The sequence below is a fragment of the Cololabis saira genome, chromosome 14 (genome assembly GCF_033807715.1).
Source record: "Cololabis saira isolate AMF1-May2022 chromosome 14, fColSai1.1, whole genome shotgun sequence".
Taxonomy (NCBI): Eukaryota; Metazoa; Chordata; class Actinopteri; order Beloniformes; family Belonidae; genus Cololabis; species Cololabis saira.
Genome location: NC_084600.1, coordinates 31,230,300 through 31,291,247, shown reverse-complemented (window position 1 = coordinate 31,291,247; position 60,948 = coordinate 31,230,300). Strand labels below are relative to the sequence as shown.

The 60,948-nt window shown below is 46.1% G+C and overlaps 2 protein-coding genes across 2 annotated transcripts; one reads left to right on the top strand and one right to left on the bottom strand.

Annotated features, from left to right (window-relative positions):
* Positions 1-1,417: 1,417 nt before the first annotated feature.
* Positions 1,418-2,746, top strand: LOC133459262 (heat shock protein beta-11-like). The gene has a single exon (XM_061739136.1). It carries the CDS (start codon positions 1,539-1,541, stop codon positions 2,181-2,183), a length of 645 nt encoding a protein of 214 aa, XP_061595120.1. The 5' UTR covers positions 1,418-1,538; the 3' UTR covers positions 2,184-2,746.
* An 8,423-nt stretch (positions 2,747-11,169) lies between these two features.
* fam53c (family with sequence similarity 53 member C) lies at positions 11,170-28,851 on the bottom strand. The gene is made up of 5 exons (XM_061739135.1): positions 28,594-28,851; positions 20,659-20,974; positions 18,355-18,412; positions 17,237-18,249; positions 11,170-12,478 (listed from the first exon to the last, which is right to left on the bottom strand). Exons 3-5 carry the CDS (start codon positions 18,359-18,361, stop codon positions 12,188-12,190), a joined length of 1,311 nt encoding a protein of 436 aa, XP_061595119.1. The 5' UTR covers positions 18,362-18,412; positions 20,659-20,974; positions 28,594-28,851; the 3' UTR covers positions 11,170-12,187.
* Positions 28,852-60,948: the final 32,097 nt, after the last annotated feature.

Below are 60,948 nucleotides of genomic sequence, written 5' to 3'. Positions count from 1 at the left end.
GCCTTCAGGCAGAAGATTCAGGCAACCCATGTGTAAACTGAACAGGTATAAATTCTCATTTGTCCCACTATCAATTAAATTACTGAACAGTAGGAGATGAAGAGTGTGTGTGTGTGTGTGTGTGTGTGTGTGTGTGTGTGTGTGTGTGTGTGTGTGTGTGTGTGTGTGTGTGTGTGTGTGTGTGTGTGTGTGTGTGTGTGTGTGTGTGTGTGTGATTGGGAGTGATGTGAGGAAAGAAATGTGCAATAATGTGTAGGTTCTTTTGTGTAGGTCAGTGCAATAATGTGGACATCCGTGCAATAAGTTCAGTCGGACTCTGTGCAATAAGTTTCTTCTTCTATTGTGTAATGGGTTTTCTGGGAGTGGGAACTGATGTGGGTTAATTATAGTGTGGTTGATTCTATGTTTGGGCAAAGACTTCAGGGTTGTTTATATGTTTGTTGGAGTATGATTGTCGCCGTGCCTCGTGTCCAAGACAAATTTCTCCTAAGGGAGACAATAAAGATTCATCTTATCTTATCTTATCTTAAAAGAATCCAGGTTTTGGAATGACCTGGTTGAAGTCCAGACCTGAACCTGGTTGAGATGCTTCAGACAGCTGCCTAGAAGTAAATGTCCAACGACCTCAAGCACCTGGTGCAACGTTGGAGAGCAGAATGGACCAGAACTCCTCCAGAACCATGAGAGACACTGATGAAGTCACGGGACACTTGAAGTTATCGCTGCTAAAGGCGGATCTAACTGGGGGTACTTGGTATTAATGACATTATTTTAAATTCTATTCGGGTCAATTTTTGTGAAGTGATGTCATTATCTGCTCAAGGTTTCTTCCCTCCTAAAGGGGAGTTTTTCCTTGCCACTGTTTGGCTTAAGGCTTTTCTCCCACTAGTGGAGTTTTTACCTAACATTGTTTATGTAATAATTGCTCGGGGGTTTATGTTCTGGGTCTCTGGAAAGCGTCTAGAGACAACTTTTGATGTATTAGACGCTATATAAATAAAATTTAATTGAATTGATAGAAAAAAGATTTATGTTTTCATTCATCTGTGGTTTATTTGTCTGATACTCAACCTTTTCTGATTTTATTATGTTATTACGTGAAGAAAAAAACAACTTTTGACTGTGATTTAATATCCAGTTTTGGGTGGTCATGTCTTGTTTGGTCCCCACATTTTAGAGGCCTTTAAAGGGTGTTTGTCTGATTTGAGTCTGACGGTTTACGTCAGAAGGCGGTTTGGGAATGTCATATGTCAGTGATGATCCTTGAGTGTGAGTGTGTGAGTGTGAGTGTGTGAGTGTGTGTGTGTCCAGCTGCCGCGTGCCGACGCGTCTCAGCTTTGTTCTATTTCTGCTGCAGACCCGGTCACGGTCTTTATAAAGCGGGTGAACACACACAGGCATGCTGGAACTTTCCGGCACTGGTGGGCGAGTGGGGGTATAAAAGAGCGAGGACGCAGGACACCAGACAAGCAAACCAACAGACTCCAGACTGAAGCAGCACTTCTGAAAGCAGAACTGTCCTCCAGAGCCACCTCAGGATGTTGTGTCCCAGCGTCTTCCAGCCATCCCCGGTCGCCATGAGGCCTTTCCTGGACCTGCACTGGCCCGTCCGCAGCCTGTGGCCCGAGACCCGGCCGCTCTTCTTCCAGATGGAGCAGGAGATGATCCGCCACATGCAGGAGATGAGGCAGAGCATGGAGTACATGGATAAGCTGCATCAGAGGATCTTCGATGAGATCGACCACCCCTCCTCCACGGGAGCCTTGAAGCCCATCACCTTCCAGGAGCTGGGGAGGAACGGCAGCGGCTTCGGCCTCAGCCTGGACACCACAGAGTTCTCCCCGGAGGATCTGTCCGTCAAACAGGTGGGCAAGAAGCTGAGGGTGAGCGGCCGGACGGAGAAGAAGCAGGACAACGGGAAGGGCTCCTACTCTTACAGGTGCCAGGAGTTCAGGCAGGAGTTTGACCTGCCGGACGGTGTCGACCCTGAGAGCGTCACCTGCTCGCTGGTGGGGGGGCGGCTGCAGATCCAGGCTCCCCGGGACAAAGCTCTGAAGGACGACAAGGAGAGGATCGTCCCCATCAGCTTAACCTCAGCGCCTGCCATCACTTCTGCCTCCCCAAGTGGAGACCCTGAGGGAAGCAGCTCCACACCTTCAGAGACAGACTCTGAGAGAAACTGAGCATAGAGGAGCATCGCATCATTAACCCATCTTTGTAGTTTGGTTTTATTGGATCAGCTGGAGGGAACAGGAAGCTGCTGTTCTTTACTTGCACTTTGATTTTGACGTACTAACTGTTAATAATTTTGCCAAGGGTTTTGTCAAATGTAATTTAGAATCATAATTCACTCATCGTGACAATTGTTGTGGTCGATTATTCTCAAAAAAGAAGTAAAACCCCAGAAGCATCTTACTGGTTGACCCATCTTTGTTGTATCCTGAGCCAATATTCATCACTTTTATTCTGAACAAATTTTTTTAAAACACTTTCGAAGCTTTGACAAATCACAACTATGTTGACAACAGCTGGTCTGTGACACATTTCTGAACCTACTGTGTTTTTATTGTAATTATTTGATACCGATAAACGTCGACAGACGACTGAACCTTCCCGAACGCTGTTACTTGTTTAATCTGTATAATCTCTCTCTTCATTTTCTGTTTCTCTCTGTACCTTCTGGATTTCATAAAATGTCCCAACTTTTATAGAAATGCACCTTCTGTTAATAAATGAATATAATCCATTTTTTTTCTCGACTTAATATTTACTCCAACTTTTCCTGACAAGGTCTAATTCTGAGATTCCTGCTCAAAAATGACGTAGCTAATTTTAAATGCAGATATCTCAGCAATTACAAGGTGTTTCTGAATAATTTTGGTATCAAACTAAAGATAACATATGTGAGATTAAAGCAGAGGTGTAAAATTAATAACACATAACTGTGGGTCTTTGCCACATCTCAGGGAGGTCGGGATGGATTTGGATGATTGACACCTCTCTGAAATCTTCCCAGCCAGAATCAACTGAGAGTTCACTAGTACGTCACTTAGGTTTACAAGAGTCTGGAAGAGTTTTCCACTGGAACCTCATTCATGATGATGAAACACCCAAGGCCAGTCTGAGTTGAGAGTTGTGCTGTAGAAAGTGGAGTAGTTTTTATTTATATTTTTTATCTTTCTCTCAACCGTTTCTCAGCTGTAAACCTCCCCTCCAATCACCAACCAGATCCCCCCGTGACATATTTATGAACGGTCCTCGATGAAGCCGGTCCTCTCGTGTCCAAAATATTTTGGGACAAAGTTTCCACAGTCACAATTTAAAAAAACTGACCATGTCAGTTGAGTTTAGGTAGAAACGGTCTATCGGCTTACATTTGACTTGTCATCATTTAACATATAGATTTAACATATAAAATTCAGAATCCAATTTTACATTTTATTACTTGTGTATAAAGCCCAAAACGGCTTAGCTCCGCATTATTTGCAAGACCTGATAGTGCCTTATGTTCCTGTCAGAGCTCTCCGTTCTCAGAGTGCAGGTTTACTCGTAGTTCCTAGAGTATCCAAATGTAGATTTGGAGGGCGGGCGTTCTGCTATCAGGCACCACTACTATGGAACCAACTTCCAATCTGGGTTAAGGAGGCTGACACCACCTCCACCTTTAAAACTAAACTTAAAACATTTCTGTTTAGTAAAGCCTATAGTTAGTGTTTAGTAAACCTCTAACCGGTGTTGGTAAATCTCTAGGTAGTGTAAACTCTAGTGTGCTAGAGTCGCTCCTGTAGTTTCTTGTGCTGGCCCCCCCTTCTCCTCCCTTTTTTCTCTTTTGTCGGACACCGGAACCTGCAGCGTGGGAGTGAGAGGGGCAGGGTAACGGCCCGGGCAGGCGGGGGAGAGGTTTGTCCGTCAAGACTCCTCTCCCTGGCCCTGCCCCTTCTCAACCTTTCCCCGACCCTGCACCCCAACCTGGGACTTGATGATTGGGCCGGAGCTTCGGGAGCTGCGTGCTGGCCTGCGGTCCCCACCCCTGGTCATCCCGTTGCTGCTTCCACATGCCTGCTGTGTTGTTGAGGGGGAGTTGAGGGGAGTTTTTCTTGCCAGTTTGGCTTAAGGTTTTTCTCCCACTAGGGGAGTTTTTACCTGCCATTGTTTATGTAATAACTGCTCGGGGGTCATGTTCTGGGTATGGGTCTCTGGAAAGCGTCTAGAGACAACTTTTGTTGTATTAGACGCTATATAAATAAAATTGAAAAAAAAAAAATGAATAGACTAAATATAAGCGGTGATAAGAAAGACAGGATACCAGATTTGACATTTCTTTGTAAAATAATTCTCAATAAACTTAATTTATTCACAAACTGCTTTTCAAATTGCCCAGTGGTCATTGTACTTTTCTTTTTTAATATCACATACGATAAAAAACATTTCTAAAAGACGAGATGTCTGAGATTTTTCACTAACTGTACACAACGGCTCTTCATCTGTCCTCAAACACGTTATTTTTCAAACAAGATGTCCACATCTCGACACCTCGCTGCGCTCAGACATCAGATTAGAAATATAAGGAAGAAAAAAAAAAGAAAAACTGGAGAAAATGATGGACTAAAAATTTTACATCTACAGTACACATTTCCTTTTTCTTCTCTGTTGGTTTTCACTTTTTTTCTTTTTAATGTTTTGATTTACAGAATAATAGGATACATCCTGTTAAGGCTTATGCTAAAGACCAGATAACTGAAACAAACCAACAAACCAGAAAGTGTGTGTGAGTGTGTGTGCGCGAGTGTGTGTGGGGGGGGCGTGTGTTGAAGGACTACCGTGTTGGTGTGCTGTGTGGGTTCAAAATTCAGTCAGGACTGTTTGTGTAAATGTTTCATGACGATCATCTAAGTCCATCTGCGTCTGGGGACGTCGTCTTCGTGTGGGTGTGTGTGCATTTTGGGGACCCTCATTTTAAGGGGACCTCGTCTGTTTTTGTTTGTTTCAGATACTTTGTGTGTTTTACTTGTACATTTGTTGATATGCAAATGTGTGTTTACATGTAAGCTAAAGGGATGTCATTTCTGGACACAATATAAACCATAAATATACATTTCCAATTTTTTTATCAGTTCATAAATTCAACTGACCCTTTATGTTCTTCTTCAACAGTTAAAACTTTCTCATTTACTGAAGGAAAAAGAAAACACTCAATACCAGTAATACCACTTGGTCTCACTAGAGGTGCCCCTCGTTGTGTCTTACAACGGGGGAACTTTCCTGTGAGCTGCCGCCCCCGTGTGGTCAGAGGTGGTATTGCTACATAGAAAGACTTTAAAAGGAGCAGTTCAACATTTTGGAAAGTACTCTTTCACTTCGCGAATCTTGTTACACCAGATACCCAGCCTGAATAAACGTTTTTTGTAGTTTTCTTTATCATATAACCGTGGATGTATATTCAATTTAGGAAAGGATGTCTTTCATGGCAACCATCAGTTGACGATGAATGCAACTAATAGCGTTGTGTTGGCAGCCGTCTGTTTACTTTTTTAATCAGCTGGGAGATCTTGTGCCTGTCGAAATGTTTTCCTAATAAAACTGTTTCCATTTAGTTTTTGTCAACATTGCTCAATCATACTAAATTAAACTAGTCTTGTTACTGTGAATGTTCAACAAAACCTGTTAAGTCAGGCTGACTCCAGTTTATTAAACCTGGTTTAATTTATTAAACATATTTACAGTCGGGAACAAAAATAATTTCGTTTTCCACAACTAAACTTGGCACGAAAAGTAGGGAAATTAGTGTTTGGTGGATTATTTCTCTGTTGTAACAATGTTTCTTGGCAATAAATCTTATACTGTTGTAAAGTCTGTTTATTCCCCTTTTAAATTGCACCACATTTGTAAGGAACATGCAGCTTTGGGAGGAGCAGCAGAGCTGACGATGTGGGTTGTACCCATGAAAAATTAGCCAAATCTGCTCTACCAATGCCAAACAACTTTGAATCTTGTTAAGTGGATTGGATGATTGAAGTTTGAAGAAACAACACTTATTGTCAATTTAACGATTGATCCATTTAACAAACAGGAGCCTCGGTAGCGTGTGGAAGAACCAGCACAGCCACAACAGCCTGGGATCACCTCCTCCAGCTGGTCACACTGCTGTGGGAGACATCCCCTTCTCCAACCAGGATTGGTCAGAAATCAGCCAACCTGGTTGTGTTGGTCTCTCTGGCATGAACAGCACGCCCAAGCTGATCCCACAAGTGTTCAATGGGGTTGAGGTCAGGACTACTGGCAGGCCACCATCCTCTCCACTCCTAGATTCTGGAGAAGTCTCTGATAAAGCTGCTCTGAGAGGGCGAGTGTTGTCGTCTTGGAGGATAGAGTTCGGTCCCAGATTGAGGAGATATGGGATTGCCACCGGTTGGAGAATCTCATCTCCATATCTCACTGCATTAACATTACCTCTAATGATGACGAACCCGTGTTTCCAGGGAGGGAGATGCCGCCCCAAACCATCACACTGCCTCTAAAAGATGTCGGCGTTCTCCACGTCTTCTCCACACTTTGACCCTACGATCCAACTGCCATAGACAGAATCTGGACTCATCACTGAACATTACGTTCCTACACATGTTCAGGCAGTGGCGGCCTTTGCCATCAGGGGGCCCGTTTCAATATTTAATATGGGGCCCTATTTATTACTATATTTGCCAGCTATGTGTCCTGCGTCCGTGACGCATTATAAGCTGAAAGAACGCAGTAAACGCATCCATGCGTTTACTGCGTTGGTGTTATTAGAGTGGGCGGCAGTAGTCGGTGCAGATGCTGGACCAAAGAAAGAGGTCACTTTCGGAAGACTACTGTTACCTTTCTTAATTTCCAGTCTTATCTCCGAACCGTAGTTGGGAGAGCTGGTATTTAAATACGGTTTCTGCCTCGTTGCTGGTAACCGGCGGTTGTCTAGGAGTCCGGGGAAAGTGAAGGGAAAAAAGGACGGAGGAAAAATACTGTCCGTGCAACGTCGCACATTTATTACAAACTTGTAAAGAGCAAACAAAACACGTGAGGGCCGACAACTGAAAGCTAACGGAGGACACACTGAAAAGTAACTGAACACGTGTTCCGGTCTTCCGCACGCGCACACCTGCATCTCCCTCTCTCTCCTCCGCTGCACCCACTACGTCTCACACACACACACCCAAACACACACACCGCCTTAAAGGGGACCGGGCTGGCCAGTAACACTATTCACAGCTTTCTTTTTTATATCTGCTCATTTTCGCTTTTCAGCACCACTCTGGTATGTTCGTTTCATTTTTCTTGGATGTTAGCTGGTTAGTTTAATGGCGGGTAGTGATTTATTATTGTGTCTTCCTTGCGCATTTATTTTTTTGTCTGTCAGTTGGGGGCCCCCTGGTGGCCGGGGCCCGTTTCAACTGAAACGGTTGAAACATAGGTAAGGCCGCCTATGCGTTCAGGTTCCATTGCACGTGTGCAGACACCAGCGCTAACGGGCCTGACGGTGAAGGGCAGTCATGGCAGGCCTCGGTACCTAGTTGTTGACAGGGTGAAGAAACGGTCTTCTTTGGACGCTCACTTCAAAAAAGAAGATTTTTCATGTGCACACCCCACATACTCAGCTCTCTTGCTCCTCCCACAACTGCATGTTCCTTACAAATGTGGCACCATTTAAAAAAGGGAAATAAACAGGCTTTCTAGCGGTATAAGATTTATTACCACGAAGCATTGTTACAAAGAAATAATTTACCAAACACAAATTTCCCTACTTTTTGTGCTAAATTTATATAAATAAGACAAGATAAGATTAGATCATCCTTAGTTTGGAACACTCCTGTGGTTTATCATTTTAATGCCAAGCTAATGTCATCCTGACTCCAGGCCATCTAGTCGGCCGTCGGACAGTTTTACCAAATGTTGAACTTTTCCTTTATACGAGTCAATTCTGAATCGTCTTCAGGTTTTTAAACGATGTGACAGATGAAACTGACATGAACCAGAAAATAAATCGACCACACAAATGCTCGAAAACTTATTGTCACACGCGCACACACTCTGACATCCTGGAGCAGCTGCGCCCCCTGTGGCAGAAAGCTGCAACTGCACCACCTGACCAATGTGAGGTCTGAAGCCGAGCTGGTCGACTTCACTAAGAAAACCGTCATTAATTTAGTGTCAGTAACGTTAGAGTAAACTTTAACACCGATATAAATACTGCACTGTGATTTAAGATGTAGAAAAATAAAAATATGCCCTCACTGTTCTGAATAAAACAGAGGACAACATATAATAAGTTAATCTAAATTCTAGTAAATGACTGAAAAGAGTAAAATCATTTTGATTTTCAGACTGGCTATTGAGATTTTACTGAATTTCTTTACTTGAAATCTGATCAATTCAGTCTAGTCTGGAGGATTTGACATTTCTAGCTTTTTCTGAAAGCTTTTGCTTATTTATTAAAACCACGCTGTGACGGGGGGTTCGGATCCATTCAGGCGATCGCTGGCTTTGCTTAAATTCATGAAGCTAAACTTCAGTTTCAAGATGAGGTTTAAAGTTGATATGAAATCGGTGAGCTTGCAAAATAAACCTAGCTAATTAACATTTTTTTTGAAGCCATCATAAGAGCTTACTGGGGTCATCTGAAGGTTAAAAATCAAAAATACATGAATTAATTCTGACTTCATAAACTCAGAAATCTGCAAAATAAAACTAGGAAATGCTGACTTAATGATGTTACCAAAAAAAAGGTTTTTTATAAAGTCCCAACTGTACTAGCAAATTAATTTCACAATCAAACCGTTTTGTGTAAGAAAACTCAGAATTTGTAACTTCATAAATTTGTAAATGAGCAAGAAACCCATTTCATATCACAGTAAGCATACTAAACCTCGTTAGCAGCTCAGCTACTGTACCTATCTAGCTGCAAACTAATGGCCCTTTTCCACTAGTACCTACTCAGCGCGCTTCTACTCCCCACGCCCCCGTCTTGCGCTTTTCTACTACGGGCCGAGACGGGTAAAGGCTGGCCAAGTAGATACTTTTTCTATACCTATTCTGCAGAGGTTCTAAGCGTGCTGAGTCGGCCCTGGATCTGACGCCACCGATTGGTCGGGGGGCTGTCAGACGTTTGAATCAGGGAGCGGGAGTCAGCGCGAGAGCGACTCGCGGCTCGCTGCGATTTTATTATAAAGCGCAAAACGTCTGTTTGGTGATCCAACTCTGAGGTGCAGATGTTCATAAACCTGGTGGCTGACGAGAGAATTAAAAAGGGACGTAGACGGGCGATAAGGAACCAGGAGCTCTGTTTTTTTCTCAGCCGCTCGCGGCTCCAGCTGATTTCTGATCAGCGCCGACACGAACAAAGCGGTTGCGCAATCGAGTACGTCACAGCAGCTTCACCCCAACCCGCCCACTTCTCACCTGGCTGTGGAAAAACAAACAAGGACAAAGCGGGTGGAGGCGGTACGAGGCGTGACGAGCCGGGGCGCGCTGAGTAGGTTCTAGTGGAAAAGGCCCATAAATCTAGCTAGCATACTAACTGTGCATATAAAAGCTACTTAATCAGATTTTTATAAACTTTCACATTTTATTAGATAAACAATTTCCAAGTCCAGGAACTCCCAGGAACTCTTCTTTCACAAATTTTTGACTTCACAAAATTCTTAATTTGTAAGAGTGAACTCAGAAATTCAGAATTCATAAACATCTGAGTAATCTCTCTCATATCACAACACGATCTTTGCTCGTGAACACACTGAGCCATCAAACTACACCTAGCTAGTTGACGCTATCTGAGGGAGCACATTTTAGAAAAAAAATAATTACAAATTCAGAACTTTTTTACTTTCTTAACTCGTAATTTAAAAGAAAGGGAAAAAAAAATCCTTGCAACTTAAAAAATTTCCAAGGGAAAACTCAGAAACTCTTCACAGTGGAGCACTTCAGATATTCAAGTAGCTCCACTAGTCCAGGATCCTGACGCTGAACCCGAACCTCCGGTTCCCCCTAGTCGCTCCAGCTTCTATTCATCTATGTCTCGGACAAAAAAAAGTTAAGACTTAAAATTATTTACTAAGCCAAACCAATACATTTTAGTCCTAAAATGCCTTTTTGTTCCAGTATGATCAGATTTACATGAGAACCATAATTGTATCTCCTGAATAAACCAAACAGGAGAAAACAGGTAAATTAGCTTTAGGTCACCAGTTAGCGCGGCAACTGCTCCTTAGCTGTTGTCAGAACTCAAACTCCTATGACATCTTAATGTTTGTAATCTATTATTTCTGAGATTTCACCAGATATTTTCTTGACTATGAAAGGGAAGAAAAGGTGGATGACAAAATCATTTTAATGCTGTTGGGTTTTCAAAAAAGTAAGTGTAAGTTTAACAATAAGACAGTGGGCGTGAAATGCTGCTAATTTATCAGTCAACATCTAAAACCTGTACTTTTCTGGTTGGACATTTTACTGAAGCTGTTTTCTGAGGTGTTGAAGTCTGCAGAACCAAAACAGAAAACCAACACCCTGTCAAAAATAAATAAAAAGCTTTGATATTGTTCCTTTTGTCTTTCTGTTTTAAATCCTTTCTGCACAGCAGATTTCCAACTCTGAGATTTAACCGTGTCCTTTAAGGCATCAAAAGTCAAATAAAACATCAACGGAGAAACATTATCAGTCAGGGGGAATGTGAAGTTTGAGGAAGGTCTGAGGAAACGTTGCATGAACAGAGTGATGAGGAACCCTGCAAAACCACATGTGGGGATGCATTCGTCTGCTCACCTTAAAAAGGTCAAAGGTCAAAATCATGTCCCGCTAGTGAAGTAAATCCAGATAGCTAACAGGATCTGAGCCATCTTGACAGTCGAATAGGATCAACTGAGGAGGGACAGGTGGCGGGAAGAAGAAAAATTATTGGAGAAAAAAAATAAAAAAAATGTTTGACTTATAAACGCACTTCTTTATTCATAGACGGAATCTTAAAAAAGAACATCTGAAATTCTGACTGTATGAACTAGCAAATAAAATCAAATCTGAATTTGATTGTATAAACTGTCATTAGAAAAAAATATGACATTTTAACTTTATAAATTTGAAAATTAGAAAAAAAACTTCAATTACTTTAAATCTAGTAAATATTGAAAAAGAAAAAAAACAACTTGCTGAGAGATTAGAAACTATGACTTTATCACCCAATTCTTTTGTTTTTAAATTGTGATTTAATAAACTCAACAACTTTGCTTAAAAAAAAAAAATGATAGTAATGGGAAATTGGGACATTATAAATTCACAAATCTGTGAGAAAGATGCCTTCACAGTGAAGTACTTAAGATGTTTAATCAATTTTCTTTCTCCACTATCCTGATTCAGAAAACTGATCTGGTAACTTGGGCGCCGCCTGGTGGCTGCAGGAGCTCGATGCATCTGTGCAGTCTGCATGTAGAACAGTTGAGGTGCAGAATGACGAAGAATAATCAAAGATTTTATAAACTGCTGCTTGAGACCATCGGTCTGGAGGGTTAGGTCACATGACCTCCAGGCTCTGATGTCAGAGCCAACACACACACACACACACACACACGCACACACACAGACAGTGTTTTCAGTGACAGGTGGGACTGACGGGAATGTACGAACACTCGGGCGAACAACAGCATCACTGTCTACCGGCCTTCAGCGCAGACTCAACTAGACGCCACCGCAGGACCGCTGCTAGCATGATCGCGTCATCACGCTCGGGTCACGTGATCTGACAGACCAGGACGAATGAATTAAATACTAGTAATTGATTAATCTCTAACGAGCTCAGGCAGTTTAAGACCTTCATGATTAAGACGTCCGAAATCGTTGTACTACAAGCACATACAGAAGTCAAACTGATGAAACTACGAGTGTCTACGGGGGTTCGGGTCGCTGCGGCGGCGTGTTACATGTCTCGTCAGACCTGGATCTGGACGCTGAGCTGGCCTCAGACTGCGTGAAGCTGCCGCACGGTAGTCAGATCATCGCTGTTGCTTAATCAGCTCATCGATGAGAGGTGTTGTTCCTGAGAGCGCCGCTGATTGGTGGCCAGGAGGCACCGAGTGGTCGGACGAAGACTGGACAGGAAAGAGAGACGGGGTCGGGTCATTTCAAAATAAAACTCCATTATAAAACAAAACAGCCTTCATTTACAGACGCTTCAGTTTTCCTCTATCAAGTTCAGGTCCAGTTCTGTACAATCCCTCTCAAAGACCGCCTGCTGCGCTGCCTCGCGCTCGTCAGCCTCTTCCTCCTCTTCCTCATCGTCCTCGCGGCACTCCTCGTCGCTCTCGCTCAGCGGGCCGATGCTGGTTCTGCCCAGGCACTCGGCTGGCGAGCAGGAGCCCCGGAAGTCGCCCATGAAGTGCTCCATGCCCATGCAGACGTCCCCACCACCGCAGGCCAGGCGGCCGCCGGCGCGCTCCAGGCACTGCGGGTCGATGCTGCGAGTCTGCAAGGCAACGACAACAATGGAGAAATTCAAGCATTTTTCAATATCAAACTTCACAGTATATGTTGTTATTTCATTAATAAATCAGGTCAACCAGTCCATAACCAGTGTTGGGGGTAACGCGTTACAAAAGTAACACAATTACAGTAATGTATTACTATTTGCTGTAACGCAGTAATATAACGCATTACTAATAAATTTTCGGTAATATTTTACTCGTTACAATCTAAGTAACGCGCGTTACAACGCATTTTAACCCGTTTAGCTGTTGTTTTTTAAAGAATTCACCAACACCGCGTCCGCGAGACATCCCGACAACAGAAAAAAGCGTTGGGAACGCGGCGCGGCGGAACGTAGCGCCGCTGGACACTGTTTGTGTGGGGACTGTTCAGTGAGCAGAGCCGGCAGGGAAAAGTCAACAGTGCGGCGTGTCCGCGTGTAACTTAAATCTACCATGGTCTCAGCGTTAGAGCTCGGCCAAGTGAGGCTTTATTAATATATGGGCTTTATACATTTATTAAATATATATGAGCGCGGAGTCGGCGAGGAGCTGCGCGCGGCGAGGAGCAGGAGCCGGGCTCACAGTCAGTCGCGCTGTGAGAGCGGATTTATGGTTCCGCGTTAAATCGACGCAGGGCTTTCGCCGTAGGGTACGCAGTAGTTCGCGTAACCCACGGCGTATGGCCTGCGTTGGTGTAACGCGGAACCATAAATCAGCCTTAAACCACACCTGCAGCCCATCAGGAGGAGAGGTTAAAACAGCTGCGAGTTGTTGATTTCTGGTTCGTTTTGTTAACTCTGAGAGAAATATTGGTTTGTTTGTTAGCTTGCTGGTGTTTTTTTTCTCTCTGGGAGTTATTTATGAAGAAGTTCTGAGTTCCGTGTGAGCAGTATTCGAGTTGAGGGGGGATGAGGGGTGATGTGATGGCACCCCCCCTGAAATTAAAACGGTCCAAATCACCCCCCTGAAATAAAAACAGTCCAAATCATCCCCCCCTGAAATAAAAACAGTCCAAATCATCCCCCCTGAAATAAAAACAGTCCAAATCATCCCCCCTGAAATAAAAACAGTCCAAATCATCCCTCCTGAAATAAAAACGGTCCAAATCATCCCCCCCTGAAATAAAAACGGTCCAAATCATCCCTCCTGTAAAACTGCCATCCCCCCTTTCCATCCCTTATGTCATTTCATCAATGAATGTGGTTTTACTGCTATTTCAACATTTAGAGTCATCACCAGAAAAATAACACCAGAAAAATAACTTATTTGACAATTTTCACCTGTTTCAAGTAAATTTTCACTTGAAATAAGTAGAAAAATCTGCCAGTGGGACAAGATTTATCTTTTTTTGCTATTTTGTTGAAAGTAACTCAAAAGTAATACACAAGTAGTGTAACGCATTACAATTCAGATATAGTAATATTGTAATGTAACTAATTACTTTCAAATGACAGTAACTAGTAATATATAATGTATTATATTTTGGATGTAACTTGCCCAACACTGTCCATAACTAGGACTACTAGCACTATTTTTTGAGATTCCTGTTCCAGAATGACAGCTCAAACTGAAAATAAGAATTGAAGAATTTATCTAGTATTAAATAATCCTTCGTGAACCACAGTGCCCCCTAGTGGTCAACCTGATAAAATCTGCAGTAAATGCCAGTGGCCACTTGGAGGCAGCAGACTACATCCAGCTCACAAAACTATCACAGCAATGTAAATATGTCCAGTTCCTCTCCTGACCACTAGGATCTGGATCCAGACCCGCAGTTCTTTCACTGACCTCTAGAGTCCAGATCCAACAGTGAGTTCATCTTCATCAACCACCAAGGTCAAAAGGTTAAAAGGTCCAACTAGGGCTGGGTGATACATCGAGATTTTAATATATAATCGATATATTTTCAAACGCGATATGGTACGAGACAATATCGTTTATATCGATATAGGTTTTTTTTCTTTTTATGATTTTGTTATAGCTTATTTTGTGACAAATTGACTTGAATGTTTTATTTGAGATTTGCACAAATGTTTTGTTATTTGCACAACTGTCAACCTCAGTGGAAAAGTCTCCCTGTTACTGTCTACATTGTATTAATTGCACAGTGTATTTTAATGTAATTGTTATGCAGGAAAGGGATATTTGTTTTATTTTTATTCTATATATGCAGGCAGTTTATTTTTATTTCATTTGTTTTATACATTTTTATATTGTGCAGACCTCTGTTAATAAAGGAACCTGTGTGACATTTTGTGTGACACGAGGCTTTGTATTAAAACTGACTGTTTTTTTAAGGGTTTGCCTCAGAAAAAAATGAAGCTAACAGAGATGCTATGCTATAATGCTTTGGGGGAAACCCCAATTATGTTATATTCCATTACAATTATATTCACAGAAAACATATCTATATATATCGAGTATCGCCATTCAGCTAGAAAATATCGAGATATGACTTTTGGTCTATATCACCCAGTCCTATGTCCAACTTTACAACAGAAATAAACATATTTACAATCTGGCACAAAGAACTGTTTTGGTCTCCATTGTTATATTCCTCATCCACGACAACTGTACGGGGCGGGGGCTGATGATCACCCACAAATACTTCCATAATAATTAGGGGCATGTTTTTTTATTGTTTTATTTTCTCACCGTTTGATTCTAGGGTGTGAAACAGTTAGTAGTCATCATGTTAACTACTTAGTAGTCAACATGATAACATAGTTGGTGAACTTGATGTGTGCTGTGGATGCAAAAGAGCATATTAGCCTCGAATCAGAGACAACATGGCGCTGGGTTGGCCTGAAGAGTCCAGGCTGGACACCTGAAGTATACAAAGTACGATGTCCGCTGATTGGCTAGCTGCCTTTGACTGGAGGCTCAGAGCTGCCAACTGTAGCAGCATTTGAGTGAAGGAAAAAGCAGCAAACTGACTGCAGTATGAATGCTTCTGCAACATCCGAGATAACAGATAACCTTGGTCGCGTGGCTCGTAACGGATAGCTGCGTAGTTCAGCCAGATATCAGTCAGGACTCTGGACTCTAAAGGAGGATGGAATTCCATCAGAACAAATGTAAGGTCACCCGTTTTCATGATCTGAGAATCACAAAAATAACTAGCTTGTGGTAAGTGTAGGGTGTACAAAATGAAGTGGACACACCTTCACACACAGGTTCTCTGGAGAGTAATATGAAGACACTACATTTAAGAACAGACTCCGCCCCATCATGGTTAATAATTCCAAGTAACTAAAGTGATGAAAGTTGAACAGTAGTTGTTGCCACTTTATTGCTAGCAACAGTTTAACAAGAGGGACATAGCCCTTTAATTAGCACAAGGCCATATCTAAGGAACCATTTGACTGATAGCTCTACGAAATCTTTGCAGCCAATACAAAACAATGGACGTTTCATAAAATCAATGCCACATCAGACATGATCTAATCAGAAAAACCTAAATATTTCCTAGGTATGCCAATAAGGTAGGGGTAAAGTTCAACCACTACAAAAAGAAACTATCTGAAAGAGCAAAACAGACTAAAGGCCAATCCCAATACACCCCCTACTTTCTACCACTAGCCCTCACTCACTACCACTAGCCCTAAAAATGAAGCCACAAGGGGTAGGGCCCTTGTAATCTTCCCTAGGGATTGGGACACTTGCTACGTCACTGCATGGTTTACGTTCGGGTACGTAAGCGACTGCGTTGTTACGTTTGCACATAAGTTTTAATTTCCGCTGTAGTGCTGTTAATATGCCACTTTATTAAGTTTTAATATTTTTTCAGGCGTAAAAGTAAACTTTAAGATCCCCAACCTGGGCTCAGTTTATCCAAATAACGCCTGTTAAGAAATTTGCTCCGATGTTTCCGGAGAAGAGAATAGCCGCCGCCGATTTGTGGTTCCGCGTTACAACGCAGAGCCTACGGCGTAGGGTACGTGGCGATGCGCACCGTACGTGTGTGTCGCCACGTAACCTACGCCTTATGCTCTGCGTTGTTGTAACGCGGAACCATAAATCAGCCTTTATTCTGGCGTGATCTTCGCAACAACGACCAAGCGAGTGATTATGTACATTCACTGAGTGAATATTATGAAAGTAAAATATATATTTCTCGCTAGAAATGTAATCAAAACACATTTTTATGCAGAAACTAACTCAAAATATTGATTTTATTCACTAAAAAATAAGAAATGTCCGCCATGTTTTTTTGTTTGATTCAGTCTGCAAATGATGACGTAAAGCTTTTCTAGCCTTCGGTCGGTGAGTCAGCATCTGAAATCCCTCGCTGTGAAGGGGTAGATTCATACACACTACCCCTACATGCAAAGAGGAATTGGGACACCACTACCCTCACAGGAACGCGCAAAATTTAGGGCTAGGGCTGAAAAGTAGGACTAGGGGGAGTAGTGGGACTGGCCCTTAGTCTTGACCATAAAAGTGAGGAGTTACAAGCAGCAACACCAACATAAAATCATTACACTAAAAATAAAATAACATCATTAAAGCCTCAACAGCCACACTTGAATCGTTGTGTTGTCACACTTTGTACTGATCCCGATGAATAAATAGCACACTTGACATCTGTATTTATTTCCGCTGGTCGTTAAAAGCAGTGATTAATGACTTCTGTACGTCATGTTAGGACTTAACATGGGGTTAAACTCGAAACCTCATCTCCGACCAGAACTTCCCTTAAGAAAATGTTTGTCCAAACAAGCAGAAAATCTGAGCGTGCTCAGAGTGTGTGGTACCTGGGTCATCTTGGTGAAATCGAGGACGGGGCGGGCGCACGGCCTGTCGGGGTCTCTGCGCCTCTTCAGGCCTGGTTTTAGCAGCAGCAGGTCGCAGGGCTGGGAGTGGCAGCGCGGTAGCTGCGGCGGGAGGCTGCGGCGGAGAGAGGACGGTGTGCTGCAAGCTGAGGATGGCGAGGCGGGCACCGGGCCGCCCGCAGAAGCTCCAGCCACCGTAGCGCCACCTGGTGGGCGCGCTGTCGCTTGGTTTGGCGCTGGAGGAGGAGGGAGGAAGGTGGAGGCTGCTGAGTCTCTGATTAGCACGGGGGAGAGGGAGAATCGCCTCTGAGGGGGAGGGGGCGGGTGCAGAGGGGAGGGTGAGGAGGAGCAAGAGGAAGGGGAGGGAAAGAAGCAGCAGCAGGCCCCCCCCCCTGCCGCTGCCTCGCTGGGGTCCCAGGGGAAGCTCCAGGGCAGCGGAGAGTCCGGCGACAGCGCCAGGCTGAAGAAGGTGGGGCTGGATGACGAGTGCAGCGACGAGTTCAGAGACGAGCTAGGGGCGCGGAGAGGACAGGCCCCGCCCCCTGCTGCTCCCATCCCTATACCCCCCCCTCCCACTGCCACGCCCCCACCTGAGACCCCTCCCCCCGCCCCGCCATGGCACTGCTGGCGGCTGACGGGGGTCCAGACCCGCGAGGCGCTGGGCCGCCACGTGTAGCGGCAGCGGGACAGATCCTCGGGCACCGACAGCGAGCGGCAGTGCCGTTTGGGAGGCGGGGGAGGAGGGGGAGGGAGTCCTGGACCCGGAGGGCCCCCTGCCGCCGCTCCGGGGAGGGACAGCTCTGAAGCTGAGGTGCTGGGCGCCAGGGGCCGGTGCTGCTGCGGCTGGGAGGGGCCCCCGTCCAGGGGGTCGCCCCCCTCCTGCAGGTGAGCATCTGGGGGCACCAGTGGCACGGGGCCGGGAGGGAAACTAGAGCTCAGTAACCCGCCCTGCAGGCCGGACTTGGAGGGCGGGCAGAGCTGCCAGTAACTGCTCTCTGAGAGGACAAACAACACGGACACAGAAAAACACCAGCACCCTTCATTAAAGACGGTAACGTACACACAAGACCTGTCACAACGGCGTCTGCTAACACACTCACCAGGCATCAAGCCATCTGGGGGCCGGCACTCAGGGAGGGTTTTTGGGTCCAGCAGGGACTGAAAGACAAAACACACAGCAAGAAGTAGTTTTGAGACGCTCGTAGTAGTTTGAAACCTAGCCTGCTAGCTAGGCTAGTTACCACGTCAGAGCTCCGCCCCCTCAGTCATGATGTTTCCCATCATCATAGTTGGCCATGTTTCTAGAAAGTTCTGATGAGTCGATAGACATCTGCCTTCCGGCAGAGAAATAACTGAAACAGATCTGAAGGCTCGAGGAAGGTGAAGAACCCCAAACATCTTGTTGTCTTGCATGTCTAATATGTCTGACGTCTTCTTGACCCTGTCCTGGATAAGCGGACGTTCAGTCCCTTCCTCTCCTTGGTTCCTCCAGAGTCGTTCCCAAGTTCAAGTGCCACTACATGTGCTTTCAGTGTTCATGTTGAAAAGAGAACAGGAACCACAGCTGGCCAGTTGCTTACACGCCAGAACCCGCAGTGTCGCACAGCTGGCTACCTGATGGATAGTGGTCCACTTAGGGCCTGTCCCAATACTCCCCCTACCCCTTGTTTTCATCCCTTCCCCTAAATTTTGCGCGTTCCCGTGAGGGTAGTGGTGTCCCAATTCCTCTTTTCACCTAGGGGGGAGTGCACATATCAAGGGCGAGTGGTTATGAATCTGTCCCTTCAGAGCGAGCGTTTTCAGATGCACCCTACGGATCGAGGGCTAGAAAAATTTCCCAGAATGCTTTTCGTCGTCATTTGCAGACTGAATCAAAAAAAAAAAAGATGGCGGACATTTCTTATTTTTTAGTGAACAAAATCTATATTTTGAGTTAGTTTCTGCATAAAAATGTGCTTTGATTACATTTCTAGCGAGAAATATATATTTTACTTTCATAATATTCACTCAGTGAATGTAATCACTTTTTTGCCCGTTTTGGCAACCTAGCCGGAATAAAGGCTGATTTATGGTTCCGCGTTACACCAACGCAGAGCCTACGGTGTAGGTTACGCGGCGCCGCGCACCCTACGCCGTACCCTACGCCGCACCCTACGCCGCACCCTACGCCGCACCCTACGCCGCACCCTACGCCGTAGGCTCTGCGTCGATTTAACGCGGAACCATAAATCAGCTCCGGAGCCGACAGGCAGAAATCCCGAAATTTTCGGAGCAAATTTCTTAACAGGCGTAGCTACAACTGTTAGATTTCATCTATTAAACCAACATTTATCTTCCTAAATGATTTATTTCAGCCAGCGGTAATTCTCAACAGAGCTGCAGGTTTCTCCTGGGGACGACGGCGCAGGTTGACCTGGCGATCACGTCTGTACTCCGGATGCTGCTGCTGCTCCCCGGTCTCATCATCGCCGAAAACGTCGGGTCAAATTTCTTAACAGGCGTTATTTGGATAAACTGAGCCCAGGTTGGGGATCTTAACGGTTACTTTTACGCCTGAAAAAATATTAAAACTTAATAAAGTGACATATTAACAGCGCTACAGCTGAAATTAAAACAGCTTTTGGCTCTCATCTTCCTGAGGGTTAGGGATGAAAACGCAGGGTAGTGGGAGTATTGGGACAGGGACCTGGGAAGATTTCAAGTGCCCTAAAATCTGTCCCTTCTTTTTTAGGGGTAGTGAAGAAAAGTAGGGGGTGTATTGGGATTGGGCCTTAGTCAGCTGGACTGGTCCTGGACTGGTCAGGGGTAAAGGTGGCTCAACCGGAGGACCCGTTGCACCAGATGTTACGGTACCAAGATGTGTCAGATGAAAAGCTGGAGGCTGTTGGTATTCAGGTTAGCCTTGGTACCAGCCTTCACCCAGAACCAGAGGCAGCTGTTTTCCACTGCTTTGCTAAGTTTCATCCAGAGAGACCTCCTAACCAGTCCAGACCCAGTCACAGCGGTCTACGACCAGAACAAGACATTTTCTGTTGAATAACAATGAATATCCTCTCAGATGGCAGTTTAGAGCGCAGACGTTGAATTCACTTGGAGGTTTTGGAACAAATACAAACCCAATTACTTGAAAAGTTTCTAAAGTTGTCATTTATGTGAACAAAACACAACCTTTTCAGCATCTACATGGATACAAAAGAGAAAAGAAGAGTCGAATATACTTGTAATGGGATTCTGGAATATTGTACAGTCAGCAGAGTAACTGATCAGTTTAAACTGAAGTTTGAACGAGGTCTAAAGCTGGATTAAAAATGACTAAAGGTTCTTTATGTCTTCACAGACGGGCTGGGTTTATTATGGGCAGGCATCAGCGTGGGCACAGGTGAGGATGCAGGTGCGACACTCACCAGGTAGGAGTCCCCCGGCTGAGCAGGGTCGCCTTCCAGAGTCTCCTTCCTCACGGCCTCCAGCAGCGGCGTGACCACAGCATGGTGGCGGTGGAGGAGGGGAGAGGAGGCGGGGCCAGGAGGAGGAGAGAGCAAGGAGAAGATGGGAGCAGGAGGAGGGAGGGGAGAGCTGTGTCCACCTATGTGTCCGTCGGTTTGCTTGCTGGCAGGGAGAAGAGGGGGAGGGGCTGAGGGCTGGGACTCCTCCCCTTTACTGCCTCAGGGCCACGTAGCCCCTCCCACTCTCACATGGACATCATCAGTCAAAGTTGCACACCTGGAGAGGAGTAATATTTAAAATGATAATAGTTTTCAGTAAAAACAATCTATAAAGAAGAAAAACTGCAGACGGACAAGGATGAAGAAGTGTCCATAAAAAGATGCAAAGAGGCAAGAAACCACTACAACAAAACAAATATACCATGGGGGGGGGGGGGGGGGGGGGGGGGGGATTACCACAAGGAAACCAAATTTTCCACAAAACCAAAGCAAAACATCCTCTAAACTAGGGCAGGGGATCGATTCAAATGTCAAGAATCGATTCGATTCCGATTCTTAAGATTCAGAATCAATTATCAAGATTTGATTCGATTCTATTCGATTCAGATATTGATTTGGGTTAGTGTTATTAAAACTGTTGTTTGAGCTGTTGCATGAATTATATGACTGTAGTTATGCAACATATGAATACTAGTATTATATTGAGAATAAACAGCAAGTATCGGCAGCTAATGATGCTGTAAGGACCAATCAGCTCCCAGAATGCTGATAGAACTGCTTTCAGAAACATCATGTGGGTCAGAATTACCAAACAGATCCAGGGAGGAAACAGAGACGGATGAAAATTGTTTCTATTTTTTCCCAGATTCCGTTTTTATTTGTTCCATTTTCGATCTATTTTGGTTTTTCATTTTTGAGCATTTGGTTTTTAGCATTTTTTGAAAATGTAACCCCAAGACAGTATATAAAGTAATGAAATATAGACAATTTATGCAATTATAACCTAACACTTTAATGTTTTCATACCTTTAAACATATTTAAAGGCAAAAACATGGCACCAGTTATTCTCATGTCCAACAAAACATTCCTTTTTTGGGGATAAACAAAAAAATAACCAAAAGTTGTAATGTAATGATGAAAAAAAAAAAATCCATAAATAAATAAATAAAAAACAAAAAAGAAATAAATCGATCTTTAGACATATGAATCGATTTTTAGGAATTAATATGAGAATCGATTTAGAATTGGGAAGTCAACAGGCCTACTCTAAACCTAATAAAATCAGCAGACAGAGCTGTGATACCACAAAAGGTGCAAAACTGGAGTACAAGGTGTTGCAAAGAGCTGCTACAAAACCACAAGAAAGAGATGCAAACAACCTCTGCAAATCCACTATGAACCCCAAGAGCTTACAAAACATCCACAAAGAGGAAGCAAACTGGTGCAAAACTACTACAAAGAAATGCAGAACCACAACAAAAAGTAGTAGTAAACTTCTGGCAAACATACACAGAGGTGCAACACCACCCCAAATAGGTGCAAACCTGCCACAAAGAGTTGGAAAGCCACCACACACATCACTTAACAGGTCAAAGTTTTAGCTGTGAGAGTAATCTGCCCCCCCTTGTGGGGCGGCAGAGGTCAGGTGGTAGAGCGGGTCGTCCAATGATCGATCGGTCGGCGGTTCGAATCCCGCTCCGTCCCAGTTGCTGCCGTAGTGTCCTAGGGCAAGACACCTTACCCACCTTGCCCCGTGTGAATGTGTTTGAATGTGTATGAATGTTTGGTGGTCGTTGGGGCCGTTTGGCGCGATATGGCAGCCACGCTTCCGTCAGTCTGCCCCAGGGCAGCTGTGGCTACAAACGTAGCTACCACCACCGGGGAGAATGTGTATGAATGAATAATGGTCTAAGTGTAGCAGTCTGAGATTCATTGAATGTAAAGTGCATTAAAAGTTGTTTTTTTTTTTATTTGATTTATTTTATTTCTGTACATGTAAAAAAAAAAAAAAAAAAGAAACAACACTTCATGAGAGGTTTAAGAAAACAAAACAAAACAAAGAATGTCATCCTTTAAAAGTTGCTATCTTGATTTACATGTGCCAAAAAAGGAGTAGGAAGAAGTGTAAACTTATTTAGTCCTACCCCCATTCACTGATCATTTAACCTGTATTTATAAATATTCACACACTGTACTCACACTGCTAAATAACAGTATTATTATTATTATATACTGTAATTATACTCACACACATACTTATACATGCATACATACATACACATAGTTGAATATTTCTATATATTTGTACCACATGCCCATATAAATACCTATATAAATATACTTATTTACACTATACTGTATCTGCTCTATATCTATGTATATATCTACTTACACATACATACACATATAATTAGCTTCCCATTTCTGTACATAAATATACACAGATCTACCCGTTCATCCAATAGTGTTATGTCAGGCCCCTAACAGCCGCTAAACGCCTTCCTCTTTGTACCTCGTGAGAATCGTGTTTTTATATTTGTTTTTAAACTGGTTAATGTTTGGACATTGTTTTAATTCTGAATCCATTCTGTTCCATAGTTTAACTCCACTGACTGATATAGAAAATCTTTTCATTGTTGTTCATGTTCTGCAAGTCTTAAAATTTAGAGAACCCCTTAAATTATACCCCCCCTCTCTGTCATAAAACATTTGCTGTAAGTGAGATGGTGATAAGTTGTTCCTAGCTTTATACATGAATTGTGCAGTTTGGAATTCTACTATGTCAAAAAATGTGATTATTTTAGAATTGAAGAATAATGAATTGGTGTGTTCACGAAAACCAGCCTTATGAATTATCCTTATGGCTCTTTTCTGCAGTATGAATAGTGGTTGCAGTGAACTTTTATACGTATTTCCCCAAACCTCTAAACAGTAACTTAGATAAGGCAAAACTAGGGAACAGAACAGAATGCGGAGTGATTTATTATCCAGGAATTCCTTTGCTCTGGCCAGAACTGAGATGCCTCTAGATACTTTGTTGTGGATGTTTAATATGAGATTTCTAGCAAATCTTGTCATCTATAATTACCCCAAGAAATTTTGTTTTGTGTACTGTTTTAATGTTTACACCCTCAATCTGTACCTGTGCTTGATTGTTTTTATTGTTTCCAAATACCATCATTTTTGTTTTGTTTAAGTTTAATGATAACTTGTTATTGTCAAACCATTTCTTAATTTTGTCAAATTCTGAGGTAATATTGTCCAAAAGTTGCTGTAAATTCTCACCAGAATAAAATATGTTTGAGTCATTGGCAAATAGTATGAATTTCAGTATTTGTGATACTTTACATATGTCACTGACTGTCAACAGTTTGTCCAACTACAGAACCATAAATCCGGATGCACGGGTGTCACAATGGGTGTCACCCAGGGGTCAGTACTGGGTCCACTTCTCTTCACCATCTACCTCCTACCCCTAGGTTCAATTCTCCGTCACCATGGGGTCCATTTTCACACTTACGCCGATGACACTCAGATATATATCTCCTCCAACCCCACCGCTGCCATTCCTCCCGCTTCCCTCACCACCTGCCTACACGACATCAATACCTGGATGAGCAATAACTTCCTAAAACTCAACGGCAATAAAACTGAGGCTCTTCTCATCGGCTCCAAATCCACCCTCACCAAGTCACAACCCTCTCCCGCCCCTCCCATCATCATCGACGGCTTCCCGGTACCCTTTTCCCCCCACGTCAAGAGCCTCAGCGTCATTCTGGACAATACACTCTCATTTGCACCTCACATCCACAACATCACCCGGACTGCATTCTTCCACCTCCGCAACATCTCCAGACTTCGTCCAGCACTGTCCCAATCCAGCACCGAAATTCTGGTCCACTCATTCGTCACATCCCGTATCGATTACTGTAATGCTCTCCTCACTGGCCTCCCAACCAAACTCACCAACAAACTACAACTCATTCAGAACTCGGCCGCCCGGATCATCACCCGCATCAAGTCATCTGACCACATCACCCCCGTCCTTATCCAACTCCACTGGCTCCCAGTCCAATACCGTATCATTTATAAAAACCTCCTCCTCACCCACAAAGCCCTGCACAACCTAGCCCCCACCTACCTCTGTGACCTACTGAAAGAATACACCCCCTCCCGTACCCTCCGCTCAACCTCTGCTGGACTTCTTTTCACTCCCACCTCACACCTTAGCAGCATGGGTGCCCGAGCTTTCAGTTGTACGGCACCCAGACTCTGGAACTCCCTCCCCCCACACATAAGACAAATAGACTCCATCACCACCTTCAAAACGCAACTCAAGACTCACCTGTTTAAACTTGCCCATTCACTTTGACCGGTCACCACACACTACCTCCCACCATACTGTTCTGTTATCTGTACTGTTGCTCCTTGATTGTCTAATTGTATGTATTGTGTATGTGTGTATGTATTATAATTTCTACTGTATTATTATTGTATTTCCTTTATTGTATTGTTTTGTTTTTATTCTGTAAGGTGACCTTGGGTGACATGAAAGGCGCCGTTAAATAAAATGAATTATTATTATTATTATTATTATTATATAGATGATATACAGTTTAGGACCCAACACTGACCCCTGGGGGACTCCACACACAATGTCCAAACATTGTGACTGATTTTTCTCCCATCTTCACAAATTGTTTCCTGTTCTTTAAGTAGATTCTGACCTACTGTGCACACCCCCTTATCCCATATAGTTAAAGTTAAATTCATTATTATTATTATTATTATTATTATTATTACGGACAGAACCGGTTGTTGGATGTAGCCAAGGTGAATTCTGGGGTCAAATCAAGCTAGATTTTCCAGGCTGTTGAGGAACAAACCTAACCTAACAAACCTAATCTAAGTTAGATGCTGGCTCTGAACCAGAACTCGAAGCACCTAAGACGGGTCCAACGCCACCACAAGATACAAAACGGCCCCAACATCAGCCTGGGCAAAGACACAGATTCATGAGCAACGCATCTTCTGAAAATGCTGAATTTATCCCTGATTCTGCCATAAAACGCTTCTAATTTCTAGAAGTCAAATATGACATCTGTCAACAATCCAAAACTCACTTGTCGTAAACTTCACCCCCTCAGATTTGTCATGGATGTGAAATTAAACAGTAGATCCCAAAAAAGTTAGATGTTTATTTCAGCTCTCAAATTGGAGATTTTAACATGGGAGTCAATGGAGATTAACTCTAGCGGCCAGTTGAGGAACTGCAGTCAATCTCAGTTCAGAACAACCCTCAATCCGGAAGTTAGATGCTTGGCGCTTGGTCAGAAATCGCAGCTGATCAGTAACATCTTTAGCGAGTTACTCTGACATTTATGGATTAATGTAAGACTTGGAATAGTCAATTGTATGAACATACATAAATGAGTTTATGCTAGGCTTTGGTTAACATCCTGACATGCAAAACCTGACCAGGATCACATGCTAAAGAATACATCCACCGTTGAACCCCAATGAATCATATTACTGATATCAACACGTGTGGTGACTGTAATGTTTCATTTGTGCCAATTGTGTGTCGGAGGAAACAAACAAAAAAAGCAGTGCAAACAGACTACTGAAGGAAAGTCAACATAAAAAAAAGAAAGTTCTTATCTTTAATTGATGTTATTGACTACGGACATCATTTTCAATACTTTAAGGCCCCGTTTACACGTATCAAAAACGGTGGTGTTTTCATGCGTTTTGGCCGTTCGTTTACATGAAAAACGGAGCTCAAAGTCACCAAAAACGATGATTTCTGAAAACTTCGGCCAAAGTGGAGATTTGCAAAAACTCTGTCTTCACGTTTGCTTGTAAACAGAGGGAAACAGACATTTAGGCTTCATTCAGAACGTCACATTATGCGACAGAAACGTCACCAGCGTCATGTGTGCGACCTGTGTTTACAATTTGTTTGGCCACTGTAGTTACTTGTGTCCTTTGTTGATGTTTTTTTCCAGGATTCTAATTGGCTAGCATGACTTTATGCTTCTCGTTACACTGCCCCCTGTAGGTCTGGCATGCTCATAGCATCCCTTAACAGCGTATTTATGCAGGTTTGTGTAAATTATGCTATTTTTCAAAATGTAGAGGGGGAAATATCCGTTTTTGTAAACGTGGCCTAAGAGACTTGTGGAGACCTGGATGACAAGCTGATGACGACCACTAATTAGAATCGGGTGCGATCATGAGAGGCAACACCTAAACCCTGCAGGACAGGGGGTTCCGAGGACCGGGGTTGAAGACCACTGTCCTAGACAACACACGAAATGAGGGGACAGGATCAAGGCAAGATACAGATCAAAGGCCGAGTCTGTCTTGTTTCAAACGTTAACTGATCGATCGGCAACCGATCGGTATCGGCCCGATAATCGGTTTTGATTGGAGATCGGAAAATAATAGTTCAAAGCAGACCGATCAGATGACGTTTACAACAACAAACCGCCACAGGAAAGCTTAAGCTACACTTATTTTTTGTACTCTTTTGAGTCTAAAGGCTGAGTGATGGTTCTGCATCAAAACGACGCCGTGCCTAGGTATCACTGACGCATACCTCCCAAAAATTGTAACTACGCGTCGAGGCGACGCAGACCAAACGCAGACGAGAGGGCTGTGATTTGTTCACTTGGTAGCAACGCATTTCCGGTTTCCGGTTTGAAGCAGTCGTGAACTTTCAGAGCTCTTTTCCTCGTGTATGTGTGATATTTTTTTGTTTTGGTTTTTTGCACAATAGTTGTCCTTATCTCTTTGATTCACTGTGACCAGAAAAGTCGGATAAACCATTCAGGAAAAGATCGCGAACTAGCGGTCGTGGGGGGTACTGCACCACGGCGTCACGGCAACGGCGTCACGGCAACGGCGTCACGGCAACGGCGTCACGGCAACGGCGTCACGGCAACGGCGTCACGGCAACGGCGTCACGGCAACGGCGTCACGGCAACGGCGTCACGGCGACGGCGTAGGCTCTGCGTTGGTTTGACGCAGAACCATAATTCAGCCTTAAGTCGTCTCTAGAGGGTGAAATATTGCATATTGCCTCAGCCTGCAATAAAACAGATAATTCATGATACTTTCTCATCTCCTAATTTTGATACAATAATACAATGTTGTCTCATGTGTACATGAAACACTATTGATGAATTTTTGGATTTCACGCTGTGATCGGTGATCGGCAGATACAGATTTTGGAGATCGGTTGTCGGTGATCGGCCCTCAAAATCCTGATCAGTGCATCTCTAGTCGGCCGCTGTTGCTTCTGACTTGCCTCTGCTCACAATTACGGTTTCCTTGGCTAGTAGAAGCTGCATAGCCCAGTTTGATTGGCTGGAGCATTTTCAACTTTTGAGAGATCAACACCTCCACAGACAGGTCCGCAACTGTTGACGTTCCTCCATTCAGATGTTGACTCCCGGGACATGTCCATGTTTGCGTGTGCATGCATGCATGCATTCATGCATCCATGCATTGATGGCTGTGCATGCATTGATGGGGAGGGGCGGGTGCGGGGCCCCCAAGAACACGGAGACGGCCCTGGCCGCCGGGCTGTCTCAGGCCGCGGTTAGCTCATGGCTAACGCCTCCCTTCATTCTCAATGAGGCATGCTACCACGCTAACGTGCAAATACCCCGGTGCAGGTCCGGAATAAATCAGAACATGCCACCGGGCCGTGCAAGCGCTGTGCCCGGGCGGAGACGGGGGTGAGCCGGGCTGCAGCGCTGCAGCCGCGGGGCGGCGGAGCTCCAGCCCCGGCGGCCGCTGCAGCAGCATCCCGGCGGGGCTAGCGGAGCCGGGACCCCCGGACCGGGGACCGGGGACCGGGGACCAGGGACCGGGGTGGGGGGGCTTACCTGCGGTGGTGAGGCGGGCCGGGGCTGCAGGGCCGGCGGACGGAGCCGGTGCTTCAACCAGCGGAGCGCCGCTGCTCTCGCCTCCCAGCCGGGGCCAGTGCGTCTCAGCGCGGCTTCACCCGCACAGCCGATCCGGCAGGTTCCGGACAGACCCGCAGTCCGGTCCGTCGGTCATCACAACATAATTATAAAAAGATAAAAAAAACACCAAACACCTGCGCCTACACGCCTGTGAACGGCGGGCATTCATAAATAACATTTACGGTGCCAGCAGGAGGAGGAGGAGGAGGAGGAGGAGGAGGAAGATGAGGAGGAGGAGGAGGAGGTGCAGCTTCACCTCATCACCTGCCTTTATTTTATCTTTTATTTTATTTTCTTTCATTCGGTTCTTCCCTAGAAAATCGCTGGAGATATGAGCATAAAATCCCACACAAACAAACAAACATACAATAATAATTCTAAAAACCGAGCGCGGGGCATGATGGGAGTTGTAGTCTCTGGGCTGACAGCAGCTTGTTTACAGCGGCGAGGAGGAGACACGCTGCAGTTAAAGGACAAAGCCACGAGACTGCAGCAGCGCGGCGCTGCACTAACACCCAGCACTGACATCCAGTTATAACATCCAGCACCAACATCCAGCACTAACATCCAGTATCAACATCCAGCACTAACATCCAGTACCAACATCCAGCACCAACATCCAGCACCAACATCCAGCACCAACATCCAGCACTGACATCCAGAACCAACATCCAGTACTGACATCCAGTTATAACATCCAGCACCAACATCCAGCACCAACATCCAGCACCAACATCCAGTACTGACATCCAGTTATAACATCCAGCACCAACATCCAGCACTAACATCCAGCACTGACATCCAGAACCAACACCCAGCACTGACATCCAGTTATAACATCCAGCACCAACATCCAGCACCAACATCCAGCACCAACATCCAGTACTGACATCCAGTTATAACATCCAGCACCAACATCCAGCACTAACATCCAGCACTAACATCCAACACCAACATCCAGCACTGACATCCAGAACCAACATCCAGCACTGACATCCAGAACCAACATCCAGCACCAACATCCAGCACTAACATCCAGCACTAACATCCAACACCAACATCCAGCACCAACATCCAGCACCAACATCCAGCACTAACACCCAGCACCAACATCCAGCACTGACATCCAGTACCAACATCCAGCACCAACATCCAGCACCAACATCCAGCACCAACACCCAGCACCAACATCCAGCACCAACATCCAGCACCAACATCCAGCACTAACACCCAGCACCAACATCCAGCACTGACATCCAGTACCAACATCCAGCACTAACATCCAGCACTAACATCCAGCACTAACATCCAGCATTAACATCCAGCACTAACATCCAGCACTGACATCCAGCACTAACATCCAGCACTAACACCCAGCACTGACATCCAACACTAACATCCAACACCAACATCCAGCACCAACATCCAACACCAACATCCAGTTATAACATCCAGCACTAACATCCAGCACTAACATCCAGCATTAACATCCAGCACTAACATCCAGCACTGACATCCAGCACTAACATCCAGCACTAACACCCAGCACTGACATCCAACACTGGCATCCAGTTATAACATCCAACACCAACATCCAGCACCAACATCCAACACCAACATCCAGTTATAACATCCAGCACTAACATCCAGCACTGACATCCAGCACAAACATCCAGCACTAACATCCAACACCAACATCCAGCACCAACATCCAACACCAACATCCAACACTAACATCCAGCACTAACATCCAGCACTAACATCCAGTACCAACATCCAGTACCAACATCCAACACCAACATCCAGCACTAAGATCCAGCACTAACATCCAGCAATAACATCCAGCAATAACATCCAGCACCAACATCCAACACTAACATCCAACACCAACATCCAGCACCAACATCCAACACTAACATCCAACACCAACATCCAGCACCAACATCCAACACCAACATCCAGCACTAAGATCCAGCACTATCAACCAGCACCAACATCCAACACTGACATCCAGCACCAACATCCAACACCCAGCACCAACATCCAGCACTGACTTCCAGCACCAACATCCAGCACTGACATCCAGCACCAACATCCAACACTGACATCCAGCACTGACATCCAGCACCAACATCCAGTACCAACATCCAGCACTGACATCCAGCACCAACATCCAACACTGACATCCAGCACTGACATCCAGCACCAACATCCAGCACCAACATCCAGCACTAACATCCAGCACTGACATCCAACACTGACATCCAGCACTGACATCCAGCACCAACATCCAGCACCAACATCCAGCAATGACATCCAACACTGACATCCAGCACTGACATCCAACACTAACATCCAGAACCAACATCCAGCACTAACATCCAGCACTAACATCCAGTTCCAACACCAACATCCAGTACCAACATCCAGCACCAACATCCAGTACCAACATCCAAAACCAACATCCAACACTAACATCCAGCACTAACATCCAGCACCAACATCCAGCACTAACATCCAGCACTAACATCCAGCACTAACATCCAGCACCAACATCCAGCACCAACATCCAGTACCAACATCCAAAACCAACATCCAGCACTAACATCCAGCACTAACATCCAGCACCAACATCCAGCACCAACATCCAGCACCAACATCCAGCACTAAGATCCAGCACTAACATCCAGCAATAACATCCAGCAATAACATCCAGCACCAACATCCAACACTAACATCCAACACCAACATCCAGCACTGACATCCAGCACCAACATCCAGTATCAACATCCAGCATCAAAATCCAGCACCAACATCCAGCACCAACATCCAGTATAAACATCCAGCATCAACATCCAGCACTAACATCCAGTACCAACATCCAGCACCAACATCCAGTATCAACATCCAGCATCAAAATCCAGCACCAACATCCAGCACCAACATCCAGCACTAACATCCAGCACCAACATCCAGTATCAACATCCAGCATCAAAATCCAGCACCAACATCCAGCACCAACATCCAGCACTAACATCCAGCACCAACATCCAACACTAACATCCAGCACCAACATCCAGCACCAACATCCAGCACTAACATCCAGCACCAACATCCAGTATCAACATCCAGCATCAAAATCCAGCACCAACATCCAGCACCAACATCCAGTATAAACATCCAGCATCAACATCCAGCACTAACATCCAGCATCAAAATCCAGCACCAACATCCAGCACTAACATCCAGCACCAACATCCAGCACCAACATCCAGCACCAACATCCAGCACCAACATCCAGCACCAACATCCAGCACCAACATCCAGCACCAACATCCAGTACCAACATCCAGCACTAACATCCAGCATCAACATCCAGCACCAACATCCAGTTCCAACACCAACATCCAGTACCAACATCCAGCATCAACATCCAGCACCAACATCCAGTTCCAACACCAACATTCAGTACCAACATCCAGCACCAACATCCAGTACCAACATCCAAAACCAACATCCAACACTAACATCCAGCACTAACATCCAGCACCAACATCCAGCACCAACATCCAGCACTAACATCCAGCACTAACATCCAGCACTAACATCCAGCACCAACATCCAGTACCAACATCCAGCACCATCATCCAGCACCAACATCCAGCACTAACATCCAGCACCAACATCCAACACTAACATCCAGCACCAACATCCAACACTAACATCCAGTACCAACATCCAGCACCAACATCCAGTATCAACATCCAGCATCAAAATCCAGCACCAACATCCAGCACCAACATCCAGCACCAACATCCAGTATCAACATCCAGCATCAACATCCAGCACCAACATCCAGCACCAACATCCAGCACCAACATCCAGCACCAACATCCAGCACCAACATCCAGTACCAACATCCAGCACCAACATCCAGCACCAACATCCAGCATTAACATCCAGTACCAACATCCAGCACTAACATCCAGCATCAACATCCAGCACCAACATCCAGCATTAACATCCAGCACCAACATCCAGCATCAACATCCAGCACTAAGATCCAGCACTAACATCCAGTATCAACATCCAGCACCAACATCCAGCACCAACATCCAGTACCAACATCCAGCACTAACATCCAGTTCCAACACCAACATCCAGCACCAACATCCAGCACCAACATCCAGCACTGACATCCAGCACCAACATCCAACACTGACATCCAGCACTGACATCCAGCACCAACATCCAGTACCAACATCCAGCACTGACATCCAGCACCAACATCCAACACTGACATCCAGCACTGACATCCAGCACCAACATCCAGCACCAACATCCAGCACTAACATCCAGCACTGACATCCAACACTGACATCCAGCACTGACATCCAGCACCAACATCCAGCACCAACATCCAGCAATGACATCCAACACTGACATCCAGCACTGACATCCAGCACCAACATCCAGCACCAACATCCAGTACTAACATCCAGCACTGACATCCAACACTAACATCCAGAACCAACATCCAGCACTAACATCCAGCACTAACATCCAGTTCCAACACCAACATCCAGTACCAACATCCAGCACCAACATCCAGTACCAACATCCAAAACCAACATCCAACACTAACATCCAGCACTAACATCCAGCACCAACATCCAGCACTAACATCCAGCACTAACATCCAGCACTAAAATCCAGCACCAACATCCAGCACCAACATCCAGTACCAACATCCAAAACCAACATCCAGCACTAACATCCAGCACTAACATCCAGCACCAACATCCAGCACCAACATCCAGCACCAACATCCAGCACTAAGATCCAGCACTAACATCCAGCAATAACATCCAGCAATAACATCCAGCACCAACATCCAACACTAACATCCAACACCAACATCCAGCACTGACATCCAGCACCAACATCCAGTATCAACATCCAGCATCAAAATCCAGCACCAACATCCAGCACCAACATCCAGTATAAACATCCAGCATCAACATCCAGCACTAACATCCAGTACCAACATCCAGCACCAACATCCAGTATCAACATCCAGCACCAACATCCAGCACCAACATCCAAAACCAACATCCAGCACTAACATCCAGCACTAACATCCAGCACCAACATCCAGCACCAACATCCAGCACCAACATCCAGCACTAAGATCCAGCACTAACATCCAGCAATAACATCCAGCAATAACATCCAGCACCAACATCCAACACTAACATCCAACACCAACATCCAGCACTGACATCCAGTATCAACATCCAGCATCAAAATCCAGCACCAACATCCAGCACCAACATCCAGTATAAACATCCAGCATCAACATCCAGCACTAACATCCAGTACCAACATCCAGCACCAACATCCAGTATCAACATCCAGCATCAAAATCCAGCACCAACATCCAGCACCAACATCCAGCACTAACATCCAGCACCAACATCCAGTATCAACATCCAGCATCAAAATCCAGCACCAACATCCAGCACCAACATCCAGCACTAACATCCAGCACCAACATCCAACACTAACATCCAGCACCAACATCCAGCACCAACATCCAGCACTAACATCCAGCACCAACATCCAGTATCAACATCCAGCATCAAAATCCAGCACCAACATCCAGCACCAACATCCAGTATAAACATCCAGCATCAACATCCAGCACTAACATCCAGCATCAAAATCCAGCACCAACATCCAGCACTAACATCCAGCACCAACATCCAGCACCAACATCCAGCACCAACATCCAGCACCAACATCCAGCACCAACATCCAGCACCAACATCCAGCACCAACATCCAGTACCAACATCCAGCACTAACATCCAGCATCAACATCCAGCACCAACATCCAGCACTAACATCCAGCACTAACATCCAGTTCCAACACCAACATCCAGTACCAACATCCAGCACCAACATCCAGTACCAACATCCAAAACCAACATCCAACACTAACATCCAGCACTAACATCCAGCACCAACATCCAGCACCAACATCCAGCACTAACATCCAGCACTAACATCCAGCACTAACATCCAGCACCAACATCCAGTACCAACATCCAGCACCATCATCCAGCACCAACATCCAGCACTAACATCCAGCACCAACATCCAACACTAACATCCAGCACCAACATCCAACACTAACATCCAGTACCAACATCCAGCACCAACATCCAGTATCAACATCCAGCATCAAAATCCAGCACCAACATCCAGCACCAACATCCAGCACCAACATCCAGTATCAACATCCAGCATCAACATCCAGCACCAACATCCAGCACCAACATCCAGCACCAACATCCAGCACCAACATCCAGCACCAACATCCAGTACCAACATCCAGCACCAACATCCAGCACCAACATCCAGCATTAACATCCAGTACCAACATCCAGCACTAACATCCAGCATCAACATCCAGCACCAACATCCAGCATTAACATCCAGCACCAACATCCAGCATCAACATCCAGCACTAAGATCCAGCACTAACATCCAGTATCAACATCCAGCACCAACATCCAGCACCAACATCCAGTACCAACATCCAGCACTAACATCCAGTTCCAACACCAACATCCAGCACCAACATCCAGCACCAACATCCAGCATTAACATCCAGTACCAACATCCAGCACTAAGATCCAGCACTAACATCCAGTATCAACATCCAGCACTAACATCCAGCACTAACATCCAGCACTAACATCCAGCACTGACATCCAGCACTAACATCCAGCACCAACATCCAGCATTAACATCCAGCACCAACATCCAGCATTAACATCCAGCACTAACATCCAGCACCAACATCCAGCACTAACATCCAGCACCAACATCCAGCACCAACATCCAGCATTAACATCCAGCACCAACATCCAGCATTAACATCCAGCACTAACATCCAGCATCAAAATCCAGCACCAACATCCAGCACCAACATCCAGCACCAACATCCAGCACCAACATCCAGTACCAACATCCAGCACTAACATCCAGCACTAACATCCAGCACCAACATCCAGTACCAACATCCAGCACCATCATCCAGCACCAACATCCAGCACTAACATCCAGCACCAACATCCAACACTAACATCCAGCACCAACATCCAACACTAACATCCAGCATCAACATCCAGCATCAACATCCAGCACCAACATCCAGCACCAACATCCAGCATTAACATCCAGCATCAAAATCCAGCACCAACATCCAGCACCAACATCCAGCACCAACATCCAGCACCAACATCCAATACCAACATCCAGCACCAACATCCAGTATCAACATCCAGCATCAAAATCCAGCACCAACATCCAGCACCAACATCCAGCACCAACATCCAGCACCAACATCCAGCACCAACATCCAGCACCAACATCCAGCACCAACATCCAGTACCAACATCCAGTATCAACATCCAGCACCAACATCCAGTACCAACATCCAGCACCAACATCCAGCACCAACATCCAGCATTAACATCCAGTACCAACATCCAGCACTAAGATCCAGCACTAACATCCAGCACTAACATCCAGCACCAACATCCAGCACCAACATCCAGCACCAACATCCAGCACCAACATCCAGTACCAACATCCAGCACTAACATCCAGCATCAACATCCAGCACCAACATCCAGCATTAACATCCAGCACCAACATCCAGCATCAACATCCAGCACTAAGATCCAGCACTAACATCCAGTATCAACATCCAGCACCAACATCCAGCACCAACATCCAGTACCAACATCCAGCACTAACATCCAGTTCCAACACCAACATCCAGTACCAACATCCAGCACTAAGATCCAGCACTAACATCCAGTATCAACATCCAGCACTAACATCCAGCACTAACATCCAGCACTAACATCCAGCACCAACATCCAACACTGACATCCAGCACCAACATCCAACACCCAGCACCAACATCCAGCACTGACTTCCAGCACCAACATCCAGCACTGACATCCAGCACCAACATCCAACACTGACATCCAGCACTGACATCCAGCACCAACATCCAACACTGACATCCAGCACCAACATCCAACACCCAGCACCAACATCCAGCACTGACTTCCAGCACCAACATCCAGCACTGACATCCAGCACCAACATCCAACACTGACATCCAGCACTGACATCCAGCACCAACATCCAGTACCAACATCCAGCACTGACATCCAGCACCAACATCCAACACTGACATCCAGCACTGACATCCAGCACCAACATCCAGCAACAACATCCAGCACTAACATCCAGCACTGACATCCAACACTGACATCCAGCACTGACATCCAGCACCAACATCCAGCACCAACATCCAGCAATGACATCCAACACTGACATCCAGCACTGACATCCAACACTAACATCCAGAACCAACATCCAGCACTAACATCCAGCACTAACATCCAGTTCCAACACCAACATCCAGCACCAACATCCAGTACCAACATCCAAAACCAACATCCAACACTAACATCCAGCACCAACATCCAACACTAACATCCAGCACTAACATCCATCACCAACATCCAGCACTAACATCCAGCACTAACATCCAGCACTAACATCCAGCACCAACATCCAGCACCAACATCCAGTACCAACATCCAAAACCAACATCCAGCACTAACATCCAGCACTAACATCCAGCACCAACATCCAGCACCAACATCCAGCACCAACATCCAGCACTAAGATCCAGCACTAACATCCAGCAATAACATCCAGCAATAACATCCAGCACCAACATCCAACACTAACATCCAACACCAACATCCAGCACTGACATCCAGCACCAACATCCAGTATCAACATCCAGCATCAAAATCCAGCACCAACATCCAGCACCAACATCCAGTATAAACATCCAGCATCAACATCCAGCACTAACATCCAGTACCAACATCCAGCACCAACATCCAGTATCAACATCCAGCATCAAAATCCAGCACCAACATCCAGCACCAACATCCAGCACTAACATCCAGCACCAACATCCAGTATCAACATCCAGCATCAAAATCCAGCACCAACATCCAGCACCAACATCCAGCACTAACATCCAGCACCAACATCCAACACTAACATCCAGCACCAACATCCAGCACCAACATCCAGCACTAACATCCAGCACCAACATCCAGTATCAACATCCAGCATCAAAATCCAGCACCAACATCCAGCACCAACATCCAGTATAAACATCCAGCATCAACATCCAGCACTAACATCCAGCATCAAAATCCAGCACCAACATCCAGCACTAACATCCAGCACCAACATCCAGCACCAACATCCAGCACCAACATCCAGCACCAACATCCAGCACCAACATCCAGCACCAACATCCAGTACCAACATCCAGCACTAACATCCAGCATCAACATCCAGCACCAACATCCAGCACTAACATCCAGCACTAACATCCAGTTCCAACACCAACATCCAGTACCAACATCCAGCACCAACATCCAGTACCAACATCCAAAACCAACATCCAACACTAACATCCAGCACTAACATCCAGCACCAACATCCAGCACCAACATCCAGCACTAACATCCAGCACTAACATCCAGCACCAACATCCAGTACCAACATCCAGCACCATCATCCAGCACCAACATCCAGCACTAACATCCAGCACCAACATCCAACACTAACATCCAGCACCAACATCCAACACTAACATCCAGTACCAACATCCAGCACCAACATCCAGTATCAACATCCAGCATCAAAATCCAGCACCAACATCCAGCACCAACATCCAGCACCAACATCCAGTATCAACATCCAGCATCAACATCCAGCACCAACATCCAGCACCAACATCCAGCACCAACATCCAGCACCAACATCCAGCACCAACATCCAGTACCAACATCCAGCACCAACATCCAGCACCAACATCCAGCATTAACATCCAGTACCAACATCCAGCACTAACATCCAGCATCAACATCCAGCACCAACATCCAGCATTAACATCCAGCACCAACATCCAGCATCAACATCCAGCACTAAGATCCAGCACTAACATCCAGTATCAACATCCAGCACCAACATCCAGCACCAACATCCAGTACCAACATCCAGCACTAACATCCAGTTCCAACACCAACATCCAGCACCAACATCCAGCACCAACATCCAGCATTAACATCCAGTACCAACATCCAGCACTAAGATCCAGCACTAACATCCAGTATCAACATCCAGCACTAACATCCAGCACTAACATCCAGCACTAACATCCAGCACTAACATCCAGCACTGACATCCAGCACTAACATCCAGCACCAACATCCAGCATTAACATCCAGCACCAACATCCAGCATTAACATCCAGCACTAACATCCAGCACCAACATCCAGCACTAACATCCAGCACCAACATCCAGCACCAACATCCAGCATTAACATCCAGCACCAACATCGAGCATTAACATCCAGCACTAACATCCAGCATCAAAATCCAGCACCAACATCCAGCACCAACATCCAGCACCAACATCCAGCACCAACATCCAGTACCAACATCCAGCACTAACATCCAGCACTAACATCCAGCACCAACATCCAGTACCAACATCCAGCACCATCATCCAGCACCAACATCCAGCACTAACATCCAGCACCAACATCCAACACTAACATCCAGCACCAACATCCAACACTAACATCCAGCATCAACATCCAGCACCAACATCCAGCACCAACATCCAGCATTAACATCCAGCATCAAAATCCAGCACCAACATCCAGCACCAACATCCAGCACCAACATCCAGCACCAACATCCAGCACCAACATCCAGCACCAACATCCAGCACCAACATCCAGCACCAACATCCAGCACCAACATCCAGTACCAACATCCAGTATCAACATCCAGCACCAACATCCAGTACCAACATCCAGCACCAACATCCAGCACCAACATCCAGCATTAACATCCAGTACCAACATCCAGCACTAAGATCCAGCACTAACATCCAGCACTAACATCCAGCACCAACATCCAGCACCAACATCCAGCACCAACATCCAGCACCAACATCCAGTACCAACATCCAGCACCAACATCCAGCACCAACATCCAGCACCAACATCCAGCACCAACATCCAGTACCAACATCCAGTATCAACATCCAGCACCAACATCCAGTACCAACATCCAGCACCAACATCCAGCACCAACATCCAGCATTAACATCCAGTACCAACATCCAGCACTAAGATCCAGCACTAACATCCAGCACTAACATCCAGCACCAACATCCAGCACCAACATCCAGCACCAACATCCAGCACCAACATCCAGTACCAACATCCAGCACTAACATCCAGCATCAACATCCAGCACCAACATCCAGCATTAACATCCAGCACCAACATCCAGCATCAACATCCAGCACTAAGATCCAGCACTAACATCCAGTATCAACATCCAGCACCAACATCCAGTACCAACATCCAGCACTAACATCCAGTTCCAACACCAACATCCAGTACCAACATCCAGCACTAAGATCCAGCACTAACATCCAGTATCAACATCCAGCACTAACATCCAGCACTAACATCCAGCACTAACATCCAGCACTAACATCCAGCACTGACATCCAGCACTAACATCCAGCACCAACATCCAGCACCAACATCCAGCACTAAGATCCAGCACTAACATCCAGTATCAACATCCAGCACTAACATCCAGCACCAACATCCAGCACTAACATCCAGTATCAACATCCAGCACTAACATCCAGCACTAACATCCAGCACTAACATCCAGCAATGACATCCAGCACTAACATCCAGCAATGACATCCAACACTAACATCCAGCACTAACATCCAGCACCAACATCCAGCACCAACATCCAGCACTAACATCCAGCACTAACATCCAGCACCAACATCCAGCACTAACATCCAGCACTAACATCCAGCACTAACATCCAGCACCAACATCCAGCACCAACATCCAGTACCAACATCCAAAACCAACATCCAGCACTAACATCCAGCACTAACATCCAGCACCAACATCCAGCACCAACATCCAGCACCAACATCCAGCACTAAGATCCAGCACTAACATCCAGCAATAACATCCAGCAATAACATCCAGCACCAACATCCAACACTAACATCCAACACCAACATCCAGCACTGACATCCAGCACCAACATCCAGTATCAACATCCAGCATCAAAATCCAGCACCAACATCCAGCACCAACATCCAGTATAAACATCCAGCATCAACATCCAGCACTAACATCCAGTACCAACATCCAGCACCAACATCCAGTATCAACATCCAGCATCAAAATCCAGCACCAACATCCAGCACCAACATCCAGCACTAACATCCAGCACCAACATCCAGTATCAACATCCAGCATCAAAATCCAGCACCAACATCCAGCACCAACATCCAGCACTAACATCCAGCACCAACATCCAACACTAACATCCAGCACCAACATCCAGCACCAACATCCAGCACTAACATCCAGCACCAACATCCAGTATCAACATCCAGCATCAAAATCCAGCACCAACATCCAGCACCAACATCCAGTATAAACATCCAGCATCAACATCCAGCACTAACACCCAGCATCAAAATCCAGCACCAACATCCAGCACTAACATCCAGCACCAACATCCAGCACCAACATCCAGCACCAACATCCAGCACCAACATCCAGCACCAACATCCAGCACCAACATCCAGCACCAACATCCAGTACCAACATCCAGCACTAACATCCAGCATCAACATCCAGCACCAACATCCAGTTCCAACACCAACATCCAGTACCAACATCCAGCATCAACATCCAGCACCAACATCCAGTTCCAACACCAACATCCAGTACCAACATCCAGCACCAACATCCAGTACCAACATCCAAAACCAACATCCAACACTAACATCCAGCACTAACATCCAGCACCAACATCCAGCACCAACATCCAGCACTAACATCCAGCACTAACATCCAGCACTAACATCCAGCACCAACATCCAGTACCAACATCCAGCACCATCATCCAGCACCAACATCCAGCACTAACATCCAGCACCAACATCCAACACTAACATCCAGCACCAACATCCAACACTAACATCCAGTACCAACATCCAGCACCAACATCCAGTATCAACATCCAGCATCAAAATCCAGCACCAACATCCAGCACCAACATCCAGCACCAACATCCAGTATCAACATCCAGCATCAACATCCAGCACCAACATCCAGCACCAACATCCAGCACCAACATCCAGCACCAACATCCAGCACCAACATCCAGTACCAACATCCAGCACCAACATCCAGCACCAACATCCAGCATTAACATCCAGTACCAACATCCAGCACTAACATCCAGCATCAACATCCAGCACCAACATCCAGCATTAACATCCAGCACCAACATCCAGCATCAACATCCAGCACTAAGATCCAGCACTAACATCCAGTATCAACATCCAGCACCAACATCCAGCACCAACATCCAGTACCAACATCCAGCACTAACATCCAGTTCCAACACCAACATCCAGCACCAACATCCAGCACCAACATCCAGCACTGACATCCAGCACCAACATCCAACACTGACATCCAGCACTGACATCCAGCACCAACATCCAGTACCAACATCCAGCACTGACATCCAGCACCAACATCCAACACTGACATCCAGCACTGACATCCAGCACCAACATCCAGCACCAACATCCAGCACTAACATCCAGCACTGACATCCAACACTGACATCCAGCACTGACATCCAGCACCAACATCCAGCACCAACATCCAGCAATGACATCCAACACTGACATCCAGCACTGACATCCAGCACCAACATCCAGCACCAACATCCAGTACTAACATCCAGCACTGACATCCAACACTAACATCCAGAACCAACATCCAGCACTAACATCCAGCACTAACATCCAGTTCCAACACCAACATCCAGTACCAACATCCAGCACCAACATCCAGTACCAACATCCAAAACCAACATCCAACACTAACATCCAGCACTAACATCCAGCACCAACATCCAGCACTAACATCCAGCACTAACATCCAGCACTAAAATCCAGCACCAACATCCAGCACCAACATCCAGTACCAACATCCAAAACCAACATCCAGCACTAACATCCAGCACTAACATCCAGCACCAACATCCAGCACCAACATCCAGCACCAACATCCAGCACTAAGATCCAGCACTAACATCCAGCAATAACATCCAGCAATAACATCCAGCACCAACATCCAACACTAACATCCAACACCAACATCCAGCACTGACATCCAGCACCAACATCCAGTATAAACATCCAGCATCAAAATCCAGCACCAACATCCAGCACCAACATCCAGTATAAACATCCAGCATCAACATCCAGCACTAACATCCAGTACCAACATCCAGCACCAACATCCAGTATCAACATCCAGCACCAACATCCAGCACCAACATCCAAAACCAACATCCAGCACTAACATCCAGCACTAACATCCAGCACCAACATCCAGCACCAACATCCAGCACCAACATCCAGCACTAAGATCCAGCACTAACATCCAGCAATAACATCCAGCAATAACATCCAGCACCAACATCCAACACTAACATCCAACACCAACATCCAGCACTGACATCCAGCACCAACATCCAGTATCAACATCCAGCATCAAAATCCAGCACCAACATCCAGCACCAACATCCAGTATAAACATCCAGCATCAACATCCAGCACTAACATCCAGTACCAACATCCAGCACCAACATCCAGTATCAACATCCAGCATCAAAATCCAGCACCAACATCCAGCACCAACATCCAGCACTAACATCCAGCACCAACATCCAGTATCAACATCCAGCATCAAAATCCAGCACCAACATCCAGCACCAACATCCAGCACTAACATCCAGCACCAACATCCAACACTAACATCCAGCACCAACATCCAGCACCAACATCCAGCACTAACATCCAGCACCAACATCCAGTATCAACATCCAGCATCAAAATCCAGCACCAACATCCAGCACCAACATCCAGTATAAACATCCAGCATCAACATCCAGCACTAACATCCAGCATCAAAATCCAGCACCAACATCCAGCACTAACATCCAGCACCAACATCCAGCACCAACATCCAGCACCAACATCCAGCACCAACATCCAGCACCAACATCCAGCACCAACATCCAGCACCAACATCCAGTACCAACATCCAGCACTAACATCCAGCATCAACATCCAGCACCAACATCCAGCACTAACATCCAGCACTAACATCCAGTTCCAACACCAACATCCAGTACCAACATCCAGCACCAACATCCAGTACCAACATCCAAAACCAACATCCAACACTAACATCCAGCACTAACATCCAGCACCAACATCCAGCACCAACATCCAGCACTAACATCCAGCACTAACATCCAGCACTAACATCCAGCACCAACATCCAGTACCAACATCCAGCACCATCATCCAGCACCAACATCCAGCACTAACATCCAGCACCAACATCCAACACTAACATCCAGCACCAACATCCAACACTAACATCCAGTACCAACATCCAGCACCAACATCCAGTATCAACATCCAGCATCAAAATCCAGCACCAACATCCAGCACCAACATCCAGCACCAACATCCAGTATCAACATCCAGCATCAACATCCAGCACCAACATCCAGCACCAACATCCAGCACCAACATCCAGCACCAACATCCAGCACCAACATCCAGTACCAACATCCAGCACCAACATCCAGCACCAACATCCAGCATTAACATCCAGTACCAACATCCAGCACTAACATCCAGCATCAACATCCAGCACCAACATCCAGCATTAACATCCAGCACCAACATCCAGCATCAACATCCAGCACTAAGATCCAGCACTAACATCCAGTATCAACATCCAGCACCAACATCCAGCACCAACATCCAGTACCAACATCCAGCACTAACATCCAGTTCCAACACCAACATCCAGCACCAACATCCAGCACCAACATCCAGCATTAACATCCAGTACCAACATCCAGCACTAAGATCCAGCACTAACATCCAGTATCAACATCCAGCACTAACATCCAGCACTAACATCCAGCACTAACATCCAGCACTGACATCCAGCACTAACATCCAGCACCAACATCCAGCATTAACATCCAGCACCAACATCCAGCATTAACATCCAGCACTAACATCCAGCACCAACATCCAGCACTAACATCCAGCACCAACATCCAGCACCAACATCCAGCATTAACATCCAGCACCAACATCCAGCATTAACATCCAGCACTAACATCCAGCATCAAAATCCAGCACCAACATCCAGCACCAACATCCAGCACCAACATCCAGCACCAACATCCAGTACCAACATCCAGCACTAACATCCAGCACTAACATCCAGCACCAACATCCAGTACCAACATCCAGCACCATCATCCAGCACCAACATCCAGCACTAACATCCAGCACCAACATCCAACACTAACATCCAGCACCAACATCCAACACTAACATCCAGCATCAACATCCAGCATCAACATCCAGCACCAACATCCAGCACCAACATCCAGCATTAACATCCAGCATCAAAATCCAGCACCAACATCCAGCACCAACATCCAGCACCAACATCCAGCACCAACATCCAATACCAACATCCAGCACCAACATCCAGTATCAACATCCAGCATCAAAATCCAGCACCAACATCCAGCACCAACATCCAGCACCAACATCCAGCACCAACATCCAGCACCAACATCCAGCACCAACATCCAGCACCAACATCCAGTACCAACATCCAGTATCAACATCCAGCACCAACATCCAGTACCAACATCCAGCACCAACATCCAGCACCAACATCCAGCATTAACATCCAGTACCAACATCCAGCACTAAGATCCAGCACTAACATCCAGCACTAACATCCAGCACCAACATCCAGCACCAACATCCAGCACCAACATCCAGCACCAACATCCAGTACCAACATCCAGCACTAACATCCAGCATCAACATCCAGCACCAACATCCAGCATTAACATCCAGCACCAACATCCAGCATCAACATCCAGCACTAAGATCCAGCACTAACATCCAGTATCAACATCCAGCACCAACATCCAGCACCAACATCCAGTACCAACATCCAGCACTAACATCCAGTTCCAACACCAACATCCAGTACCAACATCCAGCACTAAGATCCAGCACTAACATCCAGTATCAACATCCAGCACTAACATCCAGCACTAACATCCAGCACTAACATCCAGCACCAACATCCAACACTGACATCCAGCACCAACATCCAACACCCAGCACCAACATCCAGCACTGACTTCCAGCACCAACATCCAGCACTGACATCCAGCACCAACATCCAACACTGACATCCAGCACTGACATCCAGCACCAACATCCAACACTGACATCCAGCACCAACATCCAACACCCAGCACCAACATCCAGCACTGACTTCCAGCACCAACATCCAGCACTGACATCCAGCACCAACATCCAACACTGACATCCAGCACTGACATCCAGCACCAACATCCAGTACCAACATCCAGCACTGACATCCAGCACCAACATCCAACACTGACATCCAGCACTGACATCCAGCACCAACATCCAGCAACAACATCCAGCACTAACATCCAGCACTGACATCCAACACTGACATCCAGCACTGACATCCAGCACCAACATCCAGCACCAACATCCAGCAATGACATCCAACACTGACATCCAGCACTGACATCCAACACTAACATCCAGAACCAACATCCAGCACTAACATCCAGCACTAACATCCAGTTCCAACACCAACATCCAGCACCAACATCCAGTACCAACATCCAAAACCAACATCCAACACTAACATCCAGCACCAACATCCAACACTAACATCCAGCACTAACATCCATCACCAACATCCAGCACTAACATCCAGCACTAACATCCAGCACTAACATCCAGCACCAACATCCAGCACCAACATCCAGTACCAACATCCAAAACCAACATCCAGCACTAACATCCAGCACTAACATCCAGCACCAACATCCAGCACCAACATCCAGCACCAACATCCAGCACTAAGATCCAGCACTAACATCCAGCAATAACATCCAGCAATAACATCCAGCACCAACATCCAACACTAACATCCAACACCAACATCCAGCACTGACATCCAGCACCAACATCCAGTATCAACATCCAGCATCAAAATCCAGCACCAACATCCAGCACCAACATCCAGTATAAACATCCAGCATCAACATCCAGCACTAACATCCAGTACCAACATCCAGCACCAACATCCAGTATCAACATCCAGCATCAAAATCCAGCACCAACATCCAGCACCAACATCCAGCACTAACATCCAGCACCAACATCCAGTATCAACATCCAGCATCAAAATCCAGCACCAACATCCAGCACCAACATCCAGCACTAACATCCAGCACCAACATCCAACACTAACATCCAGCACCAACATCCAGCACCAACATCCAGCACTAACATCCAGCACCAACATCCAGTATCAACATCCAGCATCAAAATCCAGCACCAACATCCAGCACCAACATCCAGTATAAACATCCAGCATCAACATCCAGCACTAACATCCAGCATCAAAATCCAGCACCAACATCCAGCACTAACATCCAGCACCAACATCCAGCACCAACATCCAGCACCAACATCCAGCACCAACATCCAGCACCAACATCCAGCACCAACATCCAGTACCAACATCCAGCACTAACATCCAGCATCAACATCCAGCACCAACATCCAGCACTAACATCCAGCACTAACATCCAGTTCCAACACCAACATCCAGTACCAACATCCAGCACCAACATCCAGTACCAACATCCAAAACCAACATCCAACACTAACATCCAGCACTAACATCCAGCACCAACATCCAGCACCAACATCCAGCACTAACATCCAGCACTAACATCCAGCACCAACATCCAGTACCAACATCCAGCACCATCATCCAGCACCAACATCCAGCACTAACATCCAGCACCAACATCCAACACTAACATCCAGCACCAACATCCAACACTAACATCCAGTACCAACATCCAGCACCAACATCCAGTATCAACATCCAGCATCAAAATCCAGCACCAACATCCAGCACCAACATCCAGCACCAACATCCAGTATCAACATCCAGCATCAACATCCAGCACCAACATCCAGCACCAACATCCAGCACCAACATCCAGCACCAACATCCAGCACCAACATCCAGTACCAACATCCAGCACCAACATCCAGCACCAACATCCAGCATTAACATCCAGTACCAACATCCAGCACTAACATCCAGCATCAACATCCAGCACCAACATCCAGCATTAACATCCAGCACCAACATCCAGCATCAACATCCAGCACTAAGATCCAGCACTAACATCCAGTATCAACATCCAGCACCAACATCCAGCACCAACATCCAGTACCAACATCCAGCACTAACATCCAGTTCCAACACCAACATCCAGCACCAACATCCAGCACCAACATCCAGCATTAACATCCAGTACCAACATCCAGCACTAAGATCCAGCACTAACATCCAGTATCAACATCCAGCACTAACATCCAGCACTAACATCCAGCACTAACATCCAGCACTAACATCCAGCACTGACATCCAGCACTAACATCCAGCACCAACATCCAGCATTAACATCCAGCACCAACATCCAGCATTAACATCCAGCACTAACATCCAGCACCAACATCCAGCACTAACATCCAGCACCAACATCCAGCACCAACATCCAGCATTAACATCCAGCACCAACATCGAGCATTAACATCCAGCACTAACATCCAGCATCAAAATCCAGCACCAACATCCAGCACCAACATCCAGCACCAACATCCAGCACCAACATCCAGTACCAACATCCAGCACTAACATCCAGCACTAACATCCAGCACCAACATCCAGTACCAACATCCAGCACCATCATCCAGCACCAACATCCAGCACTAACATCCAGCACCAACATCCAACACTAACATCCAGCACCAACATCCAACACTAACATCCAGCATCAACATCCAGCACCAACATCCAGCACCAACATCCAGCATTAACATCCAGCATCAAAATCCAGCACCAACATCCAGCACCAACATCCAGCACCAACATCCAGCACCAACATCCAGCACCAACATCCAGCACCAACATCCAGCACCAACATCCAGCACCAACATCCAGCACCAACATCCAGTACCAACATCCAGTATCAACATCCAGCACCAACATCCAGTACCAACATCCAGCACCAACATCCAGCACCAACATCCAGCATTAACATCCAGTACCAACATCCAGCACTAAGATCCAGCACTAACATCCAGCACTAACATCCAGCACCAACATCCAGCACCAACATCCAGCACCAACATCCAGCACCAACATCCAGTACCAACATCCAGCACCAACATCCAGCACCAACATCCAGCACCAACATCCAGCACCAACATCCAGTACCAACATCCAGTATCAACATCCAGCACCAACATCCAGTACCAACATCCAGCACCAACATCCAGCACCAACATCCAGCATTAACATCCAGTACCAACATCCAGCACTAAGATCCAGCACTAACATCCAGCACTAACATCCAGCACCAACATCCAGCACCAACATCCAGCACCAACATCCAGCACCAACATCCAGTACCAACATCCAGCACTAACATCCAGCATCAACATCCAGCACCAACATCCAGCATTAACATCCAGCACCAACATCCAGCATCAACATCCAGCACTAAGATCCAGCACTAACATCCAGTATCAACATCCAGCACCAACATCCAGTACCAACATCCAGCACTAACATCCAGTTCCAACACCAACATCCAGTACCAACATCCAGCACTAAGATCCAGCACTAACATCCAGTATCAACATCCAGCACTAACATCCAGCACTAACATCCAGCACTAACATCCAGCACTAACATCCAGCACTGACATCCAGCACTAACATCCAGCACCAACATCCAGCACCAACATCCAGCACTAAGATCCAGCACTAACATCCAGTATCAACATCCAGCACTAACATCCAGCACCAACATCCAGCACTAACATCCAGTATCAACATCCAGCACTAACATCCAGCACTAACATCCAGCACTAACATCCAGCAATGACATCCAGCACTAACATCCAGCAATGACATCCAACACTAACATCCAGCACTAACATCCAGCACCAACATCCAGCACCAACATCCAGCACTAACATCCAGCACTAACATCCAGCACCAACATCCAGCACTAACATCCAGCACTAACATCCAGCACTAACATCCAGCACCAACATCCAGCACCAACATCCAGTACCAACATCCAAAACCAACATCCAGCACTAACATCCAGCACTAACATCCAGCACCAACATCCAGCACCAACATCCAGCACCAACATCCAGCACTAAGATCCAGCACTAACATCCAGCAATAACATCCAGCAATAACATCCAGCACCAACATCCAACACTAACATCCAACACCAACATCCAGCACTGACATCCAGCACCAACATCCAGTATCAACATCCAGCATCAAAATCCAGCACCAACATCCAGCACCAACATCCAGTATAAACATCCAGCATCAACATCCAGCACTAACATCCAGTACCAACATCCAGCACCAACATCCAGTATCAACATCCAGCATCAAAATCCAGCACCAACATCCAGCACCAACATCCAGCACTAACATCCAGCACCAACATCCAGTATCAACATCCAGCATCAAAATCCAGCACCAACATCCAGCACCAACATCCAGCACTAACATCCAGCACCAACATCCAACACTAACATCCAGCACCAACATCCAGCACCAACATCCAGCACTAACATCCAGCACCAACATCCAGTATCAACATCCAGCATCAAAATCCAGCACCAACATCCAGCACCAACATCCAGTATAAACATCCAGCATCAACATCCAGCACTAACACCCAGCATCAAAATCCAGCACCAACATCCAGCACTAACATCCAGCACCAACATCCAGCACCAACATCCAGCACCAACATCCAGCACCAACATCCAGCACCAACATCCAGCACCAACATCCAGCACCAACATCCAGTACCAACATCCAGCACTAACATCCAGCATCAACATCCAGCACCAACATCCAGTTCCAACACCAACATCCAGTACCAACATCCAGCATCAACATCCAGCACCAACATCCAGTTCCAACACCAACATCCAGTACCAACATCCAGCACCAACATCCAGTACCAACATCCAAAACCAACATCCAACACTAACATCCAGCACTAACATCCAGCACCAACATCCAGCACCAACATCCAGCACTAACATCCAGCACTAACATCCAGCACTAACATCCAGCACCAACATCCAGTACCAACATCCAGCACCATCATCCAGCACCAACATCCAGCACTAACATCCAGCACCAACATCCAACACTAACATCCAGCACCAACATCCAACACTAACATCCAGTACCAACATCCAGCACCAACATCCAGTATCAACATCCAGCATCAAAATCCAGCACCAACATCCAGCACCAACATCCAGCACCAACATCCAGTATCAACATCCAGCATCAACATCCAGCACCAACATCCAGCACCAACATCCAGCACCAACATCCAGCACCAACATCCAGCACCAACATCCAGTACCAACATCCAGCACCAACATCCAGCACCAACATCCAGCATTAACATCCAGTACCAACATCCAGCACTAACATCCAGCATCAACATCCAGCACCAACATCCAGCATTAACATCCAGCACCAACATCCAGCATCAACATCCAGCACTAAGATCCAGCACTAACATCCAGTATCAACATCCAGCACCAACATCCAGCACCAACATCCAGTACCAACATCCAGCACTAACATCCAGTTCCAACACCAACATCCAGCACCAACATCCAGCACCAACATCCAGCACTGACATCCAGCACCAACATCCAACACTGACATCCAGCACTGACATCCAGCACCAACATCCAGTACCAACATCCAGCACTGACATCCAGCACCAACATCCAACACTGACATCCAGCACTGACATCCAGCACCAACATCCAGCACCAACATCCAGCACTAACATCCAGCACTGACATCCAACACTGACATCCAGCACTGACATCCAGCACCAACATCCAGCACCAACATCCAGCAATGACATCCAACACTGACATCCAGCACTGACATCCAGCACCAACATCCAGCACCAACATCCAGTACTAACATCCAGCACTGACATCCAACACTAACATCCAGAACCAACATCCAGCACTAACATCCAGCACTAACATCCAGTTCCAACACCAACATCCAGTACCAACATCCAGCACCAACATCCAGTACCAACATCCAAAACCAACATCCAACACTAACATCCAGCACTAACATCCAGCACCAACATCCAGCACTAACATCCAGCACTAACATCCAGCACTAAAATCCAGCACCAACATCCAGCACCAACATCCAGTACCAACATCCAAAACCAACATCCAGCACTAACATCCAGCACTAACATCCAGCACCAACATCCAGCACCAACATCCAGCACCAACATCCAGCACTAAGATCCAGCACTAACATCCAGCAATAACATCCAGCAATAACATCCAGCACCAACATCCAACACTAACATCCAACACCAACATCCAGCACTGACATCCAGCACCAACATCCAGTATCAACATCCAGCATCAAAATCCAGCACCAACATCCAGCACCAACATCCAGTATAAACATCCAGCATCAACATCCAGCACTAACATCCAGTACCAACATCCAGCACCAACATCCAGTATCAACATCCAGCACCAACATCCAGCACCAACATCCAAAACCAACATCCAGCACTAACATCCAGCACTAACATCCAGCACCAACATCCAGCACCAACATCCAGCACCAACATCCAGCACTAAGATCCAGCACTAACATCCAGCAATAACATCCAGCAATAACATCCAGCACCAACATCCAACACTAACATCCAACACCAACATCCAGCACTGACATCCAGCACCAACATCCAGTATCAACATCCAGCATCAAAATCCAGCACCAACATCCAGCACCAACATCCAGTATAAACATCCAGCATCAACATCCAGCACTAACATCCAGTACCAACATCCAGCACCAACATCCAGTATCAACATCCAGCATCAAAATCCAGCACCAACATCCAGCACCAACATCCAGCACTAACATCCAGCACCAACATCCAGTATCAACATCCAGCATCAAAATCCAGCACCAACATCCAGCACCAACATCCAGCACTAACATCCAGCACCAACATCCAACACTAACATCCAGCACCAACATCCAGCACCAACATCCAGCACTAACATCCAGCACCAACATCCAGTATCAACATCCAGCATCAAAATCCAGCACCAACATCCAGCACCAACATCCAGTATAAACATCCAGCATCAACATCCAGCACTAACATCCAGCATCAAAATCCAGCACCAACATCCAGCACTAACATCCAGCACCAACATCCAGCACCAACATCCAGCACCAACATCCAGCACCAACATCCAGCACCAACATCCAGCACCAACATCCAGCACCAACATCCAGTACCAACATCCAGCACTAACATCCAGCATCAACATCCAGCACCAACATCCAGCACTAACATCCAGCACTAACATCCAGTTCCAACACCAACATCCAGTACCAACATCCAGCACCAACATCCAGTACCAACATCCAAAACCAACATCCAACACTAACATCCAGCACTAACATCCAGCACCAACATCCAGCACCAACATCCAGCACTAACATCCAGCACTAACATCCAGCACTAACATCCAGCACCAACATCCAGTACCAACATCCAGCACCATCATCCAGCACCAACATCCAGCACTAACATCCAGCACCAACATCCAACACTAACATCCAGCACCAACATCCAACACTAACATCCAGTACCAACATCCAGCACCAACATCCAGTATCAACATCCAGCATCAAAATCCAGCACCAACATCCAGCACCAACATCCAGCACCAACATCCAGTATCAACATCCAGCATCAACATCCAGCACCAACATCCAGCACCAACATCCAGCACCAACATCCAGCACCAACATCCAGCACCAACATCCAGTACCAACATCCAGCACCAACATCCAGCACCAACATCCAGCATTAACATCCAGTACCAACATCCAGCACTAACATCCAGCATCAACATCCAGCACCAACATCCAGCATTAACATCCAGCACCAACATCCAGCATCAACATCCAGCACTAAGATCCAGCACTAACATCCAGTATCAACATCCAGCACCAACATCCAGCACCAACATCCAGTACCAACATCCAGCACTAACATCCAGTTCCAACACCAACATCCAGCACCAACATCCAGCACCAACATCCAGCATTAACATCCAGTACCAACATCCAGCACCAAGATCCAGCACTAACATCCAGTATCAACATCCAGCACTAACATCCAGCACTAACATCCAGCACTAACATCCAGCACTGACATCCAGCACTAACATCCAGCACCAACATCCAGCATTAACATCCAGCACCAACATCCAGCATTAACATCCAGCACTAACATCCAGCACCAACATCCAGCACTAACATCCAGCACCAACATCCAGCACCAACATCCAGCATTAACATCCAGCACCAACATCCAGCATTAACATCCAGCACTAACATCCAGCATCAAAATCCAGCACCAACATCCAGCACCAACATCCAGCACCAACATCCAGCACCAACATCCAGTACCAACATCCAGCACTAACATCCAGCACTAACATCCAGCACCAACATCCAGTACCAACATCCAGCACCATCATCCAGCACCAACATCCAGCACTAACATCCAGCACCAACATCCAACACTAACATCCAGCACCAACATCCAACACTAACATCCAGCATCAACATCCAGCATCAACATCCAGCACCAACATCCAGCACCAACATCCAGCATTAACATCCAGCATCAAAATCCAGCACCAACATCCAGCACCAACATCCAGCACCAACATCCAGCACCAACATCCAGTACCAACATCCAGCACCAACATCCAGTATCAACATCCAGCATCAAAATCCAGCACCAACATCCAGCACCAACATCCAGCACCAACATCCAGCACCAACATCCAGCACCAACATCCAGCACCAACATCCAGCACCAACATCCAGTACCAACATCCAGTATCAACATCCAGCACCAACATCCAGTACCAACATCCAGCACCAACATCCAGCACCAACATCCAGCATTAACATCCAGTACCAACATCCAGCACTAAGATCCAGCACTAACATCCAGCACTAACATCCAGCACCAACATCCAGCACCAACATCCAGCACCAACATCCAGCACCAACATCCAGTACCAACATCCAGCACTAACATCCAGCATCAACATCCAGCACCAACATCCAGCATTAACATCCAGCACCAACATCCAGCATCAACATCCAGCACTAAGATCCAGCACTAACATCCAGTATCAACATCCAGCACCAACATCCAGCACCAACATCCAGTACCAACATCCAGCACTAACATCCAGTTCCAACACCAACATCCAGTACCAACATCCAGCACTAAGATCCAGCACTAACATCCAGTATCAACATCCAGCACTAACATCCAGCACTAACATCCAGCACTAACATCCAGCACCAACATCCAACACTGACATCCAGCACCAACATCCAACACCCAGCACCAACATCCAGCACTGACTTCCAGCACCAACATCCAGCACTGACATCCAGCACCAACATCCAACACTGACATCCAGCACTGACATCCAGCACCAACATCCAACACTGACATCCAGCACCAACATCCAACACCCAGCACCAACATCCAGCACTGACTTCCAGCACCAACATCCAGCACTGACATCCAGCACCAACATCCAACACTGACATCCAGCACTGACATCCAGCACCAACATCCAGTACCAACATCCAGCACTGACATCCAGCACCAACATCCAACACTGACATCCAGCACTGACATCCAGCACCAACATCCAGCAACAACATCCAGCACTAACATCCAGCACTGACATCCAACACTGACATCCAGCACTGACATCCAGCACCAACATCCAGCACCAACATCCAGCAATGACATCCAACACTGACATCCAGCACTGACATCCAACACTAACATCCAGAACCAACATCCAGCACTAACATCCAGCACTAACATCCAGTTCCAACACCAACATCCAGCACCAACATCCAGTACCAACATCCAAAACCAACATCCAACACTAACATCCAGCACCAACATCCAACACTAACATCCAGCACTAACATCCAGCACCAACATCCAGCACTAACATCCAGCACTAACATCCAGCACTAACATCCAGCACCAACATCCAGCACCAACATCCAGTACCAACATCCAAAACCAACATCCAGCACTAACATCCAGCACTAACATCCAGCACCAACATCCAGCACCAACATCCAGCACCAACATCCAGCACTAAGATCCAGCACTAACATCCAGCAATAACATCCAGCAATAACATCCAGCACCAACATCCAACACTAACATCCAACACCAACATCCAGCACTGACATCCAGCACCAACATCCAGTATCAACATCCAGCATCAAAATCCAGCACCAACATCCAGCACCAACATCCAGTATAAACATCCAGCATCAACATCCAGCACTAACATCCAGTACCAACATCCAGCACCAACATCCAGTATCAACATCCAGCATCAAAATCCAGCACCAACATCCAGCACCAACATCCAGCACTAACATCCAGCACCAACATCCAGTATCAACATCCAGCATCAAAATCCAGCACCAACATCCAGCACCAACATCCAGCACTAACATCCAGCACCAACATCCAACACTAACATCCAGCACCAACATCCAGCACCAACATCCAGCACTAACATCCAGCACCAACATCCAGTATCAACATCCAGCATCAAAATCCAGCACCAACATCCAGCACCAACATCCAGTATAAACATCCAGCATCAACATCCAGCACTAACATCCAGCATCAAAATCCAGCACCAACATCCAGCACTAACATCCAGCACCAACATCCAGCACCAACATCCAGCACCAACATCCAGCACCAACATCCAGCACCAACATCCAGCACCAACATCCAGTACCAACATCCAGCACTAACATCCAGCATCAACATCCAGCACCAACATCCAGCACTAACATCCAGCACTAACATCCAGTTCCAACACCAACATCCAGTACCAACATCCAGCACCAACATCCAGTACCAACATCCAAAACCAACATCCAACACTAACATCCAGCACTAACATCCAGCACCAACATCCAGCACCAACATCCAGCACTAACATCCAGCACTAACATCCAGCACCAACATCCAGTACCAACATCCAGCACCATCATCCAGCACCAACATCCAGCACTAACATCCAGCACCAACATCCAACACTAACATCCAGCACCAACATCCAACACTAACATCCAGTACCAACATCCAGCACCAACATCCAGTATCAACATCCAGCATCAAAATCCAGCACCAACATCCAGCACCAACATCCAGCACCAACATCCAGTATCAACATCCAGCATCAACATCCAGCACCAACATCCAGCACCAACATCCAGCACCAACATCCAGCACCAACATCCAGCACCAACATCCAGTACCAACATCCAGCACCAACATCCAGCACCAACATCCAGCATTAACATCCAGTACCAACATCCAGCACTAACATCCAGCATCAACATCCAGCACCAACATCCAGCATTAACATCCAGCACCAACATCCAGCATCAACATCCAGCACTAAGATCCAGCACTAACATCCAGTATCAACATCCAGCACCAACATCCAGCACCAACATCCAGTACCAACATCCAGCACTAACATCCAGTTCCAACACCAACATCCAGCACCAACATCCAGCACCAACATCCAGCATTAACATCCAGTACCAACATCCAGCACTAAGATCCAGCACTAACATCCAGTATCAACATCCAGCACTAACATCCAGCACTAACATCCAGCACTAACATCCAGCACTAACATCCAGCACTGACATCCAGCACTAACATCCAGCACCAACATCCAGCATTAACATCCAGCACCAACATCCAGCATTAACATCCAGCACTAACATCCAGCACCAACATCCAGCACTAACATCCAGCACCAACATCCAGCACCAACATCCAGCATTAACATCCAGCACCAACATCCAGCATTAACATCCAGCACTAACATCCAGCATCAAAATCCAGCACCAACATCCAGCACCAACATCCAGCACCAACATCCAGCACCAACATCCAGTACCAACATCCAGCACTAACATCCAGCACTAACATCCAGCACCAACATCCAGTACCAACATCCAGCACCATCATCCAGCACCAACATCCAGCACTAACATCCAGCACCAACATCCAACACTAACATCCAGCACCAACATCCAACACTAACATCCAGCATCAACATCCAGCACCAACATCCAGCACCAACATCCAGCATTAACATCCAGCATCAAAATCCAGCACCAACATCCAGCACCAACATCCAGCACCAACATCCAGCACCAACATCCAGCACCAACATCCAGCACCAACATCCAGCACCAACATCCAGCACCAACATCCAGCACCAACATCCAGTACCAACATCCAGTATCAACATCCAGCACCAACATCCAGTACCAACATCCAGCACCAACATCCAGCACCAACATCCAGCATTAACATCCAGTACCAACATCCAGCACTAAGATCCAGCACTAACATCCAGCACTAACATCCAGCACCAACATCCAGCACCAACATCCAGCACCAACATCCAGCACCAACATCCAGTACCAACATCCAGCACCAACATCCAGCACCAACATCCAGCACCAACATCCAGCACCAACATCCAGTACCAACATCCAGTATCAACATCCAGCACCAACATCCAGTACCAACATCCAGCACCAACATCCAGCACCAACATCCAGCATTAACATCCAGTACCAACATCCAGCACTAAGATCCAGCACTAACATCCAGCACTAACATCCAGCACCAACATCCAGCACCAACATCCAGCACCAACATCCAGCACCAACATCCAGTACCAACATCCAGCACTAACATCCAGCATCAACATCCAGCACCAACATCCAGCATTAACATCCAGCACCAACATCCAGCATCAACATCCAGCACTAAGATCCAGCACTAACATCCAGTATCAACATCCAGCACCAACATCCAGTACCAACATCCAGCACTAACATCCAGTTCCAACACCAACATCCAGTACCAACATCCAGCACTAAGATCCAGCACTAACATCCAGTATCAACATCCAGCACTAACATCCAGCACTAACATCCAGCACTAACATCCAGCACTAACATCCAGCACTGACATCCAGCACTAACATCCAGCACCAACATCCAGCACCAACATCCAGCACTAAGATCCAGCACTAACATCCAGTATCAACATCCAGCACTAACATCCAGCACCAACATCCAGCACTAACATCCAGTATCAACATCCAGCACTAACATCCAGCACTAACATCCAGCACTAACATCCAGCAATGACATCCAGCACTAACATCCAGCAATGACATCCAACACTAACATCCAGCACTAACATCCAGCACCAACATCCAGCACCAACATCCAGCACTAACATCCAGCACTAACATCCAGCACCAACATCCAGTACCACAGCTTTCTGGGGGCCCTTTACTTGACTCTGCTCACGGGGTCCTTCATTTATAAAACTCCAGTGTGATGGAGGACCTCAGACCCTTAAAGGTGCTCCGTGGAGATCACTAACCTGTCACTATTTTGGATGAAAACAGGCTTAAAATTCAAGTTAAGCCAGTCAAATAAAACCAGTGTTTAAATCTATTTTTTTTTTAATGTTAGAAAAATGAAAATTGCATAATAGGGAGTGGATTATTCCAAGACAGAAAGAAAGGGTACAAACGTTGCAAAGCTTGTTGTAAATTGACTGACCACGTTTAACGTCCATGTTGAAATGTCTAACCTCAGAGCAGAAAGAGTGATTAGAAATTGGCAAGTTGTTTTTTTTTACTCTGAAGGATGCCACAGAGAGAACAGTGAAAATTAAAATGTTCACACTTTACAACAAAGGTATGAACATAAAATGAACCTAAAAACATAAAATCCTCCAGAGTGATCTCTTTCTGAATACATTTTTTTTTTTGTAATTCTCACAACTGGTTTACATGTCTGGATTAAATTGTCTGAAACAATTTTGTGAAAGTTGTGACAGAAAAAAACAACGGTGCATCCGAGATGGCAATAAGAATATTACATTGTTGTCTGTTTCTCTGGATTTACTGATGTGGGAAATTGACGACATGAAACACCAACACTACATGTAACTGCACTCTGCAAGGTTTGACTGTACAGATGTTGAATAGACGGTAAAATTTGATGACCCGTTTCATTGGATTGCTTGACCTGATCAACACCAGAGCAGCAGATTACAGAGCTGCTGACTGCTCACTTACCGTGGGCAAGCATCACTAGCATCTAACCCTATATTGTACATCATATACGTGTGCATATTGTCTGGGGGATGTGCAAAATACTCGTGGCAGCCATGATGCATAGACGTACACATTGTTAAATGCAAGTCCTGCCCTTAGATTTCACATTTATGATGAGGGTTCTGGGTGAAGTTTATCCTCCTGAAGCAGCTATCTTCATCCCCAGTCGGCGACTTCTAGCCTAGTCTAGGCTAACCGGACACCAACTGGACAGATTCTACCTCCTGGTCTTCTACCTCTTCCAACAGCTGGATCCTCTGGTTGAGCAACTTTCACCCCAGATCATTTCAGGACCATTCCAAGTTGACTATCTGGATCACTTGCCAATGACATCCAAAACTGAGTGCTGCCAGAGCTGAAATGAGC

What these genes read in the sequence shown, in the direction of transcription:
- LOC133459262 (XM_061739136.1), top strand. Translation starts at nt 1,539, where the DNA reads ATGTTGTGTCCCAGCGTCTTCCAGCCATCCCCGGTCGCCATGAGGCCT.
- fam53c (XM_061739135.1), bottom strand. An exon ending in ATTTCACCAAGATGACCCAG is followed by an intron (nt 12,479 to 17,236) that starts GTACCACACACT and finishes GTTGCCTTGCAG; the next exon opens with ACTCGCAGCATCGACCCGCA.